Source organism: Callorhinchus milii, unplaced genomic scaffold, assembly GCF_018977255.1.
Source record: "Callorhinchus milii isolate IMCB2004 unplaced genomic scaffold, IMCB_Cmil_1.0 Scaffold23, whole genome shotgun sequence".
Classification (NCBI taxonomy): Eukaryota; Metazoa; Chordata; class Chondrichthyes; order Chimaeriformes; family Callorhinchidae; genus Callorhinchus; species Callorhinchus milii.
In genome coordinates, this window is record NW_024704764.1 from 3638918 (window position 1) to 3711006 (window position 72089).

Below are 72089 nucleotides of genomic sequence, written 5' to 3' on the forward strand. Positions count from 1 at the left end.
TCTTCTCACCTAACTCTGATTACCTGCCCTGTCCCCATATCCTCTAATCCCTCTATTTTTCAAGAATCTATCAGTCTCAGCCTTGAAAATGTTCAAGGACTGAGCATCTACAGCCTTCTGGGGTAGTGAATTCCATAAGTTCACTACCCTCTGAGTGAAGAAATGTTTCCTCAACTCTGTTCTAAGAGGCTGACCCTCTTAGAACAGAGACCCCTGGTTATAGATTCTCCTACCAGGGGAAACTTTATCTAGCCCTTTAAGAATCTTATAAGTTTCAATAAGATCCCCCTAATTCTTCTGTACTCTAGAGAATACAGCCCTAGTTTATTCAGCCTATCCTCATAGGTCAGTCCCCTCATCCCAGGAACTAACCGAGTGAATCTACGCTGCAGCCCTCTAGGGCAAGTATGTCCTTTTTTAAACAAGGAGACCAAAACTGCACACAATACTCTGCGGTCTCACCAAAGCCCTATACAGTTGCAGCAAGACTTCCCTACTCTTATATTCTAAACCTTTCGAAATGAACGCTAACAGCCGTTCGCCTTCTTAGTTGCTGCTGCACCTGCAAACTAACTTTTTGGGACTGGTGTACAAGGACACCCAAATAGTGAATAATTTCACACTTGCTAACATTGAATTCCATCTGCCACCTACTTGCCCACTCCCCGAGCCTATCTATATCTTGTTGCAATGTTTTTGCATCATCCTGAGAGCTCACTCTGCTACCTAGTTTAGTATCATCCGCGAATTTAGACACATTACATTCAATGTCCTCGTCCAGATCATTGATGTAAATGGTAAATAGCTGAGGCCCAAGCACTGATCCTTGTGGCACTCCACTAGTTACATCCTGCCAATTCGAGAATGATCCGTTTATCACTACTCTCTGCTTTCTACCCGATAGCCACTCTTCTATCCATGTTAATATTTTCCCATTAATCCCGTGGGCCTTGATCTTGAGTAACAGCCTTTTGTGTGGCACCTTGTCAAATGCCTTCCTAAAATCCAAATATACCACATCTACTGGTTCCCCCTTATCCAACCTGCAGATACATCCTCAAAAAACTCTAAAAGGTTAGTCAAGCATGACTTCCCTTTTGTAAAGCCATGTTGACTCTGCCTAATCTTTTTATGGTCTTCCAGGTATCCCATAACTACGTCTTTTATTAAGGACTCAAGAATTTTCCCTACAACTGACGTCAAACTAACTGGTCTATAGTTTTCCCTATTTTCTCTCCCACCCTTCTTAAATAGTGGAGTTACGTTTGCAATCTTCCAATCAATGGGAACTTTTCCAGTATCCACAGACTTTTGGAAGATTATAGACATGCCATCCACTATCTCAGTAGCCACCTCCTTTAAAACTCTCGGATGCAGGCCATCCGGTCCAGGGGATTTATCGGTTTTAAGACCCGACAATTTACCTAGAACCATCTCTTTACTAATGTTAATCTCCCTAAGTTGCTCGCTAACATTGTCTTCTTGGTCCTCTATTTTTGGTATGTTTCCAGTGTCTTCTACGGTGAAGACTGTAGAAAAATACTTGTTTAATGACTCTGCCATGTCTTTGTCCCCTATTATAATTCCTCCGGTCTCTGCCTGTAATGGACCCACATTCACCCTCGCTAGCCTTTTCCTCTTTATATATTTGTAAAAACTCTTGGAGTCTGTTTTTATGTTCTTTGCTAGTTTGCCCTCGTAATCTATTTTCTCCCTCTTGATCAATTTTTTGGTCCTCCTCTGTTGTTCCCTAAAGTTCTCCCAATCCTCGGGTTTACTACTCATCTTCGCTGTTTTATAGGCTTTTTCTTTTGATTTGATACTTTCCCTAACTGCTCTAGTTAGCCACGGCTGCACCACCTTTCCCATGGCATTCTTATTCCTCAAAGGAATATGTGCTCGTTGGGAATTTTGCACTATCTCCTTGAATGTCTGCCATTGCTGGTCTACCGTCAAATCTTTAAGTTTAGTCTCCCAGTTTATTCTGGCTAAATCCTCTCTCATACCAGCAAAGTTGGCTCGATTTAAATTGAAGACTTTTGCTTCAGACTTAACTACTTCCCTCTCTAACTTAACGCTAAATTCCATCATATTATGATCGCTTTGCCCTAGAGGAGCCTTAAGTTCCAGTTTGCTGATCAGCCCTGTTTCATTACACAAAACAAGGTCTAATATGGCTTGTTCCCTGGTCGGCTCCTCAGCATATTGATCTAGAAAATTATCTCTAATACATTCTATAAACTCCTCTTCTATGTTACCTTTCCCAATTTGGTTGTCCCAGTCTATGTGCAGGTTAAAATCACCCACAATTAGTGTCTTTCCTTTGCTACATGCTCCACTAATCTCTTGATTTATACCTTGAGCGATACTTTGACCACTGTTTGGGGGTCTATAAACTACTCCCACTATAGTTTTCTGCCCCTTGAAGTTACGTATCTCTACCCATACTGACTCTACATCTTGCTTTTCAGATTTAAAATCTTTCCTCTCTACTGTTTTTATCCCATCCTTTATTAGCAGGGCCACTCCCCCTCCTCGTTTACCACATCGCCTATCTTTCCTATATACCACGTAGCCGGGAATATTCAGTTCCCATCCCTGATCACCCTGTAACCATGTCTCGGTGATGGCTACTAGATCATACCGGTTTGTCTCTATTTGTGCAACTAATTCATCTATCTTGTTACGAATGCTTCGTGCATTCAGATATAGCGCCCTTAATTCTGACTTCCGGCTATTAACCCTATTCACCAGCACTCTATCACTGTACTTCCTTTCCCTGCTTGACACACTTTGCTCTTCTCCCTTGTTAATCTGCTCTCTTGCTTTTGTTGATCTCAAGTTTAACTGTGGTGGACTATACTTTACTATGTTTTTACCTCCCCCCACCCCCCTTAGTAGTTTAAAGCCCTTTCTACCTCCCTATTTATTCGCGTAGCCAGGACATTTGTCCCAGCCCTATTTAGGTGGAGCCCATTCCTTTGGAAAAGCTCCCATCTTCCCCAATACTCGTGCCAGTGGCCCATGAATTGGAATTCCTGCTCTCCGCACCACTCTTTTAGCCAGGCATTCAGATCTATGATCTTCTTTTGCCTGTACCAATTAGCTCCTGGCTCAGGTAACAGTCCCGATATCATCACTTTGGAAGTTCTATTCCTTAGTTTAATTCCCAATTCCCGGAACTCGCTCCTTAACTCGTCCCTACTGGTCCTACCAATGTCATTGGTCCCTATATGTACCATTACGATTGGATCCTCTCCCTCATGCCTCAAACTTATCTCCAGCCCGGCGGTGACATCCTTCACCCTGGCCCCAGGAAGACAACAGAGTCTTCTTGTCTCCCTGCTACGGCTACAGAAAACTGTATCAGTCCTCCCGACTGTCTCATCCCCAATAAGAATTACATTTTTAACCTCCTGCACAGGGGTGTTGGGGTCAGTTTGCCCGTCTTCCTCGCAGATTTCCTTGTCCACACAGGTTGCCAATATTTCATACCTGTCAGACAAGGCTAAAGTCTGGGATTCTTCAGCCCCTCTCTTTCGGGAACGCTTGCCTGCCCGCCTGACTGTCACCCAGTCATGTCCGTCGCTGCTATATTCTTCTTCCTTGGGACTCAGGGGAGTGTCCGGCTCCAGGATAAAGCTGTCCAGGAAGTTTTCTCCATCCCTAATGCTGCGCAGCGTCTTCACCTGAGACTCCAGCTCAGCTACTCTCAGCTGGAGCTCTCTGATTTCCAGACACTTGCGGCAGACGAAGTCGCCCGGACTTAAGGCCCCTCCATTGACTCCCACATGTGACAGACCTCGCAGTTTACCTGCCACAACATTTTCACAAACTTTATATAGATACAAAGATATATAGCCTGCCCCCACTTCCCCCTCTGCACCTAATTCCCACTCTTACCAAATTCCCTCACACTCTGGCCTCGCTTCACTCCGGACACAGCTCACTCTGGGCTCTCGGCTCAGATTCTCCCTCAATCCCTCCAACCCCACCTCCCTCGGGTTCAGGAAGCCCCCGCTCCACACTTAGTTATTTATCTACAAACCGTACATTCTGCCTTCTGTAACCAACTATCCGATCAGTTAGAACATTGTGATGCAACCAATTGTCAGCCAGGCACCCAGGCTTCATCTGCGTTCCATCTAGATGGCAAGGTTGACCGAGCAGACGTTCCATGAGTTTACCCGGGGAAATGGAAGGGGGAGTTTGGTTCATGAACCCACCGCCGTGCACTTAGTCATTTTTTCCATTTCCATACAGTGGAGTCCTGTAGCTCAGTGGTTAGAGCACTCGCTTTGCAAGTGAGAGACCTGAGTTCAATTCCAGGCAGAGGGCGAAACCTTGGGCAAGTTTCCTTACTCCACACAGAGCCTAATAATAATCCCTCCAAAACAAAAACAATAATAAATTGGTCATTTTCAATCTACGACTGTTTGTGGGACATTGCTGTGCGCAATTGGCTGCCGCGTTCGCCCACAAATATACAGTCAATTCACTTTACAGTCTATTCTGTGAAGCGCTTTGGGACGTCCTCCCGACGTGAAAAGCGCTATATCAAATGCAAGGATTATTATTATTATTATTATTATTTCTTCTGGGTTAACTATCTGTCCCTGGGTGCAGACACAGTGGTCCGCTGCAACGTCGGAAAGCCGAGATATGGAAGTGTAAAATTGGTGGGATGAGTTTGCAATGTGAACGATTTTGAGGTCTCTTTGGCGGCATACATTCCAGATTTTCTCGAAGATGTGATAAGGTGCTGTATCAAATATCAGTGTTAATTGATTCGTACTTCTAGTTATTAAACGATGGGCACAGAATGCACAGTGGAAATAACTCCATTCAACTACAAAAAGTAACTGGGCCAAATGAAGTTTATCACCAGCAAAAAGTTACAAATTAATAAACATTTACATGCGCTTGAAAAGTTTCCCGTACAAGGCAATACAACACACAATATACTCAATACAATATTCACATTGAGTATGCCTCAACCCCACTCCTGGATTCTGTTGACCTTTATCTACAGGGAGCAGTTACATGGGAGGGCTTGTTCCTGCTCTGCCATACTTTATCTACAGCATGGCAAGCAACTATTCCCTTCTCTGCTGTTCCCCCCTTTTTGGGGAGACACAAGCAAACGCATCGTACATACATTGATATGCATAGTTGGGCCTGTCTTTGGATACATGGTTAGCGCTATTATAAATGCACAATGAAATCAACGAGCAAACAGTTCGTGACTCCAAAGTGTGTATGAGCTTCAGAATAACTTGACCTCAAGGTCATCAAGGTGGTTGGCACATAACAGGTTGTATTGTAGAGGTATTTGTGTCATGCAGATGAAAATAGTGATCCAATAGGTGCTGAGACAATTCAGAGGCTTGGGATAACAGTTGCTGTAAGTTGTTGCCTAGTATGTAATATTTGCATACATACACACATTTCTTGATAAGTTTGCAGAGATGTAAATATATACGACTGAAAATGTGCCATTCCAGTTGGTGGAACTATGGCTCATTGTGTAGGGATTGTATCTGGGATTGGTACAGGAAGGTGGTGGCAATATTCTCATACATGTCACCACATAAGGAGTTCCTGGTCCCAGGTCAGTATTTGGGGAAGCTGGTATTTTGCAAGAATATTGTTTAAACTTTTGACTTCAATCATATGCAAAAAGCTAAAGTAATATGTGATTAATGTTCCAGTTAAATATGTGGGAATAAAATTGAGACAATTTCACTTTTTTCTCAATCCATTATTCTGGTTATCTGCTAAATAAAAGAGGATATAAAGTGGCATTATTTTTAATTTTGCACCTGTAGCCTTTTGAAATTAATAAGAAAACAATAGTATCACTATAAGATTATCTATGCCTCAGAGGTAAACAAAGATTTAAGAATTTCCCTTTAGAGTAAATTATCTATCGCAAATAAAACCATGGAAATGTTAATTGAAGAAGATATTAGTGATGTTTGTACTTTTGTTGGTAAATGGTGGTAGTTTGGGAATTTGGGAATCACAGTATTAACTTTGAATTCATCAGATTGCAGTGCAGGAGGCTCATATCAGAAAAAATAATGTGATGCAAATCTCCTGCTGTTTTTTTCGCTAAGGAAAAAAGTATCACATGCATCAGTCAAGTAATCCAATATATTCTGTTATGGAAAGTGACTTCAATAGAACTATAGGAGTTTACAGTCAATTTAAGATTTGCATATGATATGGCATTTAGAATACATTGGAAAACATTAGAATACATTAGAATATACAGCACAGAAACAGGCCATTTGGCCCAACTGGTCTATGCCAGTGTTTTTGCTCCATACGAGCCTCCTCCTGCCCTCTTTCAACTAAGCCTTCAAGCATAAACTTCTATTATTTTCTCCCTCATGTACCTATCAAGTTTCCCTTAAGTACATCTATGCTATTTGCCTCAACAACTCCTTGTGGTAGTATGCTCTACATTCCCACTACTTTCTGTGTAAAGGAATTTCTTCTAACTTCCCTATTTGATCTATTTGTGACTATTTTATATTGATGGCCCCTGGTTTTGGTCTCCCCCACAAGTGGAAACATCTTCCCCATGTCTACCCAATCAAAACCTTCCATAATTTTAAAGATCTCTATCAGGTCACCCCTTACCCTCCTCTTTTCAAGAGAAAATGTCCAAGTATGTTCAGCCTTTCCTGATAGGTATAACCTCTCAATTCTAGAATCATCCTTGTGAGTCTCCTTTGCACCCTCTCCAGTGCCTCTACATCCCTTGCATGGTTTGCCTTTTTTAGGGCTTCATTAGCCTGCATTGCTCCTTTTAGTGAATTGTATATATGTACGCCTAGATCCCTTTGCTCCTCTACCCCATTTAGGTTTTGATTTTCCAGGATGAATGTGACTTCCTTATTTCTTCCACCAAAATGTATCACCTCACACTTTTCTACATTGAAATGCATTTGCCATTTAAATGACCACTCAGCAAGTTTATTAATGTCTTGCTGTAATTTGGTGTTGTCTGCAAATTTTGAAATTGTACTGTTGATTCCTGAATCCAAATCATTAATGAATATTGTGAACAACAGTGGTCCCAATACCGATCCTTGTGGAACACCACTGCCCACCCCCTGCCAATCTGAGTAGCTACCATTTACCCCTACTCTCTGTTTTCTGTTTTGTAGCCAGCTTGCTATCCATTATGCTATTTTCCCTCTGACTCCACAGCATGACCTTCGTTTTTGAAATCTGTGCTGACTATTCTTTATTATGTTTTCCATTTCTAGATGTTTCTATTACCTCCTTCAGTAAGGATTCCATTATCTTTCCTACCACCAATGTTAAGATGACAGGTCTACAGTTCCCTGGGCTTGTTCTAACTCCCTTTTTAAATATAGGTATATATCTAATCTTGTGAGATTATTTTATTTAAACAACAAAGAAGTTCTCTTTTCTTGGTTTAATCTTTCTTCCATAAAAAATGTTTAGAATTCATTATTGCTTTGCGATGTTTAAGAACTCGAGGGCTGCACTAATTTGAGGGCTGCGGGTGGGAGCTGGGATATTGTGATATGAATGTCCACATGCGATCCATGCGGTGCTGAATCCACAATGGCTGTTTGAAAATCTGAATCTGTTGTGTTTTTAATTTTCTGCCTTATCAAATCAAAGAATTTGTCAAAAGTACTTTTACTCTTGTGATCAGCCCAACATGGATCAGATTCAGTTATCAGCCCCAAGGCCCCAAACTCGTTTTCATTATTGTGTGTCCACACTCACACCCTAACACAGTGTCCGCACTCACAACCTAACACTGTGTCCACACTCATGTAACAATGTGATCAGGCCACGGTTAGGGCCGTGTCTCTGGGGTGAGTGAATGTACAGGTAACGTTTTCATGCCAGCAGCAGTTTCGGATTTCCAAGCTTTTCTCATGTTTGAAGCCAGGTTTGTGGTGTTTCCGGTTGCTGAGCTCTTCGCTGTAAAGGTCTGCACTTCACTTGTTGGAGGCAAAGCAGTAATCTTCCCAGCGGAGGCAAGGCCAATCAGTTATTGCCGTTGTGCAGTAATATGAACACAGATCTTTGGCTAGTCTGAGTCTAGCCTGAGATCCCCGAGCAGAAGCAGAGATATTGTATTCATATTTTTATTTCCACAAGCAGCTGAACCCTTAGCAAGCCAAACTCTAACCCCAAAACTTACAGCAATGTTCTTTTTAAACAAAATGTATATTAATTAATAAATAGAATATATGTTTGCATTTGTCCCAAAGAAAAAGATTCCAGTGACAAAACGAAAATGCAATTCATTGGTATTGGACCATAGGCACACATTTAAGATCAAAACACCCAAACCCATCGCAACACAAAATACACAATAAGATACAGAGCAACAAAGCACCGCTGTGGCTGGAGGAGACTCTGCACCTCCATTGAGGTGGAGGCATTGGTAGCTCTGGTGCCTTTATCTGCAGATAAAGCAGATATCGCTGCCCTGTAGACAGACAGACAGACATTGTCGGAATACTTTTTGGTTACAAGCCGAGCATTACAAAGACATTGTATACACACAATTTTGCGCACATTTATATTCTTGGGGATGCTCGCGGCTTACACGGTGAGCACCCCTGATGCCTCCTCCTGCAGGGCAGGGATCCCGGCGCGTGGGGTTAGTGCAGGAGTGGCTGCGGCTGAGCCGAGTTTCAGCAATGCGTCTCAGACATCGGAGAGCACAAGCCTGCAGCAGCGTCTCCCACATTGTGTGTCATTGGAGACCATCAGGTTTCCGGAGCCAAATGGCATTTCCGAGCTGATGATCCTCCAGGTAACTCATGTGGGTCTCTCTACAACTACCTCATTCCCACACCCCTATCCGGCCCCTATCCATCCCTCCCTCCACACCTTTAACCCTGTCTCCCCCTCCTCTCTCACTGCCATCATGTCCAAAATCAAGACAACCACCTGCTCCCTTGACCCATCCCTACCCCTCTGCTTACCTCCCAGCTCCACCTCCTTGCACCTCTATTCACAGACATCATCAACCACTCCTTGTCCACTGGCACTGTTCCCCTTAAACACAGACATCCTTACCTCCATCCTCAAAAAAACCTTCCCTGGACCCATCCCTGCTGTCGAACTACTCCCTTTGCGTACCCCCACCCAATTCCAACCTCCCTTTCTAAGGTCCTGGAACAAATCATTGCTTCCCATCTTCACTCCTTTCTCTTCCACCACTCCCTCTACAAAATCCTCCAATTGTTACAAACAACATTTTGTCCATCCATGACCAGGGATCTCTTGACCACTCTATCCTTCTCCGCTCTCCTCAGCTCAATATTTACAGTCCTGCGCTTGACTGGTTCAAATCTTACCATTCCTAACCTTGCCCTGAATGGCTTCTCCTCCAATCCCCGTGCTGCCACATTTGGCATTATTCAGGGCTCTGTCTTTGGTCTACACCTTGGGCACTGACAGCATCACCATCCATAGATGCACTCTGCACCTCACTGAGCCACTACAGTACCTTGAAGTCTTGTTCGACCTTCAAACCCTACATCCATACCATGACCCGTTCTGCCTTTCCCCCACCTGACCACCTAGCTCCACCACTGATTCTCCATTCAGGCCACCGAGACCCTCATCCATGCATTCATTACATCTAAGCTCAACTACGCTAACTCCTGCTTGTCAGCCTTTCCAATTCTTCTCTCCACAATCTGCAGATCATTCAGATCATTGCAGCTCATGTCTTCTCCCGCACCAAGCTCCATCACCCTATCAAAACCACCTTCGCCTGGCTCCCCATCCCCTAGAGAAATCTCGTCCTCACTTTCAAAGCAACCCATGGCTTTGCTCCTTAATACCTCTGTGACCTGCTAATCCCACACCAACCTGTCTATTCACTCTGCTGAGCTGGTGAGCGGGTTCCAGCCTGCTCCATATCCCCATCTCGCCCACCATTGGCAGTCAGACCTTTAGCCTTTCTGTGCCCTCCTTCTGGAACTCCACCCCGGAGCGCCTCTGCCTCATTGCCTCTCTTCCTTCAAGGCCCGTCCAAAGACCCTCCTCTATGATTGTGGCTTTGGTCATCCTCCTACCCCTACCCTCCCTGCCCCCACCCCTCTTATCCCAAACCCAGCTCGGGTCCAAATCCTTGACTATCCAGAGCCTTGGGACATCCTCCGACGTGAAAGGCATCGTTGCTGGAAGAAGAAACACGAGTACAGGTCCTTCTCGATGGAGCGGAACCTGGAGCGGAAGACAACCTTAGAGGCCTTGGGACACTGTTCCCTCACCTCCTCGAGCTCAGTGGTTAGAGCACTCGCTTTGCAAGTGAGAGACCTGAGTTCAATTCCAGGCAGAGGGCGAAACCTTGGGCAAGTTTCCTTACTCCACACACAGCCTAATAATAATCCCTCCAAAACCAAAAACAATAATAAAGTGGTCATTTTCAATCTACGACTGTTTGTGGGACATTGCTGTGCGCAATTGGCTGCCGCGTTCACCCACAAATATACAGTCAATTCACTTTACAGTGTATTCTGTGAAGCGCTTTGGGACGTCCTCCCGACGTGAAAAGCGCTATATCAAATGCAAGAATTATTATTATTATTATTATTATCTCCTAGAGCTGCCCCGGTCCACGCAGTGAGTCCTTAGGGAAACCAGGCCCTGTAGCTGCCGAAGTGCAGAATTGTGCACTCCTGCAGGAATAGGATGTTACCCTGGATAAATACTGTAAGGTGAAAACACAATGCTTGGTTTTCCAGACATATTTAGGGTAACTATCTTCAGAGACATCTTTATGTTTTATTTGGCACTTTGATCCTGGTCCCTCCATCTCTGACCCTTTTTATGATTGGGGGCTTCATAGACACAGGGATGCTCGCAAACAGTTTCTCAAAGTGTCCTTTTTCCTGGTGACCACTCGCACTGCCTTGGCCACGAGCCTCCTATTTGGGTCAGGCTCTTTGTCTTTCTTCAGAGCTTTAAGCAAGTTTCCTGACTCCACACGCCTCTGATTACCTAGCAGTAAGTAGGAACCTGGATGTCAGTCGACTGGTTGAAAAAATACTAATTTGGTCACTCAATTCACACCTGTGGGACACTGCCGTGCGCAATTGGCTGCAGTGTTTCCCTTGCAAAATACAGTCAATTCACTTTGCAGTATATTCTGTGAATCGCTTTGAGACACTTCAATGATGTGTTAAGGCACTATATTAAATGCAAGGATTATTATTATCACGAGACACAGAAAACATAACTAGGCCACACCGTGAAGTCTACATGACATGATCCGCCCACTTGGCTCAGATGACAAGTCTGACCTACCCATTTGGCCCTGATGAAATGTTCCACTCCCTTCTGGACCCAGACAACATGACCAGGCCCATCTGCTCAGCCCAGGCGATTGGACCTGCCCACAAGGCCCAGACCACGGGCCTGACTGGTGGGTCCAGATGACTGGGGAAGCCTGCAAGGAGACCGAGGCCTCGACAACACAACCCAGCCTGTCTTCTTGGCCCAAGAGGACACAAATTAGATTCACTAGATCCAGACAATAAACCAGGTCCACCCAATGGTTCAGAATGGCACAACCCAGCCCATGTGGCCTTGCTCACGAGGCACAGGCAAAACAACCAATAGGTTCAAATTACCTCCATCCAGACAAACAGGCTTGCCCCAGATGACCAAAGTGAGCCCGCCCACTAGGCCCAGAAGACACAATCAAGTCTAGATCTAGGCCACTTGGTCCACACACATGACCTCACTCACCAGTTAGGCCAAGGTGAGTGGGTCGCTTGGCTCAGACGACATGACCCCATCTTGGCCCGAACAATCAGGCCCATCCTCAAGCCCCAGCAGACCTGGCCCGTCGGGATTGCTCTAGGTGAAAAGCCCGGCCACAAGGCCCACACAACGGGGCTGACCAATAATGCCCAGGAAATATGACCCGGCCCGCCCACGAGGCCCAGATGATCGTTCCTCCTGCTTGGCACATATGGTGCACTCGGCCCAGACAAGATGGGACTTTGCTCCCTCCACCATAAGACAACTGGGTTCAGCCACGAGGCGCAGGTGACCCGCTCACAACATCCAGACAACCTTGGCTCAGATGATGGGCAGGCCCACTGGAAAGGCAACAACATGTCCAGGTCTGCCTACGAGGCCCAGGTATCAGGACCCAGCCCAACCGCAAGACCCAGGCGACGTGACCCGGTCCTCGACTGAAGTCGTAGTGACAAGTTAAGCCAGGGTCTTATCAGGAGTTTACCTCTAGGTATAGGAATAAATATGATGGCCATGCAAGCTAGAGAAGAGAATTTAGGAGAATTATTTTTCACTGAGTTGTTGGGATGTTGCCTTGCCAAGTAAGGTAGCAGAAGTATAGTCCAGAGGGAAGCAGACAGGCACCTGAAAGAAAAATTTGAACAAGTATGGGGCAACAACAGCTTGCACTTATATAGTACTTTCTACGCAAGGAAGCATCTCAGAACGCATAACAGTGTCAGAGCCTGACTCCAAGCCGGGGGGGGGGGGGGGGGGGGGGAGCGCGGTGGGTGGGGAGGTGTCTATAAGCACGGTCAAAGAGGAAGGTTTTCAGGTGGGACTTGAAAAAGGGAGGGGGCAAGGCGGAGGGATTGAGGGAGAGTGTTCCAGAATTTTGGGGCATGGTGGCTGAAAGCGCGACCTCCGATGGTGGGGCGGAGGGTGCGAGAGACGAGCAGGAGGAAGGCCGGTACCAGTCAAGCGGAGGCGCTGGGTGGTGGATTGGGGAGTGAGGAGATTGGAGAGGTAGGGAGGTGCCAGGGAGTGAATGAAATTGTACATGAGTGGGAGGATCTTGATGTTCAACGTTCATATCGAGATTACATTATTGGACCAAGCGCTCCATCTTGAGAACAGGAAAAGCCAACAAAGTGCATGGGGCTGTGGGCTAAATGGACGCAGTATATGATTCTAAATGATTACATCAAATCGCTGTAAATTGAAGACGATCACAATATGCGTTATTGTTTTTATTAGCCATATTTTCATCAGCAAGTTATTGGTTACAAATTTTAAAGGGACAAAAAGGGAACTATTCTTAAGAAAACAGAAATAAAAGCAGGTAAACACACACCAAACCTGAATAGAGTAAAAGCTCAAAAATCCATTCTCAGAACATGCTGACAGATGTACGAGTCCATAAAAGAACTTCCATCATAGTTTAATGTCATGTTTCTGGTTTATTTAGGTTTACTGATTTTAGATACAGTAATTCAAAATCTTCTAAATCAATAATCATGCAGATCCAGATCACGGGAATCCATCATCGTCATCCTCTGCCATTTCTTTTGCAAATTCCAGATCTTGTTGCTCCCTTTCTCGCCGCTCCTATAAGGGATGATATTTATTCTATATCAAACATCCATGTTGATATACAACAACTTGCATTTATGTAGTGCCCTGCATGCGCGGGGTAGCATCTCACGGCACTTAAGATTGGGGGAGCTTGATGCTGAGCCAGGGAGAGAGGGAAGGTGATCTTAGGCACGATCGCATCTTCAGGTGTGATCTGAAGATAGACATGAAGGGGGCAAGGCAAGGAGGGGATTCAGGGAGAAAGTTCCAGAGTCTCAGGGCATAGTGACTGAAAGCACAGCTGCCGAAACATCTTGGAGCGCTTAGATCAGAACTCAGTGCAGATCAGAATTCAAACCTTCTGTCTTTATGGACAAGAGCTGCATTTATTCATTAGATCACTGGGGGAACTGCAGCTATTCATCAATTGAAGCCTCACCTCAGCTGATTCCAAATCTTTGTTGTATGACTTGGGTGGGAATCGCATTGCCTGCAAAGTATAAATGCACAGGTAAGATTTGAGATAGATATAACATTTCTCTAAATAATTTATATTTCATACAATAAGATTTTGTCAAGGCTGACCTTTTAAGCCTAGCAGCACAGCTCTGGATGCTTGGCTTCATTTAAACGTCTTTACGTTCACATTGAGGTTACATTATTATATAATATAATAATCCTTGCATTTTTCACGTCTTCTAGACATCTTAAAGAGCTTCATAGAATATACTGTAAAGTGAATTGACTGTACATGTACACATACAGTGCTCAACTGTCTGGAAATCCTTGCATAGTGCTTTTCACGTCTTCTAGTTGTCTCAAAGCACTTCACAGAATATACTGTGAAGTGAATTGACTATATATTTTGTGGGTGAAACGCAGCAGCCAATTGCGCACAGCAGCGTCCCACAAACAGTGATAGATTGAAGTGACCAAATTATTTTTTTTTGTTGAGGGATTATTATCAGGCGTGTGGAGTAAGGAAACTTGCTTAATGATGCAGAAGAGAATTAAACCAATCAGCAATTTGGCGCACTATTTAAACTATCTGCCTAAAGCAATTGAGGGCAAAGGGGTAGCTATCCGAGCTGCATGGTGAGTGTTGAACCCCCCGCTGATCATAAGACTGCCTTAAGGGAAGAGATTGATTGAGCTTGCTACCTGAAGCAAACACCCTTGACTTGTACTGAAAGTGAGTACAATAAGGGAGGCTTGCAGAAAGGTGTGAGTATAATAGGATTCCTCTATAGTTTGCTTATTGATGAAATATGCTTAAACCTGGAGTGTAGTATTCAAGCCTTGCTAACTTGACTGATGATAACCATGAATGAATGCATAATTCAGTAAAGTCTGCGAGAGTGTCATATTTATCGCTGAAAATTCCTGAGATACAAATCTTACCGGCTGAGAGGTATTCACTGACTTCCGGAGACAACAAAGTGGCCTCAAAATAGAGAGAAAGTGATCTAGGAAGGTATCACCACTTAGTGACAGTGACAATATTCAAATGCTCAAGAATAAATTTCTTTCAACTTCATATCAACAGCATAATTGTTCATCAGCACTGGATTACTTTTGTAGCAGTTTTTCATCCTTTCAAAGACTGTAAATTTTACATTAAATCAGGGATTATTCCCCCCAGAAAAGTGATCCACCAATCGACTAACAAACTGGTTCCTACTTACTGCTAGATAAACAGAGGTGTGTGGAGTAAGGAAACTTGACCAACATTTCATCCTGCCGGGAATTGAACCCTAGTCTCTCGCTTGTGAGGTGAATGCTCTAATCACCGAGCTACAGTACTCCACATATACGTGAGGAAAGATGCATTTCCCACACAAAAATTACAAATTACACAAGAAATCAACACCAGGACACAGTCATCTTTAAAACTAATAAGACTTCATCATGTACAGAAGGCGAGATGGAATGTGCTTTCTGACAGACAATTCTTTGTTTCAATGTTTGAAAAATGTTTACCTGGGACAACTATGAATTTGAATTCACCTACTACTTTTTTCTCTCTCATATTAAATCAAGTCAAACTATAAGGTTATTAGGGTGCACTTTACCTTAACAGACATGTTGTGGATATCCAGACAGAAGGAGATTCTCTGATGGAAAGCTAGCTGAGGCTCTCGTGTGCCATAAATGTCAATGGTCTCTTTAGATTGGACATATCCTCTCTCATGGTTAATGCTGGCCTCAATTACACCATCACGAATTGCCTGGCAAAAAGGGGCAGATTTTAACGTAAATTTCGAATGTATTTCAACACAAATGCAAAATAATGGCACAGACAAACATTTTTCTAAATTGAATCTTTTCAAACTGAAGCATTTGTACAGAATATTTTTAAATATGGGCAGCCCCAATAATGTTATAGTGGACAGAGTTGCATCTTATGGACCAGAAGCTAAGTTTACAGGTCTTAGCTGAGGATTCTAACGAAGGGGAGAAACAGATAGAACTCATCATTCTGGTTCTTCTGCAGCATTCTACTTGTAGGGTGTGTGGGTATGGAAGCTGATGAAGAGAGATCAGGTTTGACTAAGATGCCCTCCACTCAAATGGTTTTGACAATCACTGCCAAGACTCAGGCAGGAACAAAGCCTACTTGAATAGAGTATTGGAGGGCAATGCATGTCCACTGAATGGTACGCCAGCATTAGGGATGGTGGACCAGGGGCATATCCCAGAGGGGAGAAAAATTAGGGAGAAAATACACTAAAATTATATATTACAAACATTCAAAACAATAATTTGAGAACACAAAGTTAATTCAGACAAATTGTTAATCATTTAATATTTATAAGATGGATGCTATGTGTCTTTCACCAATGCAGAGGAAAGACAGATGACCATTCACTGATTTGGTCTCCCTCCTACAATCATGAACTAACAATGGAACAAACAGCAGAGACTGGGCAGCCTTTCCATCCACATCAGTTTGTAATGAGCTGATAAGAAATAATAGGAAATAATACTTGCATTTGATATGGAGTCTTATCGGGTCATTGAGATGCCTCAAAGTGCTTCACAGAATATAAAGTGGAATCCGCGTTAGCAGACGCTGATTAACCCCAGGTAAATCCGTTGAAATGCCTGGCCCTGATTCATTTTTATTCTTTCTCGTTTTAAACATATCTATTAATTCGGACGAAAATCCGGTTAATCCAGTCAAATGCCGCACTTATCACTGCTGAATGTACTCACTCGGGCCTTCAGTGTCAGGAGCGGCTCCAATCAGACAGCGTGGCTCCAGCATGGAGATGGGTGGAGTCACACTGCGATTGACAGTGGACTCCAGCCATTCACAAGAAGCTCGGGGGGAAGTGGGGGTGGGTAGTGCTGGGGAGTGGCAGTGACTGCATCCGGTGGCCAGGGAGAGGACCAATTTGCGGCAGCTCTGAGGTGACTGACACCTCATGGGAGGGAAGAGGCATTCAGTAGAGACAGTGGGAAGAGAAGAGAAAGGTAAGAACTTCAGTTATCAGATGCTGGTTAAATTGGACAAAACTCCTTTCCCTGATGGGTCTGGTAAAGTGGATTCCACTGCATTGTAAAGTGGATTAATTGTGCATTTTGGGTGAAAAGCAGCAGCAAATTGCGCACAGAAGTGTCCCACAAACAGTTGCAGATTGAGCGATCAAGATTTTATTTTTAAGAGTAAAATAGCGTATCATTTCGACTAAATGCACAAAAGTTGCCTGGGGAAACTAATGGTCAATGGTTTCCCCAATGGCATTGCTCCAATGTGGAACTCATGATTGTTTGAGTCCTCTTTACTTTACATTTGGAACAGGTTTTTTGAATTAAGACATACAGCAAGAGTAGAGAAGCCAGCACCTGCATATGCTCAATGGCTCAAATGGGCTACTTTCTGTTGGACTCCTAAATGTGCTCCTAATTTCTTGCAATTTTTATAAAATTGACCTATGGTTGCACTCGTTTCTACATAGATTACTCAAGTTACCTTGGCAACTATAAACTCTGCATCCTCTGGGCTGTCCAGCTGGAGTTTCTGTGCTATATCAGTCAGAGCGATGCGGGAGTAAGATAAACTGATCATTCTCACACCTGTAGGGAAAAAGAAATTAAAAACATACTTAATCTTCAATCCCAAGATGTTCTTACTGTAATATGGCAATTGTATGCAGCACTGTAATACTCGAGAATCCAGGTGGTTCCGGATCAATGCTCTGCGGAAGATCAATATATCTCTGTGATTTGTGCTCCATTCCTCTCACTAAATACCCCAAGATGACGTTTGCTTTCTTTATTGCATCATACACCATGCTGATTGTTTCAGCAATCTATCCACAGGAGTAGTGTCTTCACTCTTTACTCAAGTCGTTGCTCTGCTAGAATTACGTGTTGAGTCGCCTTACTCTGTTTAGCTGAGACAAAGCACACATTAGGGATGACCATTATCATTAATCTGTGAGTGTTGGTGAGTGCAGCTTTAGCTGTGAACATCAGGACTAGTTCAGATATTCCCAGTATTCACACACCGGACAGGAACATAAAAGAATCTCTGGTTATTGTGTGTGCGTGTGTGAGTGGGTCTGTCTCTCTATGTGTGTGTGTGTCTGTCTCTTTATGTGTCTGTTTCTCATTTGGTCTATATGTTTGTGAGTGTCTATGTGAATGTATCCCTCTCTGTATGTTTGTGAGTGTCTGTGTGACTCTCTCTCCACTGTTATGTATGCGTGTGAGTGCATGTCTCTTCTACATGTGTGTATATATGTGTCTTTGTGTAACATGTACCTCTCTCCTTTGTGTGTGTGTGTCTTTGTGTCTGAGTGTGTGTGTCTCTTTGTGTCTATAAGTGTGTGCGTGTCTCTCCGCCTCTGAGCGTGTGTCTCTCTCTCTCTCTTTCTGAGAATGTGTCTCTGTTTGTGTGACTGTGTGTGTGTGTCTCTCTCTGAGAATACGGGTCTCTCTGTGTCTGTGAGTGCGTCTCTCTCCGTCTCTGAGTGTGTGTGTGTGGGGGGGTTGTCTCTCTCTCTCTCTCTGGGTCTCTGTGTCTGCGTGTGTTGCCGGGCTCTCAGAGTTTGGAGGTGGTGAGCTCCTGTAGGCCACAGTCAGGACACCAGTCCTGATATTGTCTGTTTTTGACAGATCTCCAGGCCCTTTGTTCCTCCCCCAACCCCATGGCCCACCCAGTTTTTGCTAAAGAAGTAAAAACATTTTTTGCAACAGTCTAATATGTGTTATTTCCTCAGGTTTAGTTTTTATCCATAAAGGTTGGCAGTAAAATGTATCTCAATGGCACCAATCACCCCCGCAATTTTCCGCAAAGTTTGGTTGGTTAATTCCCCCACAATTTGGGGTAAATATTTACACAATTTTTATTGGCCCAGCCTATGGGTCTGGACACAAAAGAAATTATGCCAAATGCAAAAAGATGATCCAATGTGCCAGTCAGCAACCTAAGGCTCTTTTACATTCCATTGGATCAGTCAGCAGTTCAGATACTTTGTAGTACCATTAAATCTGGGACTGACCTGAGCTCCACGTAACAATCCACTAGCAGTCTACAATGATTTTGAGCGCTCTGAGATGCTACCCTGCGTGGAGGGCACTAGATAAGTGCAAGTTGTTGTTGTTATTATAAACTGTTAAACATCTTTCATACACCTTCCCTTCCATGGTCACAGGTCCAGGTCTTGGGCTGCAGTATATCAACATCATCAATAAAATTACTCATTTGATATGTAGTAGATGTTCACACAATAAGTGCTGCAATGATGTATAGAACGCAATGGTCCTAGTCTCCCAAGTTGTGACTAAACTACTGGGTAATGCTGCTCAGATCCCTTGGATGACTAACAATATCATCCTTTGGTATGAAGGGAATAGAATTCATCCCTTCCGTTACCCGCTAAGCTTCCCAGCCAATCTCAGTGACATGTGGTAATCTTAACTTTTTAGATGAGTTTGGTAACCACGTGACCATGTAAAACCCAGTATACAAAACAATTAGTATTTGATAACTGATATTTGATAATTCGATACCTCTTGGGTATGACAGAAGTCTGATTAACATCAACATACATTACAATAAACCTCACATAAGTTGTACCAGATGGGACCATACATTTAATATGACTTATGTAAAGTATGAGTTATGTCAAACCTGCATAGAATATAAACTCTTGAACAGGACTTGCGCAGATTTAAGTGATTATACAATGCATACAGATCAGACTTATGTGAGTTTTACTGTACAGCTTGGTACGGAATACAAATTAATACACATAACAAGAAGTGCTTCATGTGACGGCTGTTACATCAGGCAATGTGCAGAAAAATATAACATGTATGCATTTTCACATTCAAAGGTAGAACAAGTATTTCCATCGCTGACTAGAGATTATTTGTGGGGTAGCAGGTACTGAAACACTGAATAGGGAGCAAGCAGGTGAAAGAATATAGTATTCTAGGTACTATAATCTGGGACAAAATAGATTTTACTTGGAAAAATATGGGTTAATAAAAGCCAACATGGATTTGTTAAAGGCAAAAAAGTTCTGTATCCAGAACATGGATACAGAACTGACTGGGAGACAGAAAGCTTAGAGTTGTGGTGACCAGTTGTTTTTCTGACTGGAGTGGTGTGCAGTGGTATCTCCCAGGGGTCAGTATTGGGACCACTGCTGTTTTTGATCTATATAAATGACCCAGACGTGGGAATAGGGAGTACAATTTCCAAGTTTGCAGATGATACTAAGCTAGAAAAGTAGTAAGCAGCGTGGAGGATATTGGCACACTGCAAGAGGACATAAACAGACTGTAAAGTGGGCAGACACATGGCAGAAAAGACACTTGTATAGCATCTTTTACGTTGGGAGGACGTCCCAAGGCGCTGGACAGTGAACAGCATTTCAGACCCAAACAGGGAGCGAAAAGGGAGGTGAGCGGAACGGAGGTGACCGATGGCATGGTCGAAGAGGAGGGTTTTGAGGCGGGACTTGAAGGAGGCTAAGGAAGGGGCGAGGCGGAGTGATTGAGGGATGGAATTCCAGAGGTTGGGGGCAAAGTAGCTGAAGGCTCTCTCGCCAATTGTGTGGGTGGGTCGGGGGACGTGGAGCAGGCCGGAGCCAGCTGAGCAGAGGGAGCGGGCTGGTTGATAGGGGGTTAGGAGGTTGCAGAAGTAGGGTGGGGCGAAGCCAAGGAGGGCTTTTTAGTTGAGGACCAGGATCTTGAACGGGATCCTCTGAAGGATAGGCAGCCAATGGAGTCGGGCGAGAATGGGGGAGATGGGGTCCCGGAGTTTGGTGAAGGAGAGGACACGGGCTGCAGAGTTCAGGATTATCTGCTGCCTGTGGGAGGAGTTGGGAAGGCCGACAAGCAGGGCGTTTGCATAGTCGAGCCTGGATCTGATGAAGGCATGAACAAGAGTTTCAGCCTGAGGGGTGAGGTAGTGGCGGAGTCGGGAGATGTTACGGAGGTGAGTGAAGGCAGAGCGGGTCACGGCTTGGATGTGGAGAAGAAAAGACAGTTGAGGTTAGAACAAGACACCCAGGTTCCTGACTGGCTGGTGAGTTGAAGTGTGCAACCATGGAGATTGATGCTGCCAGAGCCTGAGGTGCTGAGGCGCTGGCGAGAGCCCATCAGGAGAGCCTTAGTCTTGTTCACATTCAACTGTAGGCAATTTGCCCTCATCGAGGACTTAATGTCTGACAGGCAGTCTGTCAGGACAGCAGTGGTCCTGGAGTTGAGGGTGGAGGCAGAAAGATAGAGTTCGGTGTCATCTGTATACGTATGGAAGTTGACCCCATGTCTGCGGATGATGTCACCAAGAGGGAGCATATAGATATTAAAGAGGAGAGGGCCAAGGACAGAGCCCTGGGGGACGCCAGACGTGACAGTGCAGGGGCTGGAGGAGAAACCGTTAGAGGCACGTGAAGATGGTGAGAGATAGGATTCAATCCAGGCAAGGGCAGGTCCGCGAAGATTAAGTAAAGAGGCGAGGCAGTGAAGGAGGATGAAATGGTCGACAGTGTCGAAGGTGGCAGAGAGGTCGGGAGGACAAGGAGGCAGAGGGAGTCCTGATCACAGATGTTCAGAATGTTATCAGTGACTTTGACCAGAGCTGTTTCTGTGCTATGGAAGCTGGATTGGAGGGGTTCAAAGAGGGAATGGCGAGAAAGAAAGGAGCGGAGTTGGGACGTGATGACTTGTTCCAGGACCTTGGAGAGGAATGGGAGGTTAGAGATGGGGCGGTAGCTGGAGAGTAGGGATGGGTCCAGGGAAGGTTTTTTCAGGATGGGGGTGATGACAGCTGTTTTTAGGGGGGTGGGAACTGAACCGGTGGACAGGGAGAGGTTGATGACGTCGGACAGGAGAGGGGCCAGAATGTGGAGCTGGGAGATGAGGAGAGAGGTGGGGATGGGATCGAGGGAGCAGGTGGTGGGTTTAAGTTTGCGAACGATAGCGATGAGGGAGGCGGGAGAGATAGGGTCGAAGGAGTATAGGGGGGGATGGGTGGGGAGTGGGTCATGAGGGAGAGGTGATGTGGGGGTGGAAGTGGACGGGGCAGAGGTGGCTGAACGTATCCCCTCAATTTTGGATTCAAGGAAATCCAGCATCTCCTCACAGTTGGAGTTTGAGGAGAGGCAAGGTGTGGGAAGGTGGACGGAGGAGATGGTTTGTGGTGGAAAAGAGAAGCCTGGGGTTGTCCTTTGCCTCCAAGATAAGCTTGGAGTAGAAGGAGGATTTGGCGGAGGCAAGAATGCGGCGGTAGGTCTTGGTCTGATGAAGCGAAATCTGCCAATGGACCGTTAGTTTGGATTTAGTCCAGGCGCGTTCGGCAGTTCGTACTTGTGCCTTGAGGGAACGGAGATGGCTGGTGTACAAGGGGATTTATGGAAGTATGAGGCAGTTCGGGAGGCAAGGGAGTCTAGAATGGAAGAGGAGTTGTGGAGAAAAGAGAACAAGGAGGGTAGATCGGTCAGTGAGGGCCAGAGGGATAGGAGTTCAGATCTCCAGGGCAGTGGAGAGGGATAGGGAGGAATTTTTTTTCACATGGACGGTATGTGATGGTCGAGGTTTAAGAAGGTGGAAAGGGTACAGAGGTGTTGAGGAAGACAAAGTGGTGGTCCGAAATGGCTTTCTCGTTGATGGTGATGTCCGAGACGGTGAGGCCCCAGGTGATCACCAAATCAAGGGTGGGGGGTCGGATGTAGTCGTGGATGGGGGGTGGGGGGTGGATGTGGAGGGAGAAGTTAAGGGAAGAGAGGAGGGAGGAGAAGTCAGCAGAGGTAGAGCAGGAGAGGGTGAAGTGGAGGTTAAAGTCGCCTAAAATTAGGAAGCGTTCAGAGCAGAGGGAGAGGGAGGATAGGAAAGTGGAGATGTCCGAGAGGAAGGTGGAAGATTAAGTTTAATGTGGAGAAATGCGAAGTAATGCATTTTGGATGGAAGAATGAGGAGATAATATAATCTAGATGATAGAATCTTAAAGGGGGTGAAGGAACAAAGAGATCTGGGGGTTCATATAAGTAAATCTTTGAAGGTGGCAGGACAGGTTGATAAAACTGTTGGATACTAGGCTTTATAAATAGGGGCAAATAATACAAAAGTCAGGAAGTTATGATGAACCTTTATAAAACACTGGTTAGGCCTCAGCGAGAGACTGTGTTCAGTTCTGGGCACCACACTTTAGGAAGGATGTCAAGACTTTCGAGAGGGCGCAAAGGAGATTGACCAGGATGGTACCAGGAATGAGGGACTTCAGTTATCAGGAGAGGCGAGAGAAGCCGGGATTATTCTCCTTGGAACAGTGAAGTTTAATAGGAAATTTAATAGAAGTTTTCAAAATGATGAGGGGATTCGATAGGGTGAACACGGAGAAACTATTTCCACTGGTGGGGTGGGTCAGTAACCCGAGGACACCGATTTAAAATACTTGTTAAAAGAAACAGAGGGGAGGTGAGGAGAAATGTTTTTACGCAGTGAGTTGTTGGGATCTGGAATGGAAGCCGATTCGAAAACAACTTTTAAGAGAGAAATAGATAATTATTTGGGGAGGACAAGTTTTGCAGGGCTATGGGGGAATGGGATTGACTTGGATAGCTTTTTTAAAAGAGCCGGCACAGACACGATGAGCCAAATGGTCTCCTGTGCTGTATAATTCTGATTCTAAAAATACTATACATCAATTCTAACCTGTCTTGATGACGTTGTGCCTCAAGCGGATGATTAATGTGTACGTGCCATCAGCCTGAAACTTCTCTCCAAACTGTTCTAAGACCTGGTTAAACTTGGATAAATTCCCAGTGCGCACAGCTGTAGATTAAAACAGAATTCTGAAGTTACCATCTTTGTCTCGAACAGTTGTTGTATTGCTTGCTCACCCAAAATGTGATTGTTTTTGAAAGAGAAAGCAAACGTTTTACAAAATACATTGAAGATTGCATAAGCTATTTTAATTAAAATCAAATAAATTAAAAGCATTTTTATATCACAATGTTCACATAATAATACTTACATTTGGTATTATTCCTTTCACTCCAGGAGGACATCTCAAAGCACTTCACAACAACAAATTATATTTGTATAGCGCCTTTCACGTCACGATGTCCCAAAGCGCTGGTCAGGGAATCACACCCGAGCTGGTGATTGGGATCAGGAGGGGTGGAGGGCAGGGAGAGTAGGGGTAGGAGGGTGACCCAAGGCATGGTAAAAGAGGAGGGTCTTGAAGGAGGTAGGAGAGCGGATGAGGCGGAGGGACTGTGGGATGGAGTTCCAGAGAGGCTGAAGCCCTGACCGCCAATGCTGGGGCAGACAAGGCGAGGGATTTGAAGCAGGCTGGAGCCTGCTGAGCTGAGGGAGCGGATAGGTTGGTAGAGGGATAGCAGGTCATGGAGGTAGGGAGGAGCAAGGCTGTGAAGGCCTTTGAAAGTGAGAACCAGGATCTTGAACTGATTCCCTGAGTGATCTACTATAAAGTGCAGTGACTGTTTTTATTTTGCATGCAGCAAAGCCCCACAAACAGTCATGGAAAGAATGACCAATTTTTTGTTGGCCAGGATACTGTGAGGAACTCCGTTAACGTCTCATCAGCCACACAGCACCCCTCCAGCATTGTATTTTCGGCTTGGACAAAATGAGTTTCAGATCCTGATGTGAGGCTTGAACCCACACAAACTTCTGCCTCAGAGACAAGAGTGCTACAACTGCAACAGATTAGAAGATTAGCCATGATTGAATGGCGGGGCAGGCTTGAAGGGCCGAATGGCCTACTCCTGCTCCTACATGTTATGTTATGTTGACACACATAGTCTGAAAATTTTTAAACATTTTTAGATCTGCTCAATTGAAAAACTCACAACTTGTGCTTAACTAATCGGTACTAACCCTGAGTCAACAGGAAATAGGGCATCAAGGACCTCTTCAGTGATGGCTGTCGGAACTGCAGTCTGTCTGGGATCTCACCCAATAATAACTCCACCACAATCAGCAATTTGTGAACCTGCCAATTAAAATACAGCCATTAAACCACAGATAGATTGCCTGTCAGATATCACGTTTTGGATGAGAGCCAACTTCCTACAGTTGAATGTCAACAAGACTGAGGATCTTCTGTTTGGCTCCCATCAGTGCCTCCTCACTTCCCTAGCTGACAGCATCACTATTCATGGATGCACATCCATCTCACTGAGCCAGAACAGAACCTTAGTGTTATTCGACCCCCAACTGTGTTTTAAACCCCACATCTGTGCCTTTACCTGTTCTGCCTTCTCCTATCTACGCAACATTGGCTGTGTCCACCACTACCTCTCCCCTCAGGCCACCAAGACCCTCATCCACACTTTCATTACGTCCAGGCTTATGCAAACTCCCTGCTCGCCGGATTTCCCTCCACAAACTGCAGATTATTCAGAAGTCTGCAGCTCAGGTCCTCTCCCGCACCAAGCTCCATGAGCTGATCACCCCTATCCTTGCCCAGGTTCAATGGTTCTCCATCCCCCAGAGGATAGACCTTCTCCTCCCCTTCAAAACCCTCCATGGTCTTGCTCCTCTCTACCTTGTGACCTATTAAAACTTGACCAACCTGTCTGCTCCCTCCAAGCTACTCCACGTCCCATGCTCTGCCTACTACACTATCGGAGGTCGGGCCTTCAGCCTTTCTGCCCCATATTCTGGAACTCCATCCTCCTCCTCCTCCATCCCCTCCTCCTTGCTCCCGTCTCAATATTTTCCTTTTTGACTGTGGCTTCGGCCATCTGCTCTCCTCCACCACCCGTGGGCTCTACCTCATTGTCCAGCGCCTTGGGACGTCCTCCCGACGTCAAAGGCACCATATAAATGCAATTTGTTGCATTTAGGGAGCCACTGGTTCAAGTCTCCTTATGGAACTAAATATATACACTTTTCAAAAGACTGAAACAAATTGCAACAGTAGGTTTTCAGCTCACCGTCTGCTTGAAGCCAACCGCAGTGTGCTGAGGTGCCTTTCGTAGAGCATTGGTTAATGTTCTCCGGGCTTCCGAATATTCCAACTGAATAGCCTTAATACGACCTGAAGGCAGCAAATAGGAGTTATTTTTCAAACACAGAAGCTTGCTCATAGAATGATAACCTAACTTTCCCTAGTTATTTTCTGTTTAAAGGCATACGTTCCTATGTTTATCAAAGGATGGAGACAATCAAGGGCAGAAAAAAATAGTGAAGATTGTGAGTTTGGAGTCTCACCAGTATAATAAAGATATCGAGCCCACTCATTGTTATTTGCTTGTTCTGGAAAAATGGATTTGGAGACGAGCTTCTCAGCCTGATCATAAAGGTTATACTGCAGGTAGTTCCTCAACAACAAGTTCAGCAGAGTGGCCTGTCCATCAGCATCATGGCGTAGGGTGGCAGTCCTCAAACGTGCATGTAAGAAACTTAGAAAATAAGATCAGTTGCAAACAAGTCAATAAAATTACACATTTCTTATAAGGGCTAGAAACAAATAGCCTCGGAGTGTATACAACATGAAACATATAGCACAGGGGGAAGGGGACATTCAGCCATTAAGGTGCCAGACGTCCACTGGAGCTAATACAACCAAATCCAAAACCTTTCTTGTAACAGTTTATGTTTTTTTTCTTCAAATACTTATCTGATTCTCTTTTAATGGTTATTGTACTAGCTTCTGTTTAGCAAAGCATTCTGTGTTTTAATAACAACAACAAATTACACTTGTTGGAAAGATGTCCAGGGTGCTGAACAGTCAGAGATTTTTGGACCCGAGCTGGGAGTTGGGGTCAGGAGTGGTGGAGGTGGGAGGAATGGTCAAAGAGGAAGGTCTTTAATAATAATAATCCTTGCATTTGATATAGCGCTTTTTACGTCTTCGAGACATCTCAAAATGCTTCACAGAATATACTGTAAAGTGAATTGACTGTATATTTCGAGAGCGAAACCTGGCAGCCAACTGCACACAGCAGTAGTCTTTAGTCATGACTTGAAAAAGGCAAGAGAGGGGATAAGGCGGAGGAATTGTGGGATAGTGTTCCAGAGTGTAGAGGCAGAGATGCTGAATGCCCGACTGCCAATGGTGGGGCGGGAAATGCGGGGGACCTGAAACAGGTCGGTGTCCGCCGATTGGAGGGAGCGGACAGGCTGATATGGGGTTAGGAGGTCGGAGAGGTAGGTGGGAGCAAAACAGTGAATGGCTTTAAAGGTTAGAACAAGGATTTTGTACTCGATTCTCTGAGGGATGGGGAGCTAATGAAGCCGAGCAAGAACGGGGATAATAAGCCTCTGCATCAACATATTTTGCTACTCCATGCTCAAACCCTATTATCCAATGTCCACACAGTTATGGGTTTGTGAATACATGCTCAAATATCCAGAGCTTGGTATCCACATTGATCAGTATGCAGCGAGGTAAGCAGCTCTTGCTCAAGTTCTCCACTCAAACTGACAGAAGCATCGTGCAATCGGTAGATGTGCACTGTTGATGTCGACAAAAACTGGAGAGCAAGATGGATTCTTCCTAATCTTGTTAATCTTGCAAATCAAAGCCCTCTCGAGCAGGGTGGTTCCAGCTGGACAACCAAAGGGAAATCCACCAGGCAGTGCTCACAATGACAAACAATGTGGTTTTAGCTGGTTAAACTGCAGCAGTATTCCACCAAACACTCTGGGTCCCCTAAGACTTGGATCTTGCCAATTTTCAGCCATTATGCTCCAGAATTAGGAACCAGAGCGCAGCCCTCTGGGGGGGGGGGGGAGTACAAATTCTATTCCAAACAGAGGGAAGATATACATATGTGAAACTCTCAAGACTATGATACTCTTAACAACAACAACAACAAGATTCCATTTATAGAGCGCCTTTCATGTCGAGAGGATGTCCCAAAGCGCTGGATAGTTGGGTCAGGACCCGAGCAGGGGGGAAATGGTCAGGGTGAGGGGAGGGAAGGGGTCGAGGAGTTGGGTAGAGAGTCGAGAGGGGAGCTGAAGGCACGGTCGAAGAGAAAGGTCTTGAGACCGGCCTTGAAGGAGTAAAGGGAGGAGGCGGCAAAGGCACTGGGGGATAGAGTTCCAGAGCCTCAGGGCTGAGAGGTTGAAGGCCCGGCCACCGATTGTAGGGCGGTTGGGGCGGCGGATGTGGAGCAGACCGGAGCCAGAGGAACGGAGGGTACGGGCAGGTAGGTAGGGGGATAGTAGGTCAGAGAGGTAGGAGGGAGCAAGGCCGTGAATGGCCTTGTGAATGGATGAGGATCTTTAAGCGTAGTGATGGGTTTCTATTTTGTTTTGGTCAGCCAGGTTTCTATGACACATGCAACAATCCATCAGCATACTGAAGTCTCCAAACTAAACAGACTTCCATAGAGAGTGGAAGCCACTTAAGCCACAATTGGACCCCTGCCCGGCACTTCATCCATTCATAAGCGGCTCTAGGTGAATCAATCTCAACTTTTCTCCTCCCATCTCCATTCCCTCCNTTTTTCTTCCCTGTTCCTCTGCCCCCTCACTGATTGACAGCCCCGGAGCCACTCGTGAATGGATGAAGTCTGAATCGAGACTGAATCACACAGAAGGTTGAAGTGAGTTGAAGCAGTGGGTCCACCATTTTGTCTGGATTAACTGGATTTTTTTTCAAATTAAATGGCAGATTTAACACAGGTAAGTACATAAATGATAAACCAGTATCCATCTTAAGAGGCTTCCACTGCACTTGTAAGTTTCAGCCTTACACCGAACTAATAAAAAAAAAGAAACATTTTCTCTGCAGAACAGTCGAGCCCGATTCTTTTATCCAACGGTCACATACCGTCTCTTCCAATAATGGATTTATTTTTTTCTGAACATGTGGAAAACCATCACCATGCTCGCAAGTATCCAAACCAAAATTAGAATTACATGCATTCCACCTACACATGGAAATCCCAGAGATAGATTGTTGGAATGGAATGCGCACTCTCTCCCTGGAGGGATGCATCCTGCTTACCAAATTCCGGAAAGTATTAAGCGCAGGTTGGCAAGAGCCAAGGTTTGGGGACACCAGAGTGTGCACTGGGGTAACTGCTGGAGTCTAACCAGCTAAAACTGCATAGTTTGTCAATTGATACGGCCGTTTTGTCAGGTCAGGCTTAAGTGGCGGCCAAGGTTAATCCAAATACCTTTCCTGCCTATCAGAGGAGCTCCGCTGACGCCGTATACTTCAGTAAAAAAGATTTACCTTTGATTGGCTGCAAAATACAGTCCAGCACTTTCCAGCCCAGCAGCAGCACCGCCTCCCTCCCGTTTCCAATCCCATTGGACAGGAAGGGGACCAATTAGCGGCGGCTCAGAAGTGATTGACAGCCTGCAGTGGCTTGTGAATGGACAAGCTCCAGACATTCATGAGCGGCTCGGCTGTCAATCAATCGCCATTTGATCCTCCCTTGTTCTATCCCCGTTCCTCTGCCCCCTCAGCCCAATTGACAGCCCAACTAAGGCCACTTGTGAATTGCCATGGTTAACCTGTTTTGCAACCCTTAGTAATATGTAAATAACATGAATTATATATCCATATAATATAATTTAAGCGCTCTGAGACGCTACCCTACGTGGAGGATGCTATATAAGTGAAAGTAATATTATTTATGGAAAATGGGGAGGCCTGTCCCTTTAATTAGATTCTGTTTAGGAGAAGGCTTGTATACGGTTTAGTTGCAAGAGCTGTCTGCAAAAGAAGTAGCATACAGCGTACATGAGGTGTCCAACTCGCATCAATATTTGGGCTCAAGGTTGCATGATTGACAGGTAGTTAGCAAACAGCCTGGAAAGTCACGTGGACACTCGCGCGGGTAAAAGCCCTCATATTCACGTCGTACAGTGGGCGGAGCAAGGGCCTATAAAAAGAAATGCCTGGTGCACCTCGTGGTCGGTTTAATGGTCGTCATCCGGTACATACTGACATGTACAGGATCCCTGCGCAACTGAGGTTGGTTTAATTACTTTATACTAATGTAGTATTGTGCTGCTAGTTGTTATAGTTATGTGTGTTAGTTATATTTGATCCCATTGTTGCATATCTTAAATTGTTGTGTTTCTTATCTGCAAGGAAGCCTAGGATTGCTATTATCGATCGATTTTATCGATTATATCCTCAAGTCTTTGTAAATTTCTAAGACAAGAAAAGGAGTTAATCACTTGCAGAGTAGCTGTCGAGATCGGAGTTCTGGCAGTGCCGACAGACCACGATTTGACATCCCAGTTACCGGGTATTGGAGTTATCTGGGAATACCTATGAGTGACTTGATTCAGACTCAGTTGAGACTCCTTTGAGCAGGGACTCACACTGACAGGGTTATAAAAGCGCAGAAGCCACTTAGTTCATCAGCGTTACTAAAATTCATAAGTACAACAAGGAGTGAGAACTGCCGCAGAATGGCTGGAGTCCGTTGTCGATCACAATCTGCCTCCTCCCATCTACATCCAAAAGGCCCTAGTGAATATATTCAGCAGCAACCCGGCGTTTAACCGGATTTTTGCCTGAATTAACCGTCATATTTAAACAGGCAAGAATACAAATGAATTGCGGCCAGGCATTTTGTTTGATTTACCCGATGTCTGGGTTAACTGGCATCTGGCAAAATCGGATTCCACTGTATATAGTATAGACATATGGAATTTGTGTGCATTGGTAGTACAGTAATTTAATGCTCATGGATAGAAAGTGAAATGGGTTTCTCACCTTCTAACTACATCAAGCTTGTTGAGGAATTCATAAATCCGAGCATGGTAATAATAACACTTAGCAGCAACCAGATCCAGAGCCCGACGATTCTGAGCAGCAATCTTTTGCATCAGATCATCTGAGCATTTCTGTGCCTAAAGGAGGAGAAAAAAATAACATCTGCATTAGAATTTCACCTTTATCACAGCAAACTCCTGGCTGCAGTTTTAACTGATACTAGTTTCAANTTTTTTTATATACACACTATCATAGATTCTTAATTCTAGGAAAATACTGCAGAACCACTCAACACCTTGTCCATAGCACAAGCTGTTCTATAAGTAAAAATGATAACAATACTTGTTTTGATATCACATCATTGAGATGTCTCAAAATGCTTTACAGGATACACTGTAAAATGACAGTATTTTGTGGGTGAAAATTATTTTGTTAGTGTGGAAGAAATTGTGATTAAAGTGAGCGATGTCAGTGCTGAAAATGGAAAAAAAATCCTTTTTTTTGTATCAAACACATGTCAGATATAGAAAAACTCCCACTCTTCAACAGTTATTAAACCTAACCTCAGAAGCACAGACCCTATTTCAGTCGTATGAATTTCCATTCCCCCGAGGCCCCTCAGTGAGACTGCCAATTTAGTATCAAAAATATAAATAATTTTTAAGACGATGGATTCACATTCATCAAGATCTGGGTCGAATGTCAAGAAATCATAAGAATTTATTGGTTCTGCAGCATTGTTCCTCATCCAAGATAAAAATTAGAAGTCTTTAATTCTATTATTCAAAGACCAGACACAAACTCATTCCCCGAGAGATGTATATTTTTGAAACTCTGAACAAGCCAGAACTGCAGTTTTAATTATTTGATTTTTACTTGAAATTTTCAATAAAGTAAAAATTGCAGACTTGATAGGCCAAATGCCCTCCTCCTCCTGCACTCCTTTCTATGATTTTGTGAAATTAAAAATGTAATGTGTACAACACAGACACTCTGTATATTGGCGAGTTTCCCAAACCGTAACATACTACACAATCACATGACTCTTCCCCCCCTCCCCCCCCACCACGCCCCACAAACCCCCCCCAGCACAGCCTGGATCTGACACTACGGGCGCGGACGTGTGGGCGCGGATTTACTGCACTGAAGCTGTGTGACAGCGTTGGAGTTTGAGAGACATTACACCCCAATTCCTATCCCTCCCTCCCTCTCTCTCTCTCTCTCTCACGCTCACACTCTCTCTCACACGCTCACACTCTCACACACACGCTCACACTCTATTTCTCACACGCAGCCTGTCACATACACACACACACACGCACACCATCTCTCACGCTCTCGTCCTCTCTTTCTCACCCACTCGCTCTCATTGTGGAGTCCTGTAGCTCAGTGGTTAGAGCACTCGCTTTGCAAGTGAGAGACCTGAGTTCAATTCCAGGCAGAGGGCGAAACCTTGGGCAAGTTTCCTTACTCCACACAGAGCCTAATAATAATCCCTCCAAAACCAAAAACAATAATAAATTGGTCATTTTCAATCTACGACTGTTTGTGGGACATTGCTGTGCGCAATTGGCTGCCGCGTTCACCCACAAATATACAGTCAATTCACTTTACAGTGTGTTCTGTGAAGCGCTTTGGGACATCCTCCCGACGTGAAAAGCGCTATATCAAATGCAAGGATTATTATTATTATTATTATATGACAACGATGACCATCTCTGCAGATTCGTCTCTCTCACCTCAGTGTATCGCTTATTGTTTGTCAAATAAATGACCAGCAGAAGCTGCAAGTAGGCTTCAGCCTCAGGCAGAAGAGGTACAGAAGCCGCTTTTCCTGTTCGAGGGCGAAACTGCACATCCCCTTCTGTATCCATTGGCTGAAAGATTTAATAAAACATATTAATCACAATTAGACAGCATTCTAAAGGGAAAAGCTTTCAAAAGGGAATTGGATAGGTAGTTAAAAAGGGAAAATGTGCAGGGCTTTGGGGTAAGAGTGGGGGAAGGACTAGTTGGTCGCTCTTTCTTTCGGCACGATGGGCCATATGGCCTCCTTCTGTGCTGTAAAATCCCATGTTTCACACCACTAAGAACTTCAGCATCAAACTGCTAACCCCTGGTTCCTGATACTGACCTCCTCGAGAAAAGCCAACAGGAAATCCCTTGTTGAAGTATTTGAGACAAAGAAGCCATTGATGGCCTTGTAGAGGACGGTGGGATTTAGTCTGCGACAGGTGGAAGGTAGTGCTCGCAGGGCCCGCAGGACGAACCGTGGCTCCTTGCTTGATACAGCTTTCTCAATCTGCTTTACGTGTTCTTTGATATCTTAAAAAAAGTAAAGAAGTAGTTTTGGTGAAATTATGTGAACTTGCTACCTATCCACAATGTACTTCTGATTACAATTAATTTCACGACAACATACAATTTCTTTTAAAATTGAATACAATATCACAAATCCTGCACAAAATGCTTCCATGCAATGGTTATGTAACTTCTGAAAACAAGACCTTGCATATAAAATACAAAACAAATGCAATATAGTTAGTCCAAAAGCTCACTATTATAATCCTGCAATAAACACTCACCGCATACATCATGAAAACACCCAAGTCCGTCAACTACACCCTCACTAAGAAAATGTTTCTGAATAGGTCCTTTCCATATCAAGCACTTAAATTTTTTAGTCCTAAGCCCAACAGGAAACATGAAATAATACCCTCTGTATCTCCGGAAATGCTTAAAGTGAGGAGAATATTCTGTTCAATCAATTCCAAACACCTCAGTGAAACTACTACTAAGCAATTTGGTGTGGTAATATTCATTAATTCACTCATATTTGAGTTCAGTAACAACCAATAATTGGAATTGAAGCCTTTGGAGTCCTGTAGCTCAGTGGTTAGAGCACTCGCTTTGCAAGTGAGAGACCTGAGTTCAATTCCAGGCAGAGGGCCAAACCTTGGGCAAGTTTCCTTACTCCACACAGAGCCTAATAACAATCCCTCCAAAAAAAACAAAAACAATAATAAATTGGTCATTTTCAATCTACGACTGTTTGTGGGACATCGCTGTGCGCAATTGGCTGCCGCGTTCGCCCACAAATACACAGTCAATTCACTTTACAGTGTGTTCTGTGAAGCGCTTTGGGACGTCCTCCCGACGTGAAAAGCGCTATATCAAATGCAATAATTATTATTATTATTATTATTATTTGAATTTTATATATGAAAGCTCAAGAAACTACCTGGTGATTTTACATTAAAAATATCACAGTGATGAAAACTGAATTATTACAATAAGATACACAATAACATGAAAACTATTCCATTTATTTCTAACAGGATCACATTATCTACGCTCTATTAGCACCAAACAGCTTACTACACTATAAGTTTTTATCTATAAATTCAACATCTCCTTCACCTATAATACTTTTATCGATATTAAATGACAGGCTTCACTCTGTCCTCTCCCAAATGGCAGTAGCACAAACTGAGCTAGTATCAAATCTGCAATATCGGAAGGGGATACAATGCAGGAAATAAATCTTTCAGATGCAAGATACCTTTAAGATATGTTTTGTGTCATCAGAGACAAGCAATTACATCTGACTGTACTGAATTAGTTGTATGATTTTGCATCTCTACTTACTTCAGGCAACAGTAATCTGCAATGTAAGAAGCTACATACAATGACTTTATNAAAAAAAGTACTCTCCTAAGGAAGTTCTCTTTTCCCAGATATTGAACTTCTGTCAATCAAAAAAAATGACATATATATATATAAAACAAACATACATATATATATAGTGGAGTCCTGTAGCTCAGTGTTTAGAGCACTCGCCTTGCAAGCGAGACACTGGTTCAATTCCAGGTAGGGTGAAACCTTGGGTAAGTTTCCTTACTCCACATGTCTAATAATAATCCCTCCAAAACAAAACAATAATAGTCATTTTCAATCCATGACTGTTTGTGGGACATTGCTGTGTGCAATTGGCTGCCACGTTTCGCCCACAAATATACGGTCAATTCACTTTACAGTATATTCTGTGAAGCGCTTTGAGACGTTGAGAAGACGTGAAAAGTGCTATATCAAATGCAAGGATTATTATTATAGTGCCTTTCACTTCAGGAGGAACTTCCAGGTTACTATACAGCAGAAGGTTTGAATCTGAACTGGGGAAAACATAAAGGTTTTTAGACAGACTTTGATGAAGGACATTAGAGAAGAGGGAGTTCAGAATAGAGTCCAGCGTTGGGGGCAGAAAGGCTGAAAGCCCCACCGCCGATAGTGGGCAGGGCAGGGGATGTGAAGAGTGGAGGAGCAGGCAGGCTGTTACGGTTATAGAAGTTGCAATTGGCTGCTGCGACTGCCCATAAAACAGTGGGCATTTCAATAATATGAATAATCCTTGCATTTTGATACAGCGCCTTATCACATTGTTGAGACATCTCAAAGCACTTCACAGGATATAGTGTCAAGTGGAGTGACTGTGTATTTTGTGGGTGAAAGACGGCAGCCACTTGCGTCCCACAAACTGCCATAGAGGGTGCAAACAAATTTGTTTGGGGGATTGGGACACCAGGAGAGAACTCCCCCTCTTTTTTGGAATCGTGCCATGGGATCCTCAACGTCCATCTGAACAAACGGGAATCTGCAATTCATCCCGTGAAGAGCTTTGGGATGTCCTGAATGTAAAAGGCGCAAAACCAAACTCAAGGACATTATATTATTATTATTATTATTATTTTCACAATCAGAATTTGTAATGATATGAAAATCGAAGTAGGAATAACAGCCAGTGCCTGTCCTCCCAGCAAAGCCCTCAGCGGCACTGCGGGTCCCTCAGACAGTCCTCGGGCAAAGGCTGTCGCCGGTGTCTGGCGGGAGGCACCTTACCCTCCAATGTGATCAGGTCCAGCTCTTTCTGGGTTTTGTGCGCGGCCTCGGGCTGCTCGCTTCCATTCTCCCCGGACACGTCTTTCATCTCCACATCGGGAGCCCCGGGGCCGCTCCCGCTCGTGGCTTTGCCCCGCTCCGAGGCCGTGTCTTTGGGCTTCTGTTTCCCCGCCATCTCCTTCATGTCGCGGGCGCTGCTCAAACCACAAGGAAAGCCGCTCAGGCCTCGCTCGCTCCCCCACCTCTGTCTCTCTCCGCGATCCCTGAACCCGGGCCCCGCTCAGCGCCGGCACCGCGATGACTGGACACAAACCAGGAGCAGGCCGCGCGCGCTGCCTGACGGGAAACAGCCAGACTCAATCGCATCATCGATGAGCTCCGGCCACTGCGCAGGCGCGGAGTGAGTGTCAGGGTGGGCAGGTGTGTCAGTTCAGGTTGGGATCAGCTGTGGTGTCAGAGGTTTTGTCAGTTCCTCCTCTGACTGTGCGCCTGGTTCTCGCTCTCCTTTTGATCATGTCCAGGCTACAGGACGCCTCCTGTCTGCCAGCTGGACCTCCCCTGTCTTCCCTTGCCGGCCGACCACCCATATTCTGGACAGACTCCATTGGCTTCCCATCCTCCAGTGAATCTGGTCTTCACTTTCAGATCCTTGCACAGCCTTCACCCAACCTATCTCTGTGACTTCAAACCGTACGGACACTGCCGCTCCCTTCGCTCGGGTTCATGTCCCCCACCCTCTGCCACACTGACCATAGCAACTTGCATTTATATAGCACCCATCACACTTGGATTTCAGTCTATCTGCCCCCACTCTGGAACTCCATCCTGGAGTTTCTCCAACTGCCACCTTCCCACCTCTTTCAAAATACTACCTCTTTGCTTTAGGTTATCTTTCTTCTTCCCACACCCCCAGCTCCTACACCTACCCAAGGTACCAAGTGACTGTCAAGTGTTTCAGTTTTGGTTAGCGGGATGTCTTGACACGTGCAGAAACCCATCACAATGCTTTAAGAGTATCCGAACAAAAAAAGAGTCCATGCATCCCAACTATACATGGAAATCCCAGAGATGTTGATTGGCATGGAATGTGCACTCTCTCCCAGGAGGGATAATAATGCTAATTCTTGCATTTCTTATAGTGTCTTATCTTTAGAGCACTCGCCTCGCAAGCGAGAGACCTGGGTTTGATTCCCGGCAAGTTTCCTTACTCCACACGCCTGATAATAATCCTCAAGAAAACCCCCCCCAATAATTTGGTCACTTCAATCCACGATTGTTTGTGGGACACTGCTGTGCGCAATTGGCTGCAAAACATATTAGGTCCAGATTGGGAAGAACCAAGGCTTGGTGCCCCCAGAGTGTTGTTCGTAGGGGTACTGCTGGAGTCTAACCAGCTAAAACTGCATAGCTTCCCATTGAAAGCACTGTCTGGCAAACTTTCCCATTGCTTGTCCAGCTAGGACCACCCTATCCATTAGGGCTTTGGCTTGCAGGGTTAATAATAACTTACATTTGATATAGCGGCTAATCACGTCTATGAGATGCCTCAAAGCGCTTTGCAGAATATAATGTAAAGTGAATTGACTATACTTTGTAGGCGAACATGGCAGCCACATACGCATAGCAGTGTCCCACAAACAGTTGTGGATTGAGTGACCAAATTATTATTTTTAAGGGATTATTACCCCCAGAAAAGTCGATCTGCCAATCGATTAACAACTGGGTTCCTACTTATTACAAGGTAAACAGAGGAGTTTAGAGTAAGGAAACTTGGCCAGTGTTTCAACCTGCCTGGGAATTGAACTCAAGTCCTCTCGCTTGTGAGGTGAGTGCTCTAACCTCTAAACTACAGGACTCCAGAGAACTGATAAGGAAGAGACCCTGCCCACAGTGACTGGTCTGCCCATCCAAGTCCTGCCGATGAGCCATCCAGCCTGGCTTGCTGTCATCAGCAATGCCCTGGAGTACTGCAGACCCGTCTGGCTCAGGAATTGGACTACCAAGACTGCTGCAGAGGGCAGGCTTAATTCCAATATTTTGTTGCCAAACATGTTGCCTTGGAGCTAGTTTAGCCCCAAGGAGAGCTTGCTTCCCTCTCCCCCAAGAGGAATAGTCACTCGTTGATCATTTGACATCTGGCAAGCACAGGTTTGACCCCTCACTAGGTGGATGACAGGTACCAGGAGCTCCCTCCTCTTTGACCGAGCCTTCAGCTCCCCTCTCGACTCTCTTCCCCCTCCTCGCTCCCTCCCTTCCCTCCCCTCACCCTGACCATTTCCCCCCTCCTCGCTCCCTCCCTTCCCTCCCCTCACCCTGACCATTTCCCCCCTCCTCGCTCCCTCCCTTCCTTCCCCTCACCCTGACCATTTCCCCCCTCCTCGCTCCCTCCCTTCCCTCCCCTCACCCTGACCATTTCCCCCCTCCTCACTCCCTCCCTTCCCTCCCCTCACCCTGACCATTTCCCCCCTGCTCGGGTCATGACCCAACTGTACAGCGCCTTGGGACGTCCTCCTGACGTGAAAGGCGCTTTATAAATGGAATCTTGTTGTTGTTGTTGTGAGCTTCCTGGTGGGCAACATGGCTCAGCATGAAAGGCAATGCCACTATCTTCCTGTCTGCAGCTCGGGCACATTTCCCTTCCCACTGAGCGATGGTTGCTTACATCTCTGCAAACCAATCAAACTGGATCACAGATGCTGGATGTGCAAGTACGTGTTGATGAACTTGGACTCCAGGTGATGCCTTCCAGCAGCTGTCGTTCCAAGCCTCAGTGATTCCTCATCAGCTATCTGACTGACACCTGCCTTCAGTTTGGTGGGAGGACCTTTGCAGGACAACTTGCGATGTGCTAGTCACCTTGATGTTCTCTGGGGCCAAGTTCAATGCTGCGTACCAGTGTCAAGTACCTTGGGACGTCCCCCTGACGTGAAAGGCACTAAATAAATTTATTGTCATCTTGATGATGTGAAAAGGCAACATATGCAAGGATTATCAAATGATTCCTGATGAAAAAATGTACACATGGATATTGAGAGCAATCATCTAGCAATGTTCACCATGAGGTCAATTCAGAAGGGGGAAGAATAAAATTAAATAACTGCTTGGTCTTCACATTTCAATGGTTGTCCATGCTTCGCTATGTTAAAGCTAGGTAGGTATTCAGCTGATTTCATAAAGCAGACGCACAGAGTGTAAAACAGAAAAATGTTAAAGCTAGAATCAAGTCTCTATATTTACATAACATTTTAGTTTTTTAAAAACAAATTAGGTAATTGAAGGGGAACCACCAACTCAAAGAGCTATTTATACATGAATAAAATTGGTGAGAAAGTGGGAGGGAATGTAATTCCAAGCAGCTTTTATTGTTCATTTTAACAAGATCATGTACAATTACTTTGTGGTGTCCTCCCAATGTGAAAGATGCTGTCCCAATGTAAAATGTACATTGTATTATATTGTACACACACAACAAGATTGCAAAAATGTTACATGAATGCTGACCTTTATTAAATATCAGAATACTGTACAAAGGAATAATAAAATATTATTCACACTTTCTTATAAATATCTAGATGAAAAAAAATTGTACAGTGCGGTTACATTTTGGCTTACAGATCCTTTGTCACCAGATGCCAAATTAATTCTTACTTACAATCATAGAATTATGCAGCACAGAAGGAGGCCGTTCGGCCCATCATGCTAGTTATTTTAAAGAGCTGTCCAAATTAATCCCACTCCCCCATGCTCTCCCCGCAGCCTTGCAAATTTGTCCTCCCCAAATATCTATATACAGATCCAAACAACTTGATGTGTGAAAAAATTTCACAACTCTTAAACCTATGTCCTCTGGTTACTGACCCATCCGCCAGTGGAAATAATCTCTCCTTGTTAACTCTATCAAATTCCCTCATAATTTTGAACACCTCTATTAAATCTCCCCTTAACCTTCTCTGCTCCAAGGAGAACAATCCTAACTTCTCTTGTCTCTCCACATAACTCAAGTCCCTGATCCCTGGTACCATTCTGGTAAATCTCCTCTGCACCCTCTCCAAAGCCTTAATATCCTTCCTAACGTGTGGTGCCCTGAATTGAACAGTCTGTAGCTGAGGCCTAACCAGTGTTTTATATAAAGGTTTCATAACTTCCTGACTTTTGTATTCTATGCCCCTATTTATAAAGTCTAGTATCCCGAATGCTTTTTTAACAGCTTTATGTACCTTCCTGCAAATGAAAAAGTCAAACAATTCTTCCATAATTAATATCAAAACCAACTGACCTCTATCAAATTCAAAGGCCGATTCTAACATGTATATTTCACTTACCAGCAAGTCTGATACTCATATTCATAGTGAAGGATATATAGGAATTAGACGCTGGGCTCGTCCTGAAGTTTTCACTCTATCAAACCCCATGTTTGTTACAGGACAGGTAGTGGACTATGTAACATCTGCAGCAGCATTAGCATGTTGCTAGTAGCCACACATTAAACTCCAGACAAAAATAGGTTATGCTATTTAAAAAAGTCATCATCCAAAGTTACGTATTCTTTGACAATCCAGAACCCACCCAAATCCAAAAAAGTTGCCTTCCAAGGTTATTTTTATCACCAATTAAAATCTATAAATTCAAAGTTTGCACCATCTAGTACAAAGGCATCAGATTAATAGCACAGCAATATTTTAAAATGTTTAACAATTCCTGATGTTAGGTAACCATTTCAATACATAAATTAAAGTTTGAACAAACTGCATTTTGTGAACCTGAATTTTCTGCTCAAACACATGTCCAAGCCTTATAACATTAATATATTTTGTGAATAAAATGGAAATTTATATGAAAAATAATTCACAAATTCATAGTGTACAATGATTGCACAGAAAACTGAATGCTTCTGTAGAACCTTCACGGGCCAATGAAAGGTTCAGAGAAACTAGACTGACAAGTTCTGTATTTCTTTGAATGAGAATTTAATGCTACGTACTTTCCAGTTTAGTGTAGAAATTTCAGTGAAAGTTAATCCAATTCTTCCCCCTTGCTTTCATTTCTACACAAGCAGACTGGTATCAGCATGTAAACATTTTTTTAAAAAAAGTGCAACTTCATAATTTCTTAGAACAGCACTAGTGCAAGAAGCTGTTTGCTGAAGATCCCAAATTAGAAAAGTGTAAACTTCAATTATTGCCAACAATAGTGAATTTTCATTGGCTTATACTGGTAGGCAATCCCACTTTGCGTCCTGATCATTATTTTACATATATTTTAAGAGAAAATCTCAGCACACCTTTCCCAGGGCATGTTTATAAGACAACAATTTGGCTTTTTTTTCAAAAGAATTTAATACATGTATGTGCACCATAGAATAGAATAAGTTGAATCATAGTTCAGTTTTATATATTTTTATATTAAAAAAATTATATTGTGACTGGGGTCTGGGTTTGAATCCAGCCCAATTTTGCCAAGTGACATGAGTTTGTTAATTTCAATCTAATTCCTAAATTTCAATCCGACTTCTCTTTTGATGTAAATAGATACCAAACTAACATCTAATTGCAGCAGGCACTGGATTTCCAATGTGGTGAAGTATTCCATTTCCAAGCAGTGAGATCTATTCCCCTTGAGAGCAATTTTCATTTTTGTTTTAAGTTTGTCGACACGATGAGCCAAATGGCCTTCTTCTGTGCCGGGAATTTGTATGGTTCTAATCCCAGGAGCCTGGAGGCAAGACTAAATGCCTGAGTTTGAACATCAAGTGTGCCATCAAGAATGTTACTAAAGCAAAATAAGTTAGGAAATTCACTACCATCCAGTTAAACAAACGAGAATCCTAGTTCCCCTTATCACAATAATACTTTTACAATAGATTGACAAAACCAGTATAGACAACCATAGTGAGGTTTGGTTTATCAAGGCAACGTGGCAAATTTGCAGGAAAATTGCATGATTGATAATGGTATTCTGCAATATGGAAACAATATCCTGATTTTAAAATTAATATTTATATTTAAAAATCACATTGTGAGATTCCCTACAAATAATTGCTATGATGGGCAAATTTAAATTTCAAGCCTTGATCACTTCCCTCAGGCAACACATGGGTTGAATTGTGTTGAACAATCAACATATTTAATTCCTTTAAAATCCAAAATTACAAAGCATTCTTGATCTGTGCTTCAGTACACTGCTTTCTTAGCGTTTTACAGTCTCGCAAGTAAAATTTCTCACACACAGCACTTAACGTATAAAATCCAATAGGAAATAAAAAATCTGCAAAATAAAGCAGTTAAAATGCACAATAAAGACTCAGTACTGTTTCTTCAAAAACAATAATATATCATGTTGTAGAGTACCTTAATAATAATAATCCTTGCATTTAATGCGGTAATACAGAAAAGCTTCTCGTATTGTAGTCTGAAAATAAATATTTTTATATTGGAGTCTCTGGGGCACTTTCATTGCAACAATGGAAATAATTGTAACATCTTTAAAATTCAGAACCTTGAATCTTCACTCACTTTATTATCCACAAATCATTGCTTTATCCCAAAGATGCCGAAATATCATGTCGTACCATCAACTAATTGCGCCCATTTCTAGGGTCTCCAAAATTCAATATGGCAGGTCAATATATTTATCCAATAGGTTCTACAGGCAGTAATCAAAAAAGTAGCCTTTCTACTCTGAACGCCTCAAATATTTAATGCTATATCTGAGCGATTGGATGAGCTGCTTCATTCACCAATCACAATAAAGAGCTCACAAAACAGTTTGAACCCATAAAATTTACATATACTAAAATATGAATGAGATGATGCATCATTACTGCTGCTGTTGCTGCAATAGGATTTCCTCTCCGACACGCACTCTCTTGTTCATCTTCAGTACTTGTTGATTCCAAAGATTCTGACTCCGTGAAGTTGGGGCAGTTTTGGAATGAGAACGCTCATCAGAGAAATTGTATTTATAACAAAATGCAATTTATCATATTTTGTGTAAAAGCTGGTAAGAAAATACCTGTTTTTAAAAAAAAATTGAAAAATTAAAATCTCCTTAAAGGAAACTAACCTTCTCACAACAAACCCCAGACTACAAACTTGCAGTATATTTTAGAAGTGCAAAGATTATTTGCTTATATTTTCAAGATGACTCAAATTAACATTTTAAATTTTGTAGCAATGATTTAAAACTATCGGGCATAGACTGAACGAGGAAAAACATTCCACTGTAGTTTAACTAAACTTTTTTTTAAAAAACAGAGATAAATCATTTTCGTTTTGGGATCCTTCAGGAAGGCTCCCATCATTTCCCACATATTTATAAAAGCTTTTTACATTTTTTATGTTCCCTGCAATTTTAATCTCATTTTCCATTTTAGTCAATTGATCAATTTAGCCTTTACTTTTATATTCCTCTCTATCCTGTTTTAACTGTACTTATTTCTCCAAATCACAAATATTACCTCCCTCTTTGCCCACATTAGTTTCCTATTTCCTCTTCTGTAGTTCTTTCCTAAAACGCAACCAGTTTTTGAATACAGGGCGACAGGGTTCCTTAGGGCAATGACCCATGTTGGGGTCCCATGGTTGGCAGTGGTCCTTTGGATCTTCATTACCTAAGCTGCTATTTGATGTTGGATTAAATCATAGTCAACTACTACTGATGGAAACCTCACCAAGCATCCTGATTTTCATTTACAGCAGAGCCTCACTGAATAGCTACTAAGAGTAAGAACATCCAATTGCAAATTTAATGCTGTCCAACTGAAAATTCAAAGTTAAACCTAGAATCTTCCTGGTCAGTACTGACTCAACAACAACAACTTGCGTTCATAAAAGCACCCTTCGCGCAGGGAAGTGTCCCGCATCGCGTAATAGTGGAGCCTGACCCTGAGCCAGTGGGAGGTGACCATAGGCAAGGTCAAAGAGGAAGGTCTTCAAGTGTGATCTGAAAATGGGGAACAATAGGACAGAGGAATTGAGGGAAAGAGTTCCAAAGTTTTGGGTCGTGGCTGAAAGTATGCTGCTGATGGTGAAGGAGAGGGCCCAAGGGACAAGCAGGAGACCTGAGCCAGTCGATCGGAGGGAGATGATGGGGAATAAATAGATCGGCGAGATAGGGAGGTAGTAGGGCATGAGGGAATTTGTAGAAGAGTGTGAAGATTTTGAATTTGATCCGTTCTATGATTGGGAGCCAGTGAACCCCGTTTTAAATATGTCAGGTGATTCGGACAAAAATCTGGTCAATCTGGGAAAAATGCAGTGCTGGTCGCCACTGAATATACTCACGCCTTCTGTGTGTCGAGTGGTTCCATTCAGCCATGAGCGGGTCCAAGATGGAGATGGGAGGAGTCTAAGATTGATTGACAGTGGACTCCAGCCATTCACAAGTGACTGGAGTTGGGCTGTCAATCAGTGAGGGGGGGCGGAAGAATGGGGAAGAACAAAGGGGGGAAATCGCGGTTGATTGCCAGCGGGAGACGCTTGGGATTGGCTGGAGTTCCCAAACATTCACAAACGTCTCTAAGGCTGTCAATCACATCAGTGCTGCTGCTAATTAGTCCCCTTCCCGTCCAATGGGAATGGCAATGGGAGGGAGGAAGCTCCTCTGCTGGTATTTCGCAGCCAAACACAGTAAATATATTTATCTGAATTTCATGAGAGTACAGGATTTTAACTTGAATTGCTAAGTTAAAATACTTGGGTGTCCTGTTAACATTGCTTTAAGTGAAACAACATTATTACATACTATATGTTATTATACAACGACAGTGGGGCTCCTCTGCTGGGTGGGAATGGTAAATCGTCTAACCGCGGATGACTCTAAAGCTGGACCAAACGGCTGTCCCTGACGTGTCCGGCTTAATAGGCTTCCACTATAGTTGGATTCTGTAGATAGTGGAACTAGGGAGACTGTTGAAGAGGGCATTGGAATACACAAGGCAGGAGGTGACCAGAACATGGATGAGGGTTTCGGCTGTGATGGCCATGAGGTACAGTCGGAGGTGGCCAATGTGACAGAGGTGGAGGAAAGCAGTCCTAGTCAGAGACCGAATGTGGAAAGGACAGCTGGGGATCGAACCTGACAATAATAATGTTGGATACTCGAGATACATACAAAATGGAGGACCTGAATGAGGATTGGCTGAATAAGAATGTATTGGAGAAGGCTGGGGGAACGAGGTACTGGGCACATACACATTACTGAAAGATGAGACCATATGAACAGTTGAAGGAAAGGGTAGATCTCCAGACTAATACAGAGAGATAACGGCAATAACTTTTTCCCATCAGAAGCCTCCAAGAATGTGTTGATGGAAACATTATGTATTTAACATAATGTGATCAGGTCAGAACCAAAAATTAACAAGATTACTAGTAACATTTGTCCTGTTGGCAACTGATCACCCGGGACAGGTCAACGGGGTTGCTGAGGTCTGGAGAATGTTATCTACTCAGACCAGGGCAAGGGGTCAAGGAAGGAAGAGTATAACTGGTGTTTTGTCAGAGTAAGAGGAGCAGAACAGGAGGGAAGTGCCCAGACTTGAGTCTCTAGCAACTTAAGAATCGTCCGCCACAGCTACTAGAATTGGGTAGTATGTTTTAATTGTATCGTCATGTCTATCTTTCTTTAATTCTTAATCAGTAAACACCATACCTCTTTTGAGGATTGTTGGGTCATCATTTGAACTCTCGGGATCGGTATATCCCAACAAATTGGCGACCACAAAGGGACCCAACAAATGGTGAATATTGTACATGAAATAAAACGGTGAGCTAATGACACAACACATACAAAGGAATACCGTCTGATATACTTACAGCCATACCACATGTACAAAATAGCTCATCCTAAAGGGACCTTAGGAATAGACGTGAAAGGATTGGGAGCTGTAAACGGGGGTATCGGGTAAGAGTTCAAAAAAAATGGAAAAGGCACAGAAACTCAGGGACGAGTTTAAACAATGGTTAGACAAATACGAGCGGAAAATCTGCTCGAAGGCTGGGCAAGTCGCTGCCGTGTTCAGATCTAGTCTGGACATTGATGCAGACATACTTCAAACAGATTGGCTAGAGGAAAAGATTATGCACGGACAACTGAAAACAGCAGGGCACAAGTGTAGAACATTTACTAAATATATATTCTGGGCAAGAGCTCAGATTACGGAAAGACTGAAAGGCGAATTAAAGAAGGTCAGAGCTGAAAATGTTGTGCTTCAACAAGAATCTACCAATAGAAAGGTGGAATTGTATCGGGAAAGTGTAGACAAATCCAGCAACTTGAGGAAAAGGTCCCCGACTTAGGGTGTATAATAGATGGGCAATTAGGGACAGTTAACCTTGCAATCGCTGATAAGAAAAAGCATAAGAAAAGGCGAGAACTATTGGAACAAGCTCAGGTAGAAATTGACCAATTGAATAACGCACTAGAAGATGGACTGGGGGCATTACGAGAACATCTTAATAAAGTTGGATCTCAAACAGTAGATCACCGTCAATGCCAGGCGGAGATAATCAACCTACAAACTAAATTGTGGAATAAACAGGCGGTGGTTTGTGCAGTCATGGGGAACGAAATAAACACCCAATGGCCCCCGTTGGAACTAACTTATACAGAAGATGGGCCCCAAGACTACCCAGAAGCGCAAACTAACGTCATCTCCACAACTCGGGCAGCACGTTGGACCAGGGCAAGAGGTCCGGCACCTTCGGTACATTACAAGAGTAAATGCTTGTCATCGATGAAAGCACTGCATTAGCTAAGGAGATGAGATGGGTTACAGAGCACACTTGTCTGTTAGATTTAGCCCGTTGAGTTAAATTACAAATCGCATGCCATCACGAATTGGAAGACGAGGACATTAAAAGGGTATTAATTACCGCCCTTAGCACTAGCTTGAAAACAAAGCTCCCTGGCACCTCTTTTGACCATACAGTTGATGCCGAAAAATTTCTAGGTACTGTGCAAAAAGTGCGAGGGATGGGAACTACCTGGGATGCGTCTGCGAACACAGTATTGCGATACAGAAGAAAGATGAGACCCCCGAGGCCTTTCATGAGCGCTTAGTGCAGATGTATATCATGTCACAAGAGGCGAACCCAGATCGAGAACAAGTTGAAGCTTCAGCAGTTTATAAGGACGCGTTTCTCAAATGCTCTTACCGACAGTGTCAAACGCGCTGGGAGTAATGCTCGATAAGCGCAGCCCTTGGGAATATATACTAGAAAAGTCGGGCTAGGTGTACGAGAAGCAAATCGGAGCTCCTAAAGAGGGTTCAGTATCCGTAGTGGAGGGTGAAGGGCGCAACATTGCCCCAACTACCTTCCAAATACTTTCCAAAGGAGAGGAAGCGGTAATTACAATGTTAATAATCGGAATTCCTTTCCCCGCGCTGGACCCCAGGGTTGCTTTCCCCCTTGCCCTATTGGAGAAGCTGCCTCTACTTGCTATCGCTGTGGTCAGATGGGACACTGGGCTAGGGACTGCCCCGCGCCATTGCAGGTCAATAATCAGGACGATCAACAACAACAACAACATTTTCTTGACAGTATGATTAACACATACAAAAACAAGAGATCGTATGGACATAACAATCGCGACGGAGGCCAAGGTTATTATGCTCTAAGAACCGGTGGATGCAATCAAGATGTCGGGTATAATTCAGGGGGAATCAACAACCTGAAGGAGGTCAATGTTTTACTTGTAGCCAGAATGGGCATTGGGCAAAAGAAGGTCCGAGTTGGACACAGGGTGGTAACCAATCGACAGAACAGTTGCAGGCTCACATACAACAACAACAACAACAACAAGATTCCATTTATTGAGCGCCTTTCACGTCAGGAGGACCTCCCACATAGATCAACTTCAAGATGTTGTGTAGAAAATGGGGGCACTTGCTGCTACCAGACAAATTACAGGGGGCGGCTAGATTTGCCAAGTGGCTTAAGTAAATTCCCCCGCCCCGTGTCCGCTATTATTAACCCTCCAGCAGGCGACTGGAGGTGGTCCACAAATCAGTAAAACCTCCAGTTCCTTACCCTTAAAAGTTCTATAAAAACACAGGCAGCTATGACCAAGGAATATACAGTGTCACAAAAAGGTGCTGCAGTTGGAGGAACAACTTAAATGTAAAAGAGAGATGTTAGGATGAGCTAAACATGAACCTGAGAAGCTTAACTCAGAATGAGATGAAGCAAGAAAAGAAATTGATAGAATTAAACATGAGAAAGATGAAGAAGTGGACAGACTTAGAGCACAGGTAGCAGCCTTAGTGGAGGAAAAAATTGAAAAAGTGCAGAGCAAGCGTTCACTGCAAAGTTTAAAAGACAAAACAGGACAAATGAATTCTGCAGGAAAAAGAACTGGCAAAGGTAAACGGATAAACTCAAATCCAGTGACAAAACCACCAATACCGAAGGATTGTAAAGGTGAAACTAAGAAAGGTACTAGAGTCAAATTTGGAAGAAAGATTGGGACAAATGGTTACTTTTGAATTTGAAAGAATACAGAAGGAGTTAAAAGCAATGAGACAACTGATTGAGCAATGTATAGATCCTTGTGTCTCAACGATATGCCTTCGACCAAACAGGGAGATGACTTATTGGCTAATCTGAAAGCCCTCAAACAGTTTAATCTGCTTGATACTTGTGAGGAGTCCAGAAAGGTCAAAATTCTGTTCTCTCAAATAAACAGATTAACAAAAGTTGAGAGAGAGAGGATGGATTCATCGAAAAAAGACAAGAGACAAAAAAAATTGTACAGCACGGCAACTTTGAACATCACTGACTGTAGCCACTGACTATGAGCAGTTTAAATTCATTAACTGCTCGCATTCTGGTTTGTAGAAACAAACAAACACTCACTGCTTCATGCTGACCAGCACAGGCTGCTCAGAGAGAGTTAACCTTTTTGTTTCCACATAAAGTGAAACTGTTTTTGCAGCTAATGATCATGTCCAAACTACAATTGAATCCCTACTAAAGCCAGTCGGGCAAGTATTTTGAGGCAGTAACACAAATAGATCAAATTTCTATTCCCACTTCACATGATGGTAACCAATTTTACTGCAATCATATTAACCAACTAAAGTGTTTAAAGAAACGGGAGATTTCACGTTGTGATTTAGTTCCTACAGATACTGACAATGGCTTGTTACACCCTATGGAGGTCGCTTTCCTTCCAGCGACTTCTTCTGGGACGACTTATACTTCGCTTGTGGAGTCCTGTAGCTCAGTGGTAGAGCACTCGCTTTGCAAGTGAGAGACCTGAGTTCAATTCCAGGTAGAGGGCAAAACCTTGGGCAAGTTTCCTTACTCCACACAGAGCCTAATAATAATCCCCCCAAAAACAAAACAATAATAAATTGGTCATTTTCAATCCACGACTGTTTGTGGGACATTGCTGTGCGCAATTGGCTGCCGCGTTCGCCCACAAATATACAGTCAATTCACTTTACAGTATATTCTGTGAAGCGCTTTGAGACGTCGAGAAGACGTGAAAAGCGCAATATCAAATGCAAGTATTATTATTAGTATCCTCCCACCCACAAAGCCGGTCTTCACATTCAATTTCAGCTTGACCGTCTTGGGAGGAGATGAATGGACAACCCAATCAATCGTCTACTTCACAACAGCGGCCAATACCTGCACAGAGGACAGGGTCATTGGCAACCGAGTGGGTTTTGTATGCATCGGGTGTGGTAGGGCGTGCGGTGACAGGGTCAACAGGTAAACACTTTGACAGTTCAAGAAGGAGAAGTGATAAGTATTAAGAATGTCATTGTTCTGATTTATTTTATGTATAAATATAGAGAGTTGGGAAGGGTGTGCATGAGGGAAGTGGGAGGCGGACATTGCAAAGAGAGTGGGCAATGAGGCAATCGGGATTGCTGCTCTGGATAACCATTGCCGAAAGCCACGATGAGCCTGATGACTTGAGCAGAGGGAAGCTACAGTGGGCTCCAGGAGGGAGAGAAGTTGAGGAGGGAGGTAGTAGAGAAGAATCGAATGCAAGCAGTAAAGAGTGGGAAGTGGACGCGGGGGTATTTTGGGAGGGCGTAGCTCGGATCGGCAGCCAAAATGTCCACGCCAAGCCCGTTAGCAAAGGGATCAGCGGGGCATAGTCAGTCTGGAGGAGACTAGAGACAGCGCAGAGGGGAGAGAGGGGGGATGGCACTCCTATTTTATTTATTAGGTTAGACAAGAGCCTAACCTCATAAATAATTTAGAGAGGGTTTCACTCAGGTCACACCACACAATCCATGTTATTCACCGAAGCATTGGGCCCACTGTTGCCTCTAAAATACAGGAACACAATTGGATACAAAATATGGCAACCTTAGGCAAGTTTCCTTACTCCACACACACTCCTCTGTTTACCGAGCGTACAGTAAGTAGGAACCCAGTTATTAGTCGATCAGTGGAGCGCTTTCCAGGGCGAATAATCCTTCAGAAAAAAACTCTGGTCACTCAATCCACAACTGAGGGTAATAATCCCTCTCCCACCCCAAGAAAAGAAATTGGGCCGCTCACTCAATCCTTAACTGTTTGTGGGATACTGCTGTGTTGCAATTGGTTGCTGTGTTTCTTCCACAAACTATAGTCTGCAATATATTTTGTGAAGCGCTTTGAGACATCTCAACAATGTGATAAGACGCTATATCAAATGCAAGGATTACTATTATTATTATATATTTTCAGAAATTGGGTTGGTCATTATATCTTCAGACTGATTAATTCTTTGATAATTCACAAGACTCACAGGATAATAGGTGTGATGGTGAGAAATTTGCGAGAGGCAGTAAACTGCACTCCATAATCCATCTGTTCCCAGTGTGTCAGCAGCCTGGCCTTTCCTTGGTCTGGAGTTTCAAATGGAGTTCCCTTTACAGTGTGCAGAAATATGTACATTCCCTGAAGCAGAAGGAGACAAGTATAACCAAGCTTAACAATGGACCATTTTCTGAAGTCAATTTTCAACAAATACTAGCATGTTGACAGAGCAATGTTTTATTTATCTCTAGGATGCATGGTTTGGGTTCAAAAGGTTTCTAATACAACAGGAGTTTATTAATCTTTACCTATGATAAATGCTATGAGCTTACTATTGCATCCGTCTTTGATTAGTATGCATCCAGTTAGGGCACTGCCACATCTTATATTTGTACATTTCAATCTGCCTTACCATATTATGAATAATGTTAGTAAGCGTCCATACCACCGGCACACTGAAAAAGGGGATACTCAAGAGAATGATATGAAGCAAGCCTATCCCCAGGATGTAGGATAGCCAAATCCCCCGACTATTCATAACTCGGGTGTTTGGATTGACTTCGCTGTGAGCAGTGCCCACATTCATGATTTGTTGCTTTACAATCTATGGAAGGAAGAGAAATACATTAATTAATAACTTATTCCCCTCATTTTAGCAACATGGTTTAAAAACCTAATATTATTGACTGACACTCTTGATTTAACAACATCAATGAGATATTCGGGGTATAGTGCAATTCCATGTCCAAAGTAATATTCAGACGTTGCTTTGAATCAATGTAGTGGCTATTTTTATTCTTCAAGAAACCTGGAATATGGCATTCTCACCTTACTGAGGAAAGTCACATCTTAACCTGCTGCATAAAGTGGTCATTTATGGACATAAAGTGTTTGACTGGAATGGTTGCAATCTGTATCACTTACTCTAGAGTAGTCCAACCTTTGGGTTGCTGAGGGCTGGATGCCCTATTTGAGAAAGGTTCTCGGGCCGCATAATGCTGTATTGCCAGTGATTGTGACACCAGAAGCTGACAATTGTTACATTTGGCCATTAATTGTTAGATTTGGCCATGACACAAGCATCATTTACAACATCTGTTTAAACTTAAGTATAAAGTATTGTGTGGTGAAGTTTTTTGAAGTTATACTATACCAGTAAGTACATTTCTCAAATTGAATCTAGGAGTGTTTTGTCTTAATGTTAGAATTTTTAAAATATAATTTAGACCAGGGGGTTCCAACCTTCTGGCAGTAACAGACCTAATACCCCATTTGAGAACGGTCCGCGGGCTGCATAAGCAATATTGTTTGTTTCCCTTCCAGAAACATAGCATTCATACAGCACCTTTTTCACGTCAGAAAGCGCTCGACACCGCCACAGGGCATCCGAGCTAGGGGTGGGAGGCAGGACGTGAGGCTGACTGGCCTATAGATCCCGGGTTTATCCTACTGCCCCTTTTTGTACAGGGGAGTAACATTTGCAACCCTCTAGTCCTCTGGCACCACCCCGGTATCTAAGGAGGATTGAAAGATTGTAGACAGAGCCTCCATTATTTCCACCCTTACTTCCCTCAGTAACCTAGGATGCATCCCGTCTGGACCAGGTGACTTATCTATCTTGAGCACCGACAACCTTTTTAGTACCTCCTCTCGGTTTATTCTTATCTTATCCAATTTCTCTATCCTCTGATACTGTGGTATTAGCTGCATCCTCTTCTTTTGTGAAGACAGATGCAAAGTACTCATTCAATACGTCAGCCGTGCCCTCTGTCTACACAAGAAGATTTCCTCTTTGGTCCCCAAGTGGATCCACCCTACTTTTGATTAACCTTTTATTCTTTATATGCTTATAATATACCTTAGTGCTCCCTTTTACGTTACCCGCTATTCTTTTCTCATACAATCTCTTTGCCCCTCTTATTTCCGTTTTCAGTTCTCCTCTGTACTTTCTATATTCTATTTGATTATCTTCTGATTTTGGACCTGACATTTATCATAAGCCTCCTTTTTTTGTTTTATTTTAATCCCAATTTCCTTATTTATCCAGGGAAGTTTGGATGCCCTATCTTTCCCCTTTGTGGGAATGCATTTGTGTATTAGTGTGCGATTTGAATGTGTTCGTGTGCAGTTTGTATACGGTTTGTGTACGGTTTGTCTGCGGGTTTGTGCGTGGCCATGAATGTCAACTTTTGGTTCAGTGTTTTTCGAAATGGTTTGAACTGAGCAGCAGTTTGCTGCAAGGCACACCTGCAGATTTGTAAAATAGTTGGTATGAAAAGAGGAACTAATTTTTTTTTAAAATTGGGAATACAACAACAACAAAATTATATTTGTAAAGTGCTGAACATTCGGGATCAGGACTGGATCAGGATACAGAGAAGCTATTTCCTCTGGTGGAGGGATCTAAAACAAGGAGGGATAGTCTTAAAAATAGAACCAGGCCATTTAAAAGTGAAATCAAGAAGCCTTTTTTCACTCAAAGGGTGGTAAAAATCTGGAATTCTCTCCCCCAAAACGCCGTGGGTGCTGAATCCATCCACATCTTCAAGAGTGAGGTTGATAGATTGTTGGTAGGTCAGGCCATTAAGGGTTATGGGGAGAAAGCGGGAAATTGGAATTGAAAGGATTAGTTGAGGTACAGATCAGCCACGATCTAATTAAATGGCAGAACAGGCTCGAAGGGCTGAATGGCCTCCTCCTGTTCGTATGTTCCTATGAGAGTGGTGGGGGTGCAGGGTTGGGGTGGGTGAGTCAGTGGGAAGAGGCAGGAGGGTGGATGAAGGCACTGTCGAAAAGGAGGGTCTTGAGTCGTGCCTTGAAGGAGGCAAGGGAGGGAGTGAGGCTAAGTGATTGTGGCATGGAGTTCCAAAGGGTGGGGGCAGAGAGGCTATATACTATATTGCCTCCTTGGATACCGTAGTAGTGCCAGAGGACTGGAGGATTGCAAATGTTACTCCCCTGTACAAAAAAAGGGCAGAAGGATAAACCTGGGATCTATAGGCCAGTCAGCCTCACGTCAGTACTGGGGAAACTTCTGGAGATGATAATTCGGAAAAAAATAAATTCTCACTTAGAAAAATATGGGTTAATAAAGGACAGCCAACATGGGTTTGTTAAAGGCAAATCATGTCCAACAAACCTGATAAGAGCTTTTTGATGAAGTAACAGAGAGGATGATGAAGGTAGTGCAGTTGATGTAGTTTATATGGATTTTCAAAAGGCGCTTGATAAAGTGCCACATAAGAGTCTTGTAAACAAAACAGAAGCCCACGGTATTAAGGGGACAATGGCAGCATCGATACAGAACGGGCTGGGAGACAGAAAGCAGAGAATGGTGGTGAACAGTTGTTTTTCTGACTGGAGCGGAATGTGCAGTGGTGTCCCCCAGGGGGCGGTATTGGGGCCACTGCTGTTATTGATCTATATAAATGACCTGGACTTGGGTATAGGGAGGACAATCTCCAAGTTTGCAGATGCTATTAAGCTAGGAAAAGTACTAAATAGAAGCAGATTGCAAATGGACAGGTGAAGTTTAATGTTGTGCATTTTGGGAGGAAGAATGAGGAGAGACAATATAAGCTGATGGTAGAATCTTACAGGGGTGAAGGAACAGAGAGACCTGGGAGTTCATATAAGTAAATCTTTGAAGGTGGCAGGACAAGTAGATAAAGCTGTTAAAAAAGCATACGGGATATTAGGCTTTATAAACAGGAGCATAGAATACTAAAGTCAGGAAGTTATGATGAACCTTTACAAATCGCTGGTTAGGCCTCAGTGAGAGACTGTGTTCAGTTCTGGGCACCAGACTTGAGGAAGAATGTCAAGGCATTGGAGAGGTTGCAAAGGAGATTGACCAGGATGGTACCAGGAATGAGGGACTTCAGTTATCAGGAGAGGCGAGAGAAGCCGGGATTATTCTTCTTGGAGCAGAGAAGGCTGAGAGGAGACTTAATAGAAGTTTTCAAAATGATGAGGGGATTCGATAGGGTGAACAAGGAGTAATTTCCACTGGTGGGTGGGTCAGTAACCCGAGGACACCGATTTAAAATAGTTGTTAAAAGAAACAGAGGGGAGGTGAGGAGAAATCTTTTCACACAGCAAGTTCTTCGGATATGGAATGCATTGCCTGAAAGGCTGATGGAAACGGATTTGATAACAACTTTTAAGAGAGAAGCAGATAATTATTTGGGGAGGACAAGTTTACAAGGCTATAGGTGGGGAGAGCGCGGGGGAGTGGGATTGATTTGGATAGCCCTTTTAAAAGAGCTGGCAAAGTCACGATGAGCTGAATGGCCGCCTTCTGTGCTGTATAATTCTATGATTATAGACCTCAACTATAATAAATAATAATAATAATCCTTGCATTTGATATAGCGCTTTTCACGTCGGGAGGACGTCCCAAAGCGCTTCATAGAACACACTGTAAAGTGAATTGACTGTAAATTTGTGGGCGAACGCGGCAGCCAATTGCGCACAGCAATGTCCCACAAACAGTCGTAGATTGAAAATGACCAATTTATTGTTTTTGGTTTTGGAGGGATTATTATTAGGCTCTGTGTGGAGTAAGGAAACTTGCCCAAGGTTTCGCCCTCTGGAATTGAACTCAGGTCTCTCACTTGCAAAGCGAGTGCTCTAACCACTGAGCTACAGGACTCCACATAGACCACTAGACCCTCTACTTTGCCCCACTAACTTACCTTCAGCCAAACTTTATGCATTGCATTCTTTTTTAGCAACAACGTACAACAACTTGCACTTATATAGTGCCCTTCACGCAGGGTAGGGTCTCAGAGCGCTTAACAGTGGCGGATCCTGACTCCAAGCCAGGGGGGGGCGTGGGAGGTGGCCATAAGCATGGTCAAAAAGGAAGGTTTTCAGGCTGGACTTGAAAAGGGGAGAGAGGCAGCAAGCATAGGGATTGAGGGAGACTATTCCAGAGTTTCGGGACATATTGTCTGAAAGCGCGACCTCCGATGGTGGGGCGGAGGGTGCGAGGGACGAGCAGGAGGCCGGTGCCAGTCGAGCGGAGGCGCCGGGTAGTGGATTGGGAGTGAGGAGGTTGGAGAGGTGGGGAAGTGCCAGAGAGTAAAGGGATTTGAACACGAGGATCTTGAAGTCGATGCGTTCGGGGATGGGAAGCCAGTGGAGCCTGGGCCAGAACTGGTGAGATGTGGGGACGGAGTTTGGTCCGGGTCAGGATGGGGGCGGCAGAGTCTGAATGAGCTGCTCTTGTGAATAGTGGAGCTGTGAAGACCGGCGAGGAGTGCGTTGTTGGAATCCAGGCCCGAGGTGACAAGCGCAAGCACGAGGGTTTTGACTGCATCTGTTGTAAGGTACGGTCGGAGACGGACATTGTGGCAGAGGTGAAAGAAGGCGGTCCTGGTCAGGGACCGGATGTGGGGGAGGAAGGACAGCTGGGGGTCGACCTGGATGCCTAGATTGCACACCGGGTCAGTGAATCTGAGGGAGAGTCCAGATCTGCAGGAGTGAAGACTTTGACGGGAGCCAAGAAGTATGGCTTCCGTCTTGTCCACATTCAGCTGCAGGAAGTTTACACTCATCCAGGGCCTGATGTCTGCCAGACAAGCTGATAGAACATCGGGGGGACCTGGAGTCGATACTCGAGGAGGCAATGTAGATTTGTGTGTCATCCGCATACATGTGGAAGTTTACCCCGTGACTGCGGATGACATCACCCAGAGGGAGCACATAGATAAGGAAAAGAAGAGGCCAAGGATGGAGCCCTGGGGTACGCCGTAGGTGTCTGGGTGAGGGTGGGAGGAGAAACCATTTGCTAAGATGAAATGAAGGCAGTTGGTTAAGTAGGACTCGAACCATACGAGTGCGGTCCGACTAAGGTAGATGAGCGAGGAGAGGTGGTGGAGGAGGATGGTGTGTTCAACTGTGTTGAACATGGCAGAGAGATCCAGGGGGACGGGGAGGCTGAGGGAGCCCTGATGACAGATGGAGGGGATGTCGTTTGTGACTTTGACAAGCGCTGTCTGTGCTGTGGGCACTCAGGGCACAAACCAGAATGCAGGGGCTCAAGGAGGGAATGGAGGAAGAGGTGTGACTGAAGTTGACCTGCAACAATGTGTCCAGGACTTTGGCAATGAAGGGTTGGTTGGTGATGGGACGGCAGTGTGAGAGTTTAGAGGGATTGAGGGTGGGGTTTTGAGGAGGGGGCTGGTGACAGCAGTTTTCAGGGAGAATGGAACAGAGCCTGAGAAGAGAGACTGGTTGACTGTGTCGGCCAGCAGGGGGGAGAGGAGGGGAGATGAGTGACCAACAGCTGTGTGGGGAGGGGGTCGAGACAGCAGTTGGTGAACATCATCCTGGTGATTGTAGATGAGAGGGAGGAAGAAATGGGGGCAAAGGAGTATAAGGAGGGGGGAGTGGCAGGAGCCGTAGCGGAGGGAGTGTGGATGGTCTGGGTGGGATGGAAGGTGATATGGGGGTAGGGGGAGAGGGTGACATGGGGGTTGGGGGAGGACGATGCAGCCAAGTGGATGTTTCCTATCTTTGAGGTGAAGAAGTCTAGGACCTCTTCACACTTGGCGTTTGATGTGAGGATACAAGGGGCTTGAGTGGGTGCACGGAGGTGATGGACGGTGGAAAATCTTTGGGTTGTTGTTGGCCTCCAGGATTACTTTCCAGTAAAAGTCAGTTCTGGCCTGTGAAAGGAAGAGGCGATAGGTGGAGAGGTGCTCGAGTCACAGCTGGTGATGAATCGTGAAACCGGATTTCTGCCATCTGCGCTCGAGCGTCCGGGTTTGTGTTTTGAGTAAGTGGAGATGACAGTTGGAAACAGCCCTGGATTTCAGGGAAGCCAGGGAATTAAAGGTTGTGGAGAGATGGTCATTCAGTGGCTTGATGGCTGCATCAGGATCGCTGCGGATGGAGGGCCAGAGGGAGAGGAGATCCGAGGAAGAGAGGGCATTTGTGAGGGACTCAAGGGGAAACTTTTTCCAGGGATGTAAAAAAAATGGTGGAGGGCTTGGAAGCGGGGAGAGGGATACGGGAGGAGAGGGTGATGTGGGAGGAAAGGGAGATGAGGAAGTGGTCTGAGGTGACCTTGTCCTTGATACAGGTCGGAAATGTCAAGGCCATGTGTGATGACAAGGTTGAGGGAGTGGCCATGGTTGTGGGTCGGCGAGTTGATGTGGAGGGTGAGGTTTAGGAAGAAGAGGGCAGTGAAATCTGAGGAGGTGGTGCAAGGGGTGTTTTAAGTGGAGGTTGATGAGGGAAATGCGGTGGACGTTATTTACATGGATTTCAAAAAGGCTTTTGACACTGTACCGCATAAGAGATTAATAAAAAAATTAGAGGCCCACGGTATTAAGGGGACAGTGACAGTTTGGATTAAGAACTGGCTGAGTGACAGAAAGCAGAGGGTGGTGGTTAATGGGTGTTTCTCTAAATGGAAGGTGTGCAGCGGTGTCCCCCAGGGATCGGTATTGGGACCACTGCTCTTTCTAATATATATATTAATGATCTGGACTTGGGCATAGAGAGCACTATTTCCAAGTTTGCAGATAATACAAAGTTAGGTCGGGTAGTAAATAGTGAGGAGGACAGTAACCAACTGCAAGCAGACATACACAGAATGGTGGAATGGGCTGACATGTGGCAGATGGATTTCAATGTGGATAAGTGTGAGGTGATACACTTAGGGAGGAAAAATGATAGGAAGCAATATAGACTTGGTAGCTCAATCTTAAGGGGGGTGAACGTATAGAGAGATCTGGGCGTTCAAGTAAGCAAATCATTAAAGGTAGTGGGGCAGGCAGATAAGGCAGTAAAAAAGGCATTTGGTGTACTGAGCTTTATTAGTAGGGCATAGAGTATAAGAGTAGGGGTTATGGTTAATCTATACAAAACACTGGTTAGGCCTCAGCTGGAGTACTGCGTCCAGTTCTGGGCACCTTACTTCAGGAAGGACATTAAGGCACTGGAAAGGGTGCAGAGGAGATTCACGAGAATGATACCAGGAATGGGGAACCTTAGCTATGAGGACAGTGGAGAAGTTAGGACTTTTCCCATTAGAGCAGAGAAGGTTACGCGGGAACCTGATAGAGGTCTTCAAGATCATGAAAGGTTTCGACAGGCTGGATAGGGAAAAGCTGTTTCCGCTGGTAGGTGTGTCTGTGACTCGTGGTCACAGTCTTAAAATATCTACCAAAAGAAGCAGAGGGGAGGTTAGAAGAAATGTTTTCACTCAGTGAGTGTTAGAATTTGGAATGATCTGCCTGAAAGGACAGTGAAGTCTGATTCGATAACAGCTTTTAAGAGAGAACTGGATAGGTATCTGGGGAAGACGGGTTTGCAGGGTTATGGGGAGAAAGCTGGTGATTGGGGTTAGTGTAAGTGACTTGCTCTGTCAAAGAGCCGCACAGACTCGATGGGCCGAATGGCCTCCTTCTGTGTCGTAACATTCTATGAAACTATGAAAAATAAAATCACCCATTATGAGCAGATGTTCAGTGCAGAGACAGGGATGAGAGGGGAGATGAGATATCAATGAGGAAGGAGCCAGGAGGTTCGGGGAGCGCGGTAAAATAGGATTTTGAGAGAGAGAGAGGGATGGTAGAGGTGAGGTGTTCAAAGAAGGATATACAGCCAGAGGAATAGAGGGATAGGCCAAGGGAAGATTGAGAAATGACAGCCAGCCCACCACCACGTTGGTTGGGGCAGGTGGTGTGGTGAAAAGTGTAGCCAGGAGGGGAGGCCTGGCCTCCGGGTCTGGCCTCCTCCTCGTCCCCTGAGTCCTCCGTTCTAACCTCGGCAGACGTGTCTTCAGCCACTATGCCCTGAGGCTCTGGAATTCCCTTCCTCACTCCCTTCATCTCGCCCCCTCTCTTCCTATTTTGAGATCCCTGCTGAAGACCTTTATTTTCGGCCGCGCCTTTGGTCACCTTCCTCCCCCTCCCCGGTTCGGCCCCGGGATCCGTTACTGTAAAGCCCTCTTGAGACGTCGTCTGGCATGGAGGGCACTATATAAATCTAAGTTGTTGTTGTTGCTGTTGAGTCTTCAATGAGGGGGATGGGGTCACTGGAAGATAGCCAGGTTTCTGTAAGCCCAAAAATATCAATGTGCTCCTCATGGATAGTAAGGGCTTTATTGGAGATGGAGCAGACATTTTGGAGAGAAATGTGGATAGGTTTGCTGATGGGGGTGGGGGTTGTATAGAGAGGATTTGGTGTCGTGGGGGAGATGACCATGGTGTTTGAGGTGCATGGAGAGTTGGGGATGGTATGGATGATGCAAGGGGAAGGGATGTTTGCCTTTTGGAGGTGGTTGGTGCAGAGAGAGTGATATGGGCCATTTTATAAGATCATGGCTGACCTATACCTCAAGTCCAGTTACCTTCTCTTGGCTCATATCCCTTAATACACTGATCTAACAAATATTTATCTACGTTCATCTTGAAAATGCGAATGGATTCAGCATCCACAGCCTTTTGGGGGAGAGAGTTCCAGATTTTCACCACGCTTTGGGTGAAAAACTGCCCTCATAATTCCACTCCTAAATGGCCTGGCTCCAATTTTAAGATTATGCCCCTTATTCTGGACTCTTCAACTAAAGACAATAGCTTCTGTGTATCTATCCTCTTCAATCCCTTCATTATTTTAAGAACCTCAATCAGATCACCCCTCAACCTTCCAAACTCAAGGGAATAGAGACCAAACTTATGTAACTTGTCCTCATCATTTAAGCCTTTAAGCCCTGGTATCATTCTGGTGAACCTGCGCTGCACCCCCTCCAGAGCCACTATATCCTTCCTGAGGTGTGGTGCCCAAAACTGAACGCAGTCTCTAGATGGGGTTTGACCAAGCCTCTATATGGTTGAAACTGTATACAACAACAAAATTCCATTCATAGAGCGCCTTTCACGTCGGGAGGACATCCCAAAGCGCTGAACAGTCAGGTGTTGGGACCCAGGCATGGGGTAGGGGTGGTGTAGGGGTGAGGGAAGGCAGAGAGGTGGGAGGGAGACCAAAGGCATGGTTGAAGAGGAGGGTCTTGAGACTGGCCTTGAAGGAGGCAAGGGAGGAAGCGAGGCGAAGGGACTGTGGGATGGAGTTCCAGAGTGTGGGGGCAGAGAGGCTGAAAGCCCAGTCACCGATGGTAGGGCGGTCAGGCAGGAGACATGGAGCAGGCTGGAACCTGCTGAACGGAGGGAGCGGGCAGGTTGGTAGGGACATGTATAGATGTCCCCCCATCACACACGCCCCCCCCACACACACAGCCCCCACCACACACACACACCCCCACCACACACACACACCCCCCACACCACACACACACCCCCAACACATACCCACCACACACACCCCACCCATCACATACACATCCCCACCCCACACACACACACCGCCCCCACTCCATACACACTGTCACCCCCCACACACACTTCCAACCCACACACACCCCTCCCCCACCACACACACCCCCTCCACACAGACCCTCCACTACACACACGCCCCACCCACCACACATACATCCACCAAACGCACACCACACAACCCCTCCACCACACACAGTCCCCCACCACACACAGACCCCCCACCACACACAGCTCCAACCACACCACCCCACCCACCACCCACGCACAACACAGCGCCCCCCATCATAAACAGCCCCCCACCACACAGCCCCCTCCAACCACACACATCCACCACACACGCATACCAAACAAACACACGCACCACACAAACCCTCCACCACAATCCCCCAATCCACACCCCCTACCTCACCCCCACATCATACACACCCCCACACATAACTCCCCACAACACCCCCATATATATATATATAGGGATATAGGGATTCCCCTATAATGATTTAGAATAGAACAAGTTTTTATATATATATTCATTTTAAGAGATGTTTAATTAATTGTACTAACAGGTCAAAATGGCAGACAAAATAGCTTTCTTACTAATGGAATGTGGCACAGGCTGGAACCATGGTACCTGTTATCTCCCCTCTCTCCAGGTGCACTTTGCTAAGTGTTATTGTAAACTTGGGTACCAGCTAGACTTGGAGGAAAGGTCTGCAAAACATCATGTGTTAGGTCTAGGAAGATAAGGAATAGACAAGACAATGGAGACTCACTTTATCAATACCGGTCGGGCTGACGTCAGGCCAATGATTGATTAGGATGAGTACGTGCAGGACGAGTGGTAAGTGGGGTAAAGGTAGCTGGCAAGAGTTCAGAAAGGTGTATAGTTAGTGAAGAGAAAGAGAGAGAAGTCAGTTGGCCTGACTGGCAGGAGGGAAGCAAGGTTTTTCACACCAGACAAACCAGGCCAAGAGTGGGACGACAGCCAAGAAATCTTCTTCCACTTTTGTTCTACGCAGATTAACTGGTAGTATGCTCTTCTTTACACACTGTTAAGCCCACTGTCTTATAATAAAAGAATTATTGCACCATTTTGGATTGTCGGGTCATATTTCGAACTACGGGATCGGAAATCTCAACAAATTGGCGACCACGAAGGGACCCGACAAGCAATAAGGCTTTTTTTATTCAAAGTGGTAGGACAAACGCACCCACATATAGTAGCGCACTTAGTGGATCACGCTCTTGTGGTTGTTGGTATCTCGGGTATTCTGTTGTCGAGATGACTGGCGAGAAAGAGCGAAAATTGAAATAATTTTCAACAATGGCTGAATAAGTATGAGGAGAAAATATGCAAGAAAACAGGCCTAAAAATAGAGGACATACGTGAGGAAACAAGCCAGAAAAATGGTATAGAATGGTTAGAGGAAGAAGTGTCAGTCGGTAACATCAAAATTGGAGGAAAAAGATGTAAAAACTTTTTTAAATACTGGATGTTGAAGGAATACAAGTGTAAAGCCTTTGAGTTAAAACAACTACGAAATTGTAAGGATATGGAGATAGAGGATCTGAAACTTAAAACCAAACAATTACAAGACAGTAAGGACCAGGAAATAGGGGATATGAAAAGTAAGACAAAACAGCTCGAAGAAGTGATGACAGAAATACAAATAGGTTTAAAGATCACTTTGTCAGACAAAAAGGACATGGAGGAAGAGTTATGGAGCATGGAAGGCGTATGTGAGAATCAGGAAAGAAAGATAATAGAATTAACCTCCACCCTACGCATAATGCAAGGCGAAATCAGCCGAGCCAAGCTAGAGAGAGAACAGCATGAAGAAAGGAGAATAGCGCTGCAGGATAGTCAGGAGAAGTGTGAGACTATGAGCATCCAGTTGAATGCAGCCAATGGAGCAGTTAACACCTTAATTAACCGACCTTCAGCCACTGAGACAGACACACTCAGTGTGATAAAGAAATAGAGAAACTAAAGATGCTAATGGACAAGCAGGTGATGGTATGCGCCATTAAGACAGAGGGAACAATTGGGAATAATCGAAATGTCAAAACCGCCATAGACAAAGTAGATAAAATGTATTTGGATATGTGGGCGGAAGAATCAGGAAAGTCAGCAGCGGTCATCACTACTACTCGGAGCCGGGTTCACCCAATGAGTCTTCTAGTGATGATGCCTCTGGTACCACTGATAGGGAGGAGACACATAGTCGGGCACTAAGACCCGAGGAAGTAGTGGCTTATGTGCAAGAGTTCGGCACGATCACAGAACGCACTTGTCCCACTGAGTTGAATCAACAATACGAGCTGGTTAGAGATTGTCACCTTGAATTGGAGGAAAAAGACCTTAAAAGGATACTGTTCAGCGCGATCGAGTTGAAAGTATGAAAGCGCTTGCTGCGGAATAGTTTGAAGCCGGAAGTAGGTGGGACGGCTTTTTTAGGGGTGATTAAAACCACGCTAACAAAAGGAAAAGCCTGGAACATAAGCCAGGCATATGGGAAGGCAGTGCAGGCAGGAGATGAAAGCCCAGCAGAGTTTTGTGAAAGGCTAGTGGAACTGTTTAAACTGATACAAACGGAAGAAGTGAGCTCAGAAGATGCAGAAAAGTGAAACAGATACCGAGAGGCATTTCTCCAAAAACTCATCCCTGAAATCGAATCAGTCATAGCAGGAGTGTTAACTGATGACATGGAATGGGAGGATTTGATAAAAATTGCTGACAGAGCTTATTATCGCAGCCTGAGACATGGAGAGGCCAAGATTGAGGAAAGTAAGGTGGGATTAAAAAGGGTGATCCGGGTTGAAGAGGTAGAAGGACCCAAGAGTCAGAGAGAACAAAATCAGAGAGCGTTTTTTCCCTAATTATGAGAATAGAAGACAGCCGTATTATTGAAATAAAAACCAGCCCGGGCCAAGACAATCTGGCCTTGGAGGGGAATCGGTCGGTCCAATTGCCACATCTGTCAGGAAGAGAGACACTGGGCCAGAGATTGCCCGAATAGAAGGGCCAATGAATGCCAGGATAAAAAGTAGCCTGAGATACCCACCGGGCTTATGGATAAGGTGGCCGAGATTCCCTTTGACCAATTGGCTAGTATAGTAACCACTTGGAAGGTGACGAATAATCAAAAGTTTAAAAATGACAAAAAAATAGAATCAGTCTTGGTCAGTCCATAAGTAGGAGAGGTGAATCTTATTGAGACCCCTTTCTGATGCGAGACAGCCCCCCAAAGATCGACTGTACAAATTCCCGCGAACCTCGCTCAACGGAATTCCACTCCCATTAATTTTAAAAGAACATTAGATAATAGACCCTATTATAACTCCTACAATGTCGGGGGGCGAAGAGCAAACAATGTTAGTGGACACAGGGTCCAGCATTACATTGTTCCATTCAAAGCATCCCAAAAATTTTCCTGGGGCAAACCGAGAGGTGTTTTCCCTTACGGGATTCAATGGTTCCACCCAAGAGGGAGTGAGATTAGCAAATACTGCTATCACCCTGGGAAACGAGACACATAGTATCATCCAAATTGATCAGCTGCTATTGCCATGCCTGGGGAACGTGGTATCCTAGGATCTGACGTTCTCCAGAAAAACGCCTTGATAGTGGATTGCACACCTTTACCACAAATTCACCTATTTAGCCAGTGAGGAAACCAGACAGGTCGTGGCGGTTGACGATTGACTATCATAAATTAATTTCAGTAACCCCAGGATGCGCTCCCGTTGTTAGTGATGCGCCTATGATACTGTCACGAATTCCTCATGGGGCGAAATTCTTTTCGACATTGGATATCTCCAACGGTTTTTGGAGTATTCCCATCTGGGGAGAAGATCAATTTAAGTTTGCCTTTACATTTGATGGACAGCAATTTACATGGCGATGTCTCCCGCAAGGATTTCATAACTCTCCCACAATCTTCCATAAGCGAATGATCGATATATTAAAAGATTGCCCTCTGCCAGGAAAATCGGCACTGCTACAATATATGGATGACATATTACTAACTTCCACAAATTAAACAGAACACCTAGAACTCTTGGAGTCAGTTTTACAAATACTCCTGACCTCGGGTTTAAAAATCAATCCTCGTAAAGCCGAGCTGCTACAACCGTCTTGTCTGTTTTCTAGGAATTACCCTCTCAAATGATGGACAGTCTCCAGATATACGTAAGGTGGACACTATACAGCGATTCTCATTACCGGTGACAAAAACGGCGTTACGATACCATTGTGGGCTTGGTCGGGTACCAGCGAAACTTTATTCCCCGATTTGCAGAGGTTGCTAAACCGTTATACAATTTGTTGTCCGGATTGCAGGACGAGGTCCAAACAAAATGGACCGAGGCACATACTACGGCAATTAACACGCTGAAACAGGCAATCATGCAAAATACCCGCCTGATATCCCCTGACCCTAACCGGCCATTTCACCTCGAGGTGTCGGCTACGGCAGCAAGCTTATCTGCTATGCCAGCACAAGAACACAGGGGAATAATTAGTCCAATTGCTTATGCCTCAAGGCTCCTCACAGGAGTGGAAGAGCAGTATGATGCCTGTGAGAAACACCTGTTGGTCACTTTCTGAGCGGTGAAACATTTTACGTAAATAACGGGGTTACAGCGGATTATCCTGCACACTCCGCACACCCCACTAAGCTTATTGATGAAACCGGGGGATACTTTGGTATCATCACAGCGCCTCAATCATTGGACTCTAATGCTCATGGGATGCGACATCCAAATCACCCCCAATCAGACAACATTGATCCCTCAGATGCTACAGTATGAAGGAAAGCAACACAAGTGTCTGCTACCATTACTGCAATTCCCAGAACATCCTGTACCCAAAACACCGTTACAACCAGACACCCAAGTATGTGATGTTTATATTGACGGCTCCTCACTTTACCATGAGGGTAAACCCTACACAGGTTTTGCTATTGTACTACCCGACAAAACCCTTGGATATTCCTGCACACCTCACTCTGCTCAATATGCCGAACTTGCAGCATTATTTGAAGCCGTGCATTGCACCTGTGCATACTCGTGCAACATCTGGTCCAACAGTGCGTATGTTGTAAATATGGTTCGAATGCTACCACTGTATGCAGCTCGTGACTTTGCCTCTGCAGATGGCCGAACGTTAACACACCACCTTTTAGTACGCGAATTATGGAATCGCCTTGGTGATCGTAAATTACCCCTCCATGTTGGCAAAGTAAAAGCACATTCTGTCACCAAGCCCCGCTACAAAGGTAAAAAAATGGCTGATGCTGCAGCCAGATTCTGCCCTGCATTCCCCATTGTGGGGAGGCTATGCCGCAATTGAAGAATGCTGTTCAGTTACCATTTACTCAAAATTAGATCTCGAATCACTACAGAAGACCTTTGCCCATTATGTGATTGTCCGGGAATGGCATCTGAAGGGTCGACTGTTACCTTCCTCGACTCCATGGGCCCATCAAACTTTTATAACTGCCGATAAAGATAAAAATACCACCATCCTCCTGTACCAGGACGACATGGACAAACCTGGTGTGGTGTGCGTTCCCCCTGACGTGGCAGATTTCTTCCAACTATTCCACTCTCACCCAATTGGGGGACATATGGCTGTAAATTCAACAATATCAAAAATACGCTCCACTTGGTGGCCCACCCTCAATAGTGATATAACCGCTCACGCTAACCGTTGTCTGGTTTGCTTACAGCATAATCCTGGTCCACCTGCCAATCGGGCCCTGTTAAAAGGTGCCCCAGAGGGAGAAGGGCCCTGGACACATGTTCAAATTGAGTTTATTGGACCCCTGCCCATTGCACCAGGCAACTACAGATATGCTGATTATTTTAGATCAATTTTTCAAATGGATTGAGGCCTTTCCTGTCAGAGCTGCCACAGTAATTACCGTAGCATGAATACTATTGAGTGAGGGGATCTGCAGGTGGGGAGTACCAATAGTTCTCGATAGCGATCAAGGGAGCCACTTCACCGCAAAGGTTTTTAAAACCCTCACCAAACTAATGGGGATTAAACAGCGGTTACACATAGCGTTTCACCCTCAATCCTCAGGGGTAGTGGAGTGGGGAAACCGGACTATTAAGATGCTATTAAAAAAAATTGTGCAGATCACCCCACCCAATGGGTGCAAATGCTGCCGATGTGTTTAATGGCGCTTAGATCAACCACACATTCAGCCACTGGGTTGACCCCATATCAGGCAATGACAGGGAGAATAATGAGGCTACCGGGTCACTTACTCCAACCACCTACCCCAGGCGTAACTATGGAAGGAAACCCGAACTTACAGGGGGCTTTCAGCGAAGCGTGGGTTGATAAAATGCTTGTAAATATCCAACACACAAATGAATTTGTAGCTAACCATTTGGGAAGAAACAAACAACAAATGAAAAGGTACTCGATCAGAAAGTACGAGAATGTGAGTATAATATTGGGGACACGGTCATGGTGTTGGACTTCAGTAAAAGAGAAATCCCATTCTCACCAAAGTGGAAAGGTCCGTTCCCTATTGTGGACAAGGCCAGCCCCTCAGTATATTTGATCCAATATACGGGAAAAAGGGGAGGCAAAACAGCTAAATGGCATCATATTAACCAATTGAAATCAGTAAAGTAACTGATAAACTAACAGATATATCTTTGATTTTCAGAGAATCGATACACGCTCGAAATAAGGGGAGAATGATCCTATTACTGATAATTACGACTACAATGGGATACTCACATTCCGATATGTTTCCAGCACGGAGGGTCGAAATGACATCATCCATCTTACCGGTTTACGGTACAGATCGCCATCAGCCTTACCAACTGATACAGGTAGAGTTGGGAAGCCATTTAACTCTCACTTGTACCGTCGGTACAGACGGGTACGACACTCCCACTATAATTTTCCAAAGACACGATATGACTCCAAGTAACGGTGTATCTATCGGAAGGTGGGGAGTCCCGATGTTGGGTCCACACAGAGGATACAACAACACGACCTGAGTGAGTGAGACCTGATATTTCCTTACGTTTTTCATCGTCATGAGGGCTATTACAACTGTTCAGTGGAGGATCCAGAAGGAACCTATGCATACGGCCCAGAAATATTGGTTACCATCATCCCGGTCACCTCACAGAACGCATCATGTCCGACTTTAATTACAGGACCAGCAAATGGACTCGTGATTGAACGTTTATACGATGTGTTGTATCCCGATATCGTGAATGAATATGTACTGATCATGTTACATTTTAATCTGTCTTTGCCCGCAGATGTTTGTGACCCCATTTATAGGAACTTTTATAATTTACAGAGGGAAGAAATGTTCTGAGATTTTGTCCAAAGAAATAAGGGTACAGTCTTGGGAGGGGAAATGGGGACAGTAATATCACCTAGGGTAAAAAGGGATGTAGCTGAATGGATGGGCATAGGAGCCACCAGGGTAACAGCTGCCTTTAACCAGCTGGACATCGAAACCCTTATGAGTCACCAGGCCCACCTCCGAAATCAATTAAAAATTATCCTCTCCCAAAAAGGGGAGAACATGGATAATCTTATTAAAGAAACTCTGTTGAGTGTGGATTCCATAATCAGTATCTCCCAAGTTATAGAAGAGATGAACTCTTCGGTTAACTTGTTGATATTGGCCCATAACCAAGAAGTAGAAGAGAAACCTTTTCAAAAAGATATCGCTTGCTCAATACTTATGTCCAGATTCCTAAGCAAATTACAACATTACCTCGATGATCTGGAAGCCAGTAGGCTCCCATCAATGATCACCAGGGAACAGATCTGACGATGGCTTCCCCCCAACATTAATTACGGCCTCAGGCGTATTAGAGAACTGGCGGCCAGCCACCTAGTATACAGCCCCAATCATCGAACTGAAGTGGGGAGATTATTATTGCTACCTGTTATCTTCATCATTCCGCACATTCCCTTAAATCCCCCGCTTTTACGAGTATACGGTGTCACGTCTATTGGCGTAATAGAGGACGGCATTCTGAAAGAACATGTGTCGCATCCCACTATGTTACTTTACAACACCGTAACTAGTTCATGGCATTTAACTGATACATCACTATGCTGTAAATGAGGCAACATTTGGACATGTCCAAGAGGACTGCTCCCAGCCTCAACTACCGCATGCGGATTTACATTAGGAGATAAAGATCCCCTGTGTCCTATCACAGTCACCTCGAAATGGCAAGGTACAAACATTGCATACAAAGGCTGGGGCGAATTTTGTGTCACTATGACCAGCCACTAATGGATCATTGACAGTAATAACATCACTTGTAAGGTGCCCTCGGGAAATTTTTGTTTTACTCCTCTTTTTACGACTATAATTGATAGTAATATTATGCAGCCAATAAGGGAACATAACGTATCGGACATTTTTTCTTGGGCAAAGGAGGGTGAAGATGTCCGTGACCTAGTGTTCCCTTACGGGCACTATATCCCTCCTATATCCCAAAGCCTTGCTGCTATTATCAACAGCTCCCATATTTCACAGGTACACCTTGTTCAATTAAGGCAATCCAATAAAGAAATTGATGAAGCTATTCCGCTCTTGGTAGAAGAGCAACACTGGTGGGAGACGGTTTACTGTATTGGTGTACACCCACTAGCCCGATTCGCCTCATATATTTTTATCATTGTTCAAATAATACTTACCATTTCAGTCATATTGGCAATATTGCGACTACGCACGTCACAAAATGAATTACCTGCCAACAATGGGGATGCTCGTTGAGGAATAGTGGGTTTAAGTTCAACACCATGGAATGAGAGATCATAAATTGAAATTTTCTCACTCTCAAGGTGGGGACTGTTGGGATATACGGATTCCCCTATAATGATTTAGAACAGAACAAGTTTTTATATATATATTCATTTTAAGAGATGTTTAATTAATTGTACTAACAGGTCAAAATGGCAGACAAATTAGCTTTCTTACTAATGGAATGTGGCACAGGCTGGAACCATGGTACCTGTTATCTCCCCTCTCTCCAGGTGCACTTTGCTAAGTGTTATTGTAAACTTGGGTACCAGCTAGACTTGGAGGAAAGGTCTGCAAAACATCATGTGTTAGGTCTAGGAAGATAAGGAATAGACAAGACAATGGAGACTCACTTTATCAATACCGGTCGGGCTGACGCCAGGCCAATGATTGATTAGGATGAGTACGTGCAGGACGAGTGGTAAGTGGGGTAAAGGTAGCTGGCAAGAGTTCAGAAAGGTGTATAGTTAGTGAAGAGAAAGAGAGAGAAGTCAGTTGGCCTGACTGGCAGGAGGGAAGCAAGGTTTTTCACACCAGACAAACCAGGGCAAGAGTGGGACGACAGCCAAGAAATCTTCTTCCACTTTTTTTCTACGCAGATTAACTGGTAGTATGCTCTTCTTTACACACTGTTAAGCCCACTGTCTTATAATAAAAGAATTATTGCACCATTTTGGATTGTCGGGTCATATTTCGAACTACGGGATCGGAAATCTCAACAACACCTCCACACACCCCCCCACCACATCTCCCACCACACACACCCCCCCACCATACACACATCCCACCACCACACCACCCCCACTACACACACACCTCCACCACACACACCTCCCCACAGCACCCCGCCCCACCACACCCCCCCGCTACACACACACCCACCACACACACCGCCCCACAGCACCCCACCCCACCACACCCCCCCGCTACACACACACCCACCACACACACCGCCCCACCACACACACCCGCCCCATAACACACACCCTACCACACCCTCCACCTGCTCACCACACACACTCCTGCACACCACACACGCGCACGCTGCCCACCACACACGCGCGCCGCCCACCACATACACGCACGTGCCACCCATCACCCACATACACACCACCACCACACACACACCACCACCACCACGCACAGCACCACCCCACACCCCCCACACCAACGCCACAAACCCACCACACACAGCACACCCCCCCACCACACAGCCCTCACCCACCACACACAACCCCACCCCACACACACCCTCACCCCACACACACTCCCAACCCACACACACCCCCACCATACACACACCCTCCACTACACACACACCCCGCCCACCACACACCCCCCCATCACACACACCGCCACCACCGAAACCTGCCATATATACACACCACCACCACACAAACCCCACCACACACATACACACACCCACCCACACTACACCACAACACACACAACCCCACCACACACACAACCCTCCCATACACACCCCACCAAACACACCTCCCCACAACACCCCGCCCCACCACACACCTCCCATAACACACACACCACCACACACCCCCACCCGCCCAGGACACACACTTCCCTGCCCACCACCACACACACAACCCCACCACCACATGCAACCCCGCCCATCACAATGTGCGCCCCCCCACCCACAATGCGCGCCCTCCAATCTGCATTGACCTCAAAACTTTTCTTTAAAATTAGTGAAATGACAGTGTGCTTTTCAAATCTTGTTTTGCTTTAATCAAGTTGCTTAGATAAAAACCCAAAATGTGTTGAATGGGATAATAAAATAACAATCCTTGTTTAACAAATGCAAGAATTATTATATTAAAACATTCAACACAGAATTTTTATTTAAACAAATGAATGTATCATGAAGATAATCTGAATCATAGTTATTTAAGAGTTAGTTTGGTGATTTGGGGGTTTTAGCTTTTTTAATATAAGAAATATTAGCAATCTTATTACACATTATAGTGGAAACAGTACTGACAAGATGTAAGCACATATATATTGGTAATGCTGAAACAAAAATACTTCCATTATAAATCATCCTTTTTTTTCTTATAATTGTGCCAAATCAGCAATCTTTCTCACATGACCTCTTAAAAGTGTAAAATCTAGAACTGCCAATAATTATTTCTTCTTGTTATAACTGTTTATGAAGCTGTTTTCAATACAGAGAACTATAAACGAGTTAATACAGGTGTAAGAATGCTGTTCCAGGAGCTTCCCACTCTTGAGCATTGATGCAAGTCCTCTGGCATTGTCCCCATTTCGCCATTCATTGCAAAAGCTATTGGTCGCTCGAATACCTTGCGTGCTTGATCCATGCCACACTAACTTATGAGGCCTAGTGATGCAAAACAAAAGTAAAGCTCAACATTTCATGAATCCAATTTGAATCTTAATGTTTACTTTCTCTACCCTGATTCTTAACTGCTATGGGCGTTAACCTAAACCCCTGATTATTGAAATTATTGCAGTCAGATACATGAAGAATAATACTGCAAAGCAGAGAGCATCAAACTACTGAATCTATATATAATAATAATCCTTGCATTTGATATAGCGCTTTTCATGTCTTCTAGACGTCTCAAAGCGTTTCACAGAATAGACTGTAAAGTGAATTGATTGTATATTTGTGGGCAAATCACGGCAGCCAATTGCGCACAGCAGTGTCCCACAAACAGTTGTGGATTGAGTGACCAAATCATTATTATTAAGTGATTATTACCCCCGGAAA

The 72089-nt window shown here is 44.5% G+C and overlaps 3 protein-coding genes across 3 annotated transcripts in view; all 3 read right to left on the reverse strand.

Annotated features, from left to right (window-relative positions):
* Positions 1 to 12998: 12998 nt before the first annotated feature.
* On the reverse strand, positions 12999 to 35931 carry psmd3 (proteasome 26S subunit, non-ATPase 3). The gene is made up of 12 exons (XM_007909873.2): positions 35417 to 35931; positions 32655 to 32845; positions 32260 to 32397; positions 30521 to 30657; positions 26041 to 26231; positions 25764 to 25867; positions 24703 to 24817; positions 23512 to 23631; positions 17315 to 17418; positions 15411 to 15566; positions 13778 to 13828; positions 12999 to 13371 (listed from the first exon to the last, which is right to left on the reverse strand). Exons 1-12 carry the CDS (start codon positions 35598 to 35600, stop codon positions 13294 to 13296), a joined length of 1569 nt encoding a protein of 522 aa, XP_007908064.2. The 5' UTR covers positions 35601 to 35931; the 3' UTR covers positions 12999 to 13293.
* A 5754-nt stretch (positions 35932 to 41685) lies between these two features.
* LOC103189460 (ORM1-like protein 3) lies at positions 41686 to 53340 on the reverse strand. Its single transcript, XM_007909871.1, has 4 exons — positions 53321 to 53340; positions 50594 to 50785; positions 50171 to 50322; positions 41686 to 42427 (listed from the first exon to the last, which is right to left on the reverse strand). The coding sequence occupies exons 2-4, from the start codon at positions 50765 to 50767 to the stop codon at positions 42292 to 42294; spliced, it is 462 nt and encodes a 153-aa protein (XP_007908062.1). The 5' UTR covers positions 50768 to 50785; positions 53321 to 53340; the 3' UTR covers positions 41686 to 42291.
* A 17834-nt stretch (positions 53341 to 71174) lies between these two features.
* Positions 71175 to 72089, reverse strand: part of LOC103189462 (collagen alpha-1(XVIII) chain) — a 68504-nt gene continuing 67589 nt past the window's right edge. Inside the window, exon 27 of the mRNA XM_007909874.2 lies at positions 71175 to 71696. Coding sequence (XP_007908065.2) covers positions 71480 to 71696 — 217 coding nt within the window. The 3' untranslated portion in view covers positions 71175 to 71479. The remainder of the gene's footprint in view (positions 71697 to 72089) is intronic.

What these genes read in the sequence shown, in the direction of transcription:
- psmd3 (XM_007909873.2), bottom strand. Translation starts at nt 35,600, where the DNA reads ATGAAGGAGATGGCGGGGAAACAGAAGCCCAAAGACACGGCCTCGGAG. An exon ending in GGACCTGATCACATTGGAGG is followed by an intron (nt 32,846 to 35,416) that starts GTAAGGTGCCTC and finishes ACTTTTTTTAAG; the next exon opens with ATATCAAAGAACACGTAAAG. An exon ending in TGTTGGCTTTTCTCGAGGAG is followed by an intron (nt 32,398 to 32,654) that starts GTCAGTATCAGG and finishes TAAATCTTTCAG; the next exon opens with CCAATGGATACAGAAGGGGA.
- LOC103189460 (XM_007909871.1), bottom strand. Translation starts at nt 50,767, where the DNA reads ATGAATGTGGGCACTGCTCACAGCGAAGTCAATCCAAACACCCGAGTT. An exon ending in CTAACATTATTCATAATATG is followed by an intron (nt 50,323 to 50,593) that starts GTAAGGCAGATT and finishes CTTCTGCTTCAG; the next exon opens with GGAATGTACATATTTCTGCA. An exon ending in ACCATCACACCTATTATCCT is followed by an intron (nt 42,428 to 50,170) that starts GTGAGTCTTGTG and finishes TTTTAAAAACAG; the next exon opens with GTATTTTCTTACCAGCTTTT.